This window comes from Sycon ciliatum, chromosome 4 (assembly GCF_964019385.1).
Source record: "Sycon ciliatum chromosome 4, ocSycCili1.1, whole genome shotgun sequence".
Lineage (NCBI taxonomy): Eukaryota > Metazoa > Porifera > Calcarea > Leucosolenida > Sycettidae > Sycon > Sycon ciliatum.
The window spans coordinates 9,452,999-9,518,368 of record NC_088646.1 but is presented as its reverse complement, the minus strand read 5'-3'; the positions used below and the strand labels follow the sequence as shown (position 1 = coordinate 9,518,368).

Genomic DNA, 65,370 nt, shown 5'->3' with positions numbered 1-65,370 from the left:
CGCCTTCAACCGGCTTAACCGTGAAGCCTGCCTACGGAACATCCGTCACCTCTGTCCCTCTATAGCGCCAGCTGTAATCAACACCTACCGCCAACCATCCCGCCTATTCGTTGATGGAGAGTGCTTGCTATCGTGCGAGGGTACCACTCAGGGTGACCCTCTGGCCATGCCCGTATATGCGCTTGGAGTCCTCCCCCTCATCAAGAAAGTTGCAGTGCCTGGTGCGAAACAGGGCTGGTATGCGGACGATGCTGCAGCCGGTGGCAAGCTAACGCCTGTTCGCCAATGGTGGGACAATCTCGTCAGCCAAGGTCCTGGGTATGGCTACCACTGCAATGCCCAGAAGTCACTCCTCCTGGTCAAGCCCTCCAGGTACGCAGCTGCTATCGAGATGTTCGAGGGGACCGGTGTGCAGGTCACGTGTGATGGTTGCCGCCACCTTGGTGCACCTTTGGGCACGGATGAGTTTATAGAACAATTTGTCCAGTCCAAGGTCGCCACCTGGTGTGAGGAAGTTGCGCAGCTCACGACCATCGCTGCATCGCAGCCACAGGCCGCCTACTCCGCCTTCACACAGGGCCTGCAAAACAAGTGGTCCTTCCTCTGCCGGACCTCCTCCATCCCGCCATCCTTGCTTGAACCGCTGGAACACGCAATCAGCGGTCGGCTCATCCCGGCCATCACGGGTCAGGCTCCACCTGGGACAACTGTTCGCTCCCTACTCTCTCTGCCTTGCCGGCTTGGGGGACTGGGTATGGCAGACCCTTGTTCAGTGGCTGAACAGTACACCTCATCCCGAAGGATCACGGCTAGCCTCGTGTCTCGCCTGCTGGAGCAGGAGTCGTCTCTTGGCGACTCTCTGACTCAGCTCCGGACGGTCAAGGCGACGGTTCGGGCCGAGAAGCGGAGCGCGTTCAAGTCTATGGCTGACGCTCTTCGCTCGGATCACCGGGAGCTGGCCCCTGTTCTCGACCTGGCCTCAGAAAAGGGTGCATCCAGCTGGCTGACCTGCCGCCCCCTCAGCCGCCATGGTTTCACACTCAGCAAGGGAGATTTCCGGGATGGCCTGTGCCTCCGGTACGGCTGGACACCTCCTCGGCTCCCAAGCCTCTGCGTGTGCAGTAAGCCGCTGAATGTGAGTCACGCCCTGTCGTGCCCGTTTGGTGGCTTCCCGACGCTGCGACACAACGAGGTGAGGGACATCACCGCCAGAGCTCTGAGGCAGGTCGCTCACAACGTGACAGTGGAACCCCACCTCCAGCCCGTCACCGGAGAGGCCTTCCGCCATCGCACAGCTGTCACGGAGGAGCAAGCTCGGCTGGACGTTGCGGCTAGTGGTGTGTGGGGTGGCCGATTCGAGCGCATCTTTATTGATGTACGGGTGTTCAACCCTTTTGCGTCTTCGAATCGTGCCACCTCCCTCGCTGCTAGCTACAGACGCCATGAACAGGAAAAGCGCCGGAAGTACGAGGAGCGAGTACGTGAAGTTGAGCATGCCTCCTTCGTGCCCGTTGTGCTCTCTGCCTCTGGTGGCTATGGCAAGCATGCCAATGCTCTTTTCACGCGGATCGCCTCTCTCCTGGCTGAGAAGAGTAAGGAGCCATACGGGCAGGTTATCTCCTTGCTGCGCTGCCGCCTTGGGTTTGCCCTGGTGCGTTGTGGTGCTATGTGCCTGCGTGGCTCAAGGAGCATGTTTGCTCCTGCCATGCCTGAGTCCCCTGCTGTGCTAGTGGCGGCGGAGGCACGCATCCAGTGAACCTGCACAGTGCAGTGATCCTACTGAGTGACAGACTCTGTAAATACTGTATATTATGATGATTCGTTTTTATATATGTGTTGATTCTTCACAAAATGTGTTATTTTGCCCGTACAAGAGGCTCAGTTTTCCGTGTGAAAAAAAAAAAAAAAACTCCCTAGCCTGGGTACGCGTACGTACGGGCCCGGGTACGCGTATACGCGATCTACCGGTATACTTTTTTTTTTTTATTGCACTCAGAAAAATAATAAGGCACCCATTTTGATAGTCCAGGGGCCTAGGGGATGGCCCACGCCTGGTAAAAAGAATAAACAGAAAAAGAAAAAAAAAGAAAATAATAAGGCACCCATTTTGATAATCCAGGGGATGGCCCACGCCTGGTAAAAAGAATAAAAATAGAAAAGAATCATGTCATGGATTCATGACAAGTACATGACTAGACCTCTACACTGTAGACAAAAATGTGCATGTCTGACTTTAGTTCAACAGTCCTGCAAGGAAACACGTGCCTCGGCTACCACTACAGACTAGACATAGCCCGATTTTGCTAGCAATTCTGCTGGCAAAATATCGAAGAATTTTGACGCGAGAATTTGCTGGCAAAACGAAGCAAAATATCGGTATGTTTGCTGGAAGTTGGGAGATTGCATTTCGGAGGCTCGGCCTTCGAATGTGACAGTGTGTTAGGCCCAAAATCGCTCCGTTTTCATATAATTCATAGCGCTTTAAAGACAAACACATTCAACCTCATTTCCCGCCAAAACCAACCCTTCCCAGAATCTCTTTGGCCTTTTTCTTCGCTCCGTTTTGTGAACGTTTCAATTATTTACTTCTCTCTGACATTCTTGTCACAACCATGGCCTCGTAAGCAACGCCACATGCTCATATCGGAGCAGTGTGCATGCCTTGCTGAGCGGAAACTCAGTGGCATCGGGTGGCGACCCGGATTCCGATCGTGACTCGGAGCTGGACGGAAATCCAGTTTACTGAGTTGAACGATTTGCTCAACAGGAGCTTGAACGGCCGTCGCTGAGCGGAAACTCAGCACGGTTCGATTTGACGGACGGAAATCCGTCAGTAGAATTTGCCCGATCGTCAGCTACTAAAAGCTGTATTCGATCCGCAGGCACTGGCGGCTGCCAGTAGATTATTATGTATTCCGATCACTCGGAGCTGGACGGAAATCCAGCTGCTGAGTTGGACGATGTGCTCAACAGGAGCTTGACCGGCCGTGGCTGAGCGGAAACTCAGCACGGTTCGATTTGACGGACGGAAATCTGTCAGTAGAATTAGCCGATCGTCAGCTTCTGAAGCTGTATTCGATCCGCAGGCACTGGCGGCTGCCAGTAGATTATTATGTATTCCGATCACTCGGAGCTGGACGGAAATCCAGCTGCTGAGTTGGGAACTGGAACGGCCGTGGCTGAGCGGAAACTCAGCGCGGTCCAATTTGACGGGCGGAAATCCGTCAGTAGAATATTGGATAGTGATACTGTACTAATATTCTTTATTTCCACGATGGCCATGCCTTGTATACAGAAAAGGAATTGGCCTATGAATGATTGATTCAGATCAGTCTGAAATAAAAATTAATAAATATAAATTAATTACAAAAAAAATTAAACATTTTTTATTTTATTTTAATCTACACTCAATCTCTGCGGACACTGGAACGGCATGCTGTTTCATCCTTCATATGACTGTGGACTGATATGATCATCAGCGCAGCATTGAGAAAATGAGGCCGAACCTGATACCAATGGAAAATAAAATTTCCAAAGCCTTATTATTATACTTTTAATCTACATGTCATGACATGTAGCAAGGGTCAGGGAGAAAGCCTGAACGACAGCTGCTGGAAGCTGTATTCGATCCAGAGACGCTGGCCGCGGCCAGTAGATTTAATTATGATCGTGTTCGATTGAGGCTCCTGTCATGATGCAGGATACTTATGTTGACAAAACAGTCCACGTACTTTGCCCGACCCATCCATAACCAGATAACTGCGTAAGGTGTAGCTGCTATGCAACAATAATGGCGGAGGCGCATGCGAGACTCCGCACACCGTACTACAGACACGTTACTGATGCCAAGGGCTGATGATGTGGTTGGGTGCTGTGTATGCCAATGCGTCCTTATCCAAAATGAGGCGGAACTGGTTGATAGAAGCCAAGCACAAGCTCTTGGCTAAGAGCTGCCGGAGACTGGAAATCTCAGTGGCAAAATGTTTTCCGCCAAGACCATGAAAAAGGTTAAATCAGGCAATGCCCTGGTGGATGCAGCGCACCTATTGCGAGCACAGCGTCGCCACTAATCCCGCTTTCAAACTATACGGCATTCCGCAGTCCCCTCCGTTCTGCTGTAACACCTGCCCGTTTAGCGGCCGGTCGCCCCTTTTGGCGCAGGGGCCCCTTGCCATTCGGAAGCTACCGACCGGGGCCCCATACCAGACCAATCGGTCGTGGCATATGCGCATCCCCAGTGGTCATCAGCGCAGAAGTGGAAACACTCCCTGGTGTATCGGACAGCCTGGCGAGAAGGCTCTCAGGGGCAGTCCAGCTCTGGCGCGACATACGCACCAATACCCCGCAGACTCCTTTGTCACCACGCCAAGCTGTGGAGTGCATTATTATTAGTATCGACATGTTCGCGGTGGATCGCTTATGTTATGTACAATACCCGTTCCCAGCTATTAACTGGGAAAAGAGATCTGCTGTGCCCCATGCCATGGGTACGGGTCTTACTTTATAGCCTAGGTGTGGTGAAGCTTGCTGTTGAGAGCTGCGAAGCCTCATTGGCAGGATGGTAGCATCCCGGATAGCAATTTGCCTACTTGTAGCGTTGCTTTGATTTCGGAATATCCAATTCCAGTTACACCGGGCTCTGGAGCGGCCTTGGACAAGAATATGTCTGACGCTCGAGCCTCAGGACGGCCTCCTTGCAGTGGTGGTCACACCAGTCGGCAGCACACAATGCCATGGCAGTAGTGCCAGCCCCGCCAGTTTTAATCATATCATCGGATGCATCCGACTACGGTCGGGGCGCAGTGTGCCAGAACCGGGCCACGGGAGGGCCATAGACACATCTGGACAACTTACTTCCGTATCAACTGGAAGGATCTTCAAGCTGTTTTCCTGGGCCTGCAGACGTTTGCTCTTGCCAGTCACTGATAACAGTATTGCTGGGCTAGAGATGGACAACACAACAGCAGTTGCATAATTATGTTGATCACCAAGGCGGGACATACGAGACTCATATTCTCATCAGCTATGCCAACTAGCCAAGGACATTTGGACCTGAGTCGAGCAGCGCCTGCTACACCGCAAAGCCCTCCATGTGCCGGTCGCCTGAACACTGAGGCCGGTTTTCTATCATGGAACATTGAAGAGAGCGGCGATTGGCAGCTCAATCCTATTCTACAGGGCTGGTTCAGCTGATCAGGGAGAGTGGCCATCCAATTGTCCGAGATCTGTTCGTGACGCGGCACAATTGCCAGCTGCCGGCGTACATCAGCTAGCCACGGCCAAGACCAAGTGGCAGAGTGGTCCGATGCCCTGACGGCACCGTCGGCCATGTGGCGGAACGGCTACCTGTTTCCACCATTTGTTTTGGTGGACGCGTGTCTACGCTGCATCCGAGAACATTGGATCCAGCGAGCAATTCTAGTAGCTCTAGTTTAGCTGGTACAAGGGTTCTATCCCTTCTTGCTGCAGATGTTGATCTAGTGCTCTTGGCAGCTGCCACAGCGCGACCCTATGCTCCTTGATCCATGGGAAGAATCTACATCCACTGAAGGGCCTCCGGCTAGCCATTTGGACCATCTCAGGCATACTACAGCTCAGCTGGGACTTTCAGCAGACGCCTCCACACGGAGACGCGACGGACCTACTGTCTCATACGAGTCAGCCTTCCGATTATAGAACAGCTGATTGGGTGCACGGTAGGAAGATCACATGGCTGCCTCACTAGCTAACTTCTTAGCTGATCAGGTTTCCGAAGGTAAGCAGTACCGCACTATCAACATGTGTCGGTCAGCTCTGCCGTCCCCCTTGCCTAACCCATCCGGTTTCCCCCTTAGCCAAGACTTGCATGTGTGTTGCGTCCTGCGTGGTATATATCACCAAAAGCGACCACCACAGCAATAGTGTGGTAACACATGGGACGTGAAGATGATGTAGGATAAGAGTAGTGCTCTGGCCTCTGGGTCTGAAAGCTCAACTTCGGGTGCCCCTTCTGTCCAGGAAGACTTAGTGTGTAATGCTAGTATTATGCTACTTGCGTTTGCAAAGTCAGCTCGATCATTTGAGCTGACCTCATTGGATATCAACTAAATGCAGGTGCTACTTGATGTTTCAGCTTACCTCGCCGACAAAGGCTCAGAGGTCCGGAAGTCCAAACTCATTCTTCGTTCCCAAGCTACTACTAGTACTAGGTAGTCTGGCTAGCCTACAAATGTAGTTGATTATGCTCGAGAATTTAGAGCCCGCACAGCCAAATTTCGATTGAAACCAGAGCAATCAGCATTCTACCACTGGCTTGGCAATCCCAGCTCCTCACATACCAGTGGGCTCATCCACTCTGGCACAGTGGCTGAAGGGTAGATTGTCTCTGTTTGGGAATTGATCCAGCCTTCCAGGCTCATTACACCTACTCGCGGCGCCTCAGCTGCAGCCGCTTTCCAGGCTGTCATCTGTATGTCAGATGCCTAGCTGGCAGCCAATTGGAGCCAGCCTGATACATTTGTATCCCACTATAATGGTCACAAGCTGTGCTCAATAGCTCAGCCATTCATAATCATCCTTCCATTGTCCCTACTCAGCTGCTGCCTCTCCGGACTGAGGGTGCCTATGTTTCACCTACTGATAGTGCAATCCGTGGTAGTAACCCAACTGCAGTATTAGTATTTGTGGGAATATCCGAACATTGCATTCATGTACATTGTACAATGTGTAATGTAGTCTGGATGAGTGGCACTGTCTGTGCATCACTTAGGGTGCCGTAAATTGTGTGGAGGTTTTCTCTTGTCAGGCTAGTTACCCTGAGGAGTGAGTGCTGTTGTCCATGTTTGCACTGGATGACGTTCAACGGTTGTAATGCTATAATATTGCTTTTCCAGCTCTATCACTGTGGAGAATACATGTTTGAGCAAGTATTGGGATTTGGTCTCAGCCTTGTCTTTGAAAATCACACTGTCACATTCGAAGGCCGAGCCTCCGAAATGCAATCGTAAATTCCGCTAGGACCCTAAAGGTCTGACGTGGAATTAAGGTTGCATAAGGAGGTGAGGCTGAGAATGTGACAGTGTCCCACCCTCCCAGTGCAGTGATACCCCAGAACACTGTCACAGTAATCCATTCAAGAAACGGCTCAGAAAGGCCAAAGAGATTCTGGGAAGGGTTGGTTTTGGCGGGAAATGAGGTTGAATGTGTTTGTCTTTAAAGCGCTATGAATTATATGAAAACGGAGCGATTTTGGGCCTAACACACTGTCACATTCTCAGCCTCACCTCCTTATGCAACCTTAATTCCACGTCAGACCTTTAGGGTCCTAGCGGAATTTACGATTTTACACTTATACGGTGCATGTGACTCATTTTCGTACATTTTTGCGAACACGTGACTCATTTTTTTCTCATTTTGCCAACACGTGACCCACTTTCGGTCAGTTTTCCTACACGTGACCCAAGTTTGGCCTTGTATTGGAGCAAAAAGGGAGCAAAATATCGAGTGACCTGGCAAAATGAAAGCAAAATATCGACGATGAGGAAGCAAAATTTTGCGGCAAAATATCGACATTACCCTGGCAAAATCGGGCTTTGCCTACTACAGACGCGGGGTCCCTCGTACCGGTGACACTACCGGTATACCGGTATACCATGCACGGCCGCGTGGCACGAATGTACGGCCCACCTGCACGTGGACTTTGCTAAAAGGTGATGCTTTGTGCAACTAGTAAGTGCTCTCAGTACTCCAGCAGGGCGCAATGTATGCTTCGAATGAAAGAAAGAGAGCGGGAGCTGGAGAGAAAGTGTTTTGGAGCTTCTCGATCAAGTACGAGTCGTATTCCGATCCGAAAGGTGAAGCACGTGTTCTTATTTCCTACCCGAATAGTTAGTGTGAAGAAGGCACAATGTCGTCCCCAAAGGCTGCTGTCCCTTCGGATTTATTCCCCTACATTCATCAGTTTATAGTAGAATGTGGATTGACTAAAACTGCCGCTTCTTTCAAGAAGGAAGTTCTCCGGAGCACAAGCAGCAAGGTGGTAGGTGACATATGTTTTGATTTGTTTGCTTTGTAAAATTAGCTTGTATTCCCTTACTGGCCTTAGCTACAAACCCGTGAATATATTTCGAAGGCCAGCGAGGAAGTAACTAACGCTCTCTCTTTGTTGAGAAAGCTTACATCGAGGGACAGTGTTGATGCTGTCAGTGTGCATAGTACCTGGTAGCTTCATGGCTACTGCCTAGTACTGGAAGGGGCCTCCCACAACTGCATGGTATGGTGGTACATACGTTGTGTATGTATAAATTTGCCAAACATGAGGATTTCGCTGTGTACGCCATGGCGGGGTATCAAACCATGAATTACGCACCTGTAGGACGTCCATTTCAGAGAGGTGCACATCCTCCATTCTGAATGGGATGTGCGCAGAGAACATCCGAGACGGCTTGAACGTGTCTCATGGGAACATACCACATAATGGATTTATTCCCAAGCTTCGCCAAAGGTTACATGACCACGTCTGGTAGAGGGATATGTTCGCATATACCATGTGACCAAGTGATGAAGGGTGAGCGGATGGCGTGTACATGCGGTAACGCTTCTGTCACGCTGCCTACTTCGTGAGGCATGTGCTGCATGAGCAATTCGCTGCATGAGTGGTGCTTCCAGTCCATGCAAGATGAAGGTGGCTGGGGCGGTACAACTTTTTCGGGAAAATCTTGACTGCAGTTTTGAGTTTACCGGCAAGGTAGAGATGGAATGTTCATCTCCACCTTGCCGATAAACTCAAAACTGCAGTCAAAATGTACATAATGTACCATCATCATAATGCTGTTACTGGATTCATGGGCGGGCATATAATCGTCCACTGTTGTTGAGTGATGCCTTTCTATTGTGCTCCATGAGTGTACCAGTGCATTTATCCCCACTGATTCACGAATGGTCGTTTCAATACTGGTTTCTGTCCTATCTCGGCAATTTTGCTTTTTGCTCTGGTTTGGCAGAAACTTGATGACCCTCCGACAACCCTGCTTGAAATTTACCAGCATCATCTATCCAGGTACTGTAGGCTGCTCTTATGCGAATACTTACCTTGTTTGAAAAGGCGGCGTGGAGAAATTTGGAATACTTGTATCACAATGAAATATAAACTCTACAACGTCGTTATGTTGTGTGGCAATGTCTGGATTGATTATAGTCTTCATTGCTCTTACCTTGTTTTGTTTGCCGTCCGGACTGAATAGTCAGGGGGGGGGGGGGGGGGGTAAGCAGCAGCTTTCGGCCTGTTCATCACTAATTTAGTCCAAACTCCCACACCACATGCCCTCTCCAGCCAATCTCATTCACCACACCAGCAACACGACTCGCAAGTTCTTGTAGATAGTGGCACTAATAATTCCTCCAGGCAGTTGTTTCAACTTCACAGATCTCATCAATGGAGGTAGTAAAAATGTTGAATGGCTGGAGTTACTTGTAAGTAACACTGAACAAGTTGGCCGGAGAGTGCATGTGTTAGGGACTAATTTTTTCCTAGTTGAATGCTTGAACGATTACCCATTTATGTGGAGTGAGATAAGCTGAAACGGTTTTGTCTCGAGTAAACTGGATGTTGTATCGGTATTGTGCCGATCACATGTGGCGAGTGTCTCTGTACACATTATAGTACACCTGGCTGGCTTCTTTTAGAAGTTGATGTTGATGTGAACTGCCTGTGCCACGGCTTACAGGAAGCATGTGAGAGCTATGATCAGCTTGCTGGACTTCCTGTATTGATTTTCTGTTGACCCGACTGTGGGCTTTATTTACAGAATTTATGTGCATCTGCAAGTCACTAGAGAGGTTCTACTATACGTGAAACGTAGAGAAATCACGTAGAGAGCAGGTGTCTGGGTTAGAGTCTACGGCTTCGCGTGTTTTGGCTCCAGATTTGTAAGCGTAGCTGAGGTTCTCGACGCTGTGGCACACGCAAAGAAAATGCGTACGGATCTGCTGGGTATCATTCGAGTGCAGGCAGAAAACTGCCAAATATGGACGGAGAAATTCCCAATACACATTCCACCTGACTTCTCTAGGTGAAACGTAGAGCAGAACAGGATTTCTTTACGTTACGGGAACGCGAAGAGAGTTTGCGTGATTCTTTGCGTCGCGTTCCCGAAACGTAGAGCAGATCCTCACTCCTTACATGCTGCATTATGCGCTGGTTTTATTTCACTCCTGTCTGTCTGTCGTGTGCATGTTGTATAACACAGTGCTCGGCATGGAGCAGCGGCCAGCAGCAGCTCAAAGTCAGTGAAACAGCGTGTCGCAGCCGCACTGGAGCAGGACTTGTCAAAGAGGTTAGCGCATTTTGGAGGGCACCTGAACTGTCTGTGTGTTGTCCTATTTGTGTGCTTCCCACCGCCAGTAACTGATCAAGCTTGAACTGTAAACTGTTGCGAGTTTCTGGTTGCGTTACTAGTATTCCAATGCTCTGAACATCTTGTTTGCTTCTGACAGTGCTTACAAAGGCATCACAGTAAAGGATGTGGCCAAGGGCAAAGCTCTGCCAAAGAAAGTGCAAGAGTCGTCATCTAGGTAGGGTTTAGACTGCCAGCACACATAGTGTACACGTACAGTGTGTATGTGTGCAGGGTCGTGTTGACTTTGTCAGCGTGACCATCTGTATTTCCGTGTCCTGCCTCTTTCTCTCTCTCTCTCTATCCGCCACTGTGGATACTAGATAGTCTTATAGGGAGCTCAAGGCCGGGGTTGGTTGCGCCTGTTCTTGCTTCCATTGCTGCTACATTCAGTGGAGTTTAAATTATTACAGTGCTGCTCAATGAAATCCGATCACGTGAGGCAAGTCTGCGCCCTGCACCATTTCACAACTTCACATCCCAGTGTTCGTAGGTCTAGGACTGCACACTAGTGCACAGCGCCTGGTGTGGCAGCGGCTCGCCTGATCGGATTTCATTGAGCAGCACTGTATACCGCTTGTCCCAGATGCTATCGCTGACTGCTGTCCTATACCGTGTTATCGTTGTGTATTGCGTGTTATCGTTGTGTAGCGAGAGTAGTGATGACAGTAGTGACGAATCAGAGCCACAAACCAAGAAGGCGTAAGTACTCTTGATGTTGGTGATCTTGTTATAATTGTACTTCGAATACATGCAAGTCGTAATGGCCAAGAATGCAGTTGCTGTGCAAGGCTGAGTCTCCCCGTCTGGGAACGGGACAGTGTTTGTGCCTTTGTGGCTTGCAGTTAGTGGTATTCCCACGACTGGTAAGCCACCAGGAAGCATCAGTACGATAATGGATTTTTTGAATTTTTTTCACTTGTGGTGATATCTTTCTGGGAAGGGTGCACCCAAGCCGAAGTTTTCTACTAGTTTGAAGAAAACCTGTTGTCTTTGTTTACACTCTGCAATACAATGCTTGCATTTTACTTCTAGCTACTACAGAAGTATTTGATTATGTTCTTGGGGTAGCTGCTAGCGGATGATTCTAGTGCGTGCACGCATGCACACGCGCATACACATGCACATGTACGATGTGTAAAAGAAAGAATATGTTTTGTGATCCTGCCACGTGTGTTTCATTAGCAGCACTTGCACACGTTTTAGTCATGTTCATATTCCAATGTGATCGTCTTTCTCATGTTTTTGTCAATCAGGCCTGCCAAGAAGCCGGCAGCCAATGGCAAGTCGGCAAAGAAGAAGGCACAGGAATCATCATCATCATCATCATCATCATCAAGCTCCAGGTATGTTGGGGTTGTGGACACCGGACTATCCCTTGTTTGACATGTGCCACGACTACTACTGCTAATTCGACCATGCATGTGCATTGTGCAGTCAACGAGCCATGACTCAGTCAAACTTTGACTGAATTCAATAATCGAAAATTCGAAATACCTACGAGGTAGCAGAGATTCTCAACTGTAGGCTCAAAGAACTCCGAGGCCGATGTGAGGTAGTATAACGGAATGGCAGACGCTCAAACTTTTATTTCATTTCCCGCGTCACTGAAGTGCAAATTTTGTTGAAAAGCCGGACTTTCCCTGCTTCCCACAGTGTGGGACTTTCCCTGCTTCCGGCAGTATGGGACATCACTCTCAGTGCTTGTTACCACAGCTTTTCTGAGTCTGTTCTAAAACAAATTGAATGATTTTGAGCCAGCACGCGTGAAATGGCGAAACAAGAGCAATCCCCGGTTTGGGCCTGGCATTCAGCTGGCTTTCCTGGCGTACCGTAGCAGACCGCAATGACTCTGACTGGACAGGTTTGGGCTCGCTGTCATCTCCGTTCCAAGAGCTTTCCATTGAGCCTGAGGTTGTTTTTAACTTTAAACAACCGAGCTCAGGATGGAATTGGTTGATTTCAGATTTTGAATTCGGACCGATGTACACAATGCACAAGGCCACATGGCGTTGAACCGTTCTGCAAGGTAATGAAGCCCATAATAATTATGTGGTGCTACAAGTGCATATCCATCCGGACTTTATTTGCAGTAACTGTAGTTCGATCGACTTGTGCACACGTACGCATGTACTGCTGTGGCACTAATATTGAATGGGTTATGCTGTTACTCAGAAGTTCGGTTTTTGCCAGGCATTCACATGTTCAAACTTGCATGTAGCTACAACGCTTTCACATTTTACCTGCGTGTTTTGCCACTGCTCTGGTTTTTGTGCAGTGACAGCAGTGATGAATCCGAGCCTGAGCCTGTGAAGAAAACGTAGGTGTTGAACCACTGATGCTCACAGTATTGCTAACGGCCTGTGCCAACACACACACACACACACACACACACACACACTGTTGCTTGTTAGCGCTGTGAGCTTGGTCTTAGCTTAAGAAACACACGTGGCTTCTGCAATTAAATGACCGGTTTTACTTTTGATGTACAAGCAATGGTACGCTGTGGTGTGAAGTGAGAATTGTTCAAGGAGTCGGAGGTGAGATATAGCTTTGTTCAAGCATGAAAAGAAAAAATCTGACAGGCTAGATAATCATACTTCCTCCGTTAACAAAAACTTCGTGATGGATTTTGATGGATATGAAAACGCTTAGAACAGGTCAAGAACAGTTTGTATCGACTGCAAATCACTGGACGAAGGTGATTCAGCCTATGTACAGCGTCTTTACAAGAGAAACTGTTAGCGGAATGAGCAGAGAGTTCAGTTTGCGTCGCTTTCGCTCGATTCATGTTTGACCTGCGTCGCTTTCGCTCGATTCATTTTTGACCTGCGTCGCTGTCGTCATCTGCTGCACGCGAGTTGTCATCTGCTGTACGCGAGTCGTCATCTCTCTAGACAAGAGTCGTTGTTCAGCTCCTTTCAGCCTTGCCTCAGCTTCTTTGATCACACTCCGCTGACCTTGATGTCGCCGTCGTTCAGGTAAGTTGGCTTTCAAGCTACATGATCCGCCGCGATGGCGATTACTCGTTTCCACCCGGGAGTCGTGAAAAATATTTTACGACCCCCTGGTTTCATCTTCGCTCTCCAGAACTCCGCGAAACGAGGAGTAAAGGCACAGTCAGACTGATTCCATTTTCTCTAATGGATACCACCACTGAACGGCAGCGGCTAGCAAGTCCAGTCGACTTTCTTTAGCCACGAGACTCGCATCGGACTGCAGACTTCTGAAAGAATGCATGGTCATCAGCATTCGAATCTGGACTTTGCGCAGGTTGAACAAGAACTTGAGTTCAGAATTGTTTTCATTGAGCCGTGCGATCGGAGCAGCTCCTTGTTCACTCGCTCATTGTGTGGGCTCGCTGCTCCGTTTTATCGCTCTCTATCACTCTCCAACTTACTCAGCGCTAAAGTGGTAGAGAGGCCAAGCAGCGCAATATCCCCTCGGTGAAGTGGTATTTCAGTTTCGCTCGCCATGACTGTCATCACCTATGTTTCCACAGCGCAACCATCGATTCCGCTCGGCTTGTTGTGAAAGGTCGCTTTCATTGCATTGTACCTCTGTCATGGCATGCCAGGGAAGGCCAAGAAAGTGATTGCGACTTATTTCACGGCAGTTTGTGCCCAAATCAGCCCCTCAAAATTCCATCACGAAGTTTTTGTTAACGGAGGAAGTAGTTTTATCTCTTTGGAGCAGTTTCCCCGAGAGTGGAGGAGCACACTTGAATTCATCTTGCTGTCCATATTTGAGTACATGCATCATTGATTTTCCATTGTTTAAAAATTAATGTGTCATTCTTTTCTTGCAGGCCGGTGAAAAAGCCCGCCACAGCGAGCAAAGCAGCAGCAAAGCCGAAAGCAGCAGCGAAGAAAGCACAGGAATCATCGTCATCAAGGTTGGTTGATCTACAACTATAATTAGAGAGGTTCTGATTCATGGCAAACGTAAATGCTTATGGATCAGGTGCATGTCACTCACATTTGGCAGCAGGCCTTCGGAAGACGGCCGTGTTCTGAATTGGAAGTTCCCAGTGCATACTCCATGGCATGTCTTTGTGCAGACATAGAGCAGAGTATCTTCTGTGCCATGCATGACGCGCGAGAATGCTCAAATACCCAAATATTTGCTTTGCATTCTGTAACGTAGAACAGAACCTCGTCGTTTATACCGGTGTAATTACTAGGGGTTTAGCCCGATACTAGTGCTGCAAGGAGAGTCGTGAGGGATGGGGGTACTACTCACCCTTCTTTATCTGGTTAAAGCAGTGCACTACTGAACTGCCTGGTCCAGTGCAAATGCAAGCACAGTTCCACTAGAATTAACAACTTGGCCTTTTCAGCTACAATGAACTATGTATCAACGGAGCAACCCTAGTCAAGCGATGTTCATTTTATGGAGGGCGGCTACTTCTTGTTGAGAGGGTTCCCAAGTGTTGCATTCGTGCTTTGATGCTTTCTTGATTTGCACAGTGATAGCAGCAGTAGCAGCAGCAGTGATGACTCTGAGCCCGAACCTATGCAAGTAACGTGAGTTGACCGTGTTCCTTCTGTACTCTGTTGTCACGCTGGGAATTACTACCATGCCCTGCACTGTGGCTCAGTTTACATGACATTTCGCGCAATGTTGTTGATTTGACACATTGGTAGACTGCGTGCATGCCGCTGTACAGTGCAAGTGCTGATTTCGCCTTATACAGTCTCTTTCTGTCTTTTCTCTGTTCAATGGCAAACTTTTTAATTCTCTGCTTCTCGGAGTAAGCTAGCTGTGTTGCTCATGGAATTACTAATATAAATGATGATGTATTGTTGTTGCTGCTGCTGCTGCTGCTGCTGCTGCTGCTGCTGCTGCTGCTGTTGTTGTTTCTATCGCTGTTGCTGTTGCTTTGTGCATGTGATTTACAGACCTACCAAGAAGCCTGCCAAGAAGCCTGCAACACCCGCCAAGGCTTCTGCCAAGAAAGCTGCCAAAGATTCCTCATCTAGCTCCAGGTACTTTAGCTTACTCGTACATGTATACGGTATGTGTCGATGACAAAGATCTCTCAACTTGTGTCTTTCATGTTGGACTATGTCCTTATCGTTGTTAACTATGTACATGTATATTGCCTTTGTTTTGGTAAAGCTTGTGATGATGTCTTTCACTCGTCCCTTGGTCTGTTTGTCTTCATTATTGTGATGATAGCTCTTCAGACAGCAGCAGCAGTAGCAGCAGCGATGAGTCAGAGCCTGAGCCTCCCAAGAAGAAGCCGTGAGTTAATTCTGCCTGAGAAGCATGCAATGATGAGTGATATGCTGTGTAGTCACTAGATGTTGCTAGCATCACGATCCTGCTATTTGGCCCCGTTCTCCTCTAACACAAATGCGTAACCCTCAGAGAGTGTGCCTCTCTTTTTTTTCAAAGTCCATCACAGGTGGGGCACTATTCAAGAGAGGATACTAGTTTTTCAAGGCTGGTACATTTACGTCATCCAGCATAAAAATAAAGATGGCAAAGAAGAACAGGGTCTAAAATTTGCAATAAACTTTCATGACTCAACAGAAACTGCAACAAGTACTGCGATTTTGATCCTGAATCCTCCAGTGCAAATACATGGACAAGAAAATTATTCTGTTCTGCCTTGTGGACAAGAACATTAGCAAAACAACACCAAACTTACATATGTGCTTGACTACAAGCCCAGGGAGGGCGCACTATTCAAGAGAGAGCTTTAGTTTTCCATTGGCTCACAGAGACAGTTGCACTATTCAAGATAGGGCTCTAATTGCGCCAGGATGGTGATTACGGGAGCAGCTATGTCACCTTTGTCACTTGCATGTGCTTAATATTTGGACTTTTTTCTTTGCGCCTTTTGCACACATCAGAGCCGCCGCTAAGAAAGCACCTACACCCAGCAAACCAGCAGCCAAGAAAGCTGCTTCCAGCTCCAGGTACAGCGTAATCCTGTTAATTTGAATACACGTCTGAACTGTGCGATTTGTTCAAAGTGCTTCTATGCGGGTGTGCTTATATACTTCTCCCTGTTGACCTGCCGCACCGTATGTCGTTCGCTGATAGCATACTTATTATTGAGCAGATAGAATATTACGCCAGCTCGAAATTCCTCTGTTGGAGAATATGAAAGATGAAATATTCTGTGCAAACTTAGATTTAAACTGACAGTTCATTTTCTGACTACTTTCTTCCTCTTGCCCAGTGAAAGCAGCAGCAGCAGCGAAGAGAGCAGTGACAGCAGTGATGATTCGGAACCTGCTCCCAAGAAGAAGACTGCTGCGTAAGTCATGCTCGCACTTCTGATGCCACTTTTTTTCCTTTAGAAGGAGGAGCTTCCTAATAATAATCGCAAGTTTCAGAACCTCGCATCACATCGCTGGCCTCAAGCGAAGGTCCCTGGTTTGATTCCTTGTCCCCGATTGCGTTCATCGCATATTCGAAACTGCATGTGCAACGTCCAAGGTGTACTCGTATCAAAGTTCACGTATTTCTTGAGCGAATCTCCTAATCCTTTTTCCACATTGTGTCACCGCTCTCTCCATTCAGCACAATCTGGAAACAACCGGTTTGGTGTGACCGTTGCCGTATTTGGGCTTTGAGCCTGTGACAGCAGTGTAGGCACTCCAACATGTAATACTCGTACTCTTAGCGCTGCGTTGCATAAGCTGCGATGCACGCTTTGGTACAGTTTTTACGGTGGAACGTCCTCCAAAGTCCGTCATTTTGCACCATGTTGCTGTCTCATTCTAGATAAGGTCAAGTATTTGGCATAGGCTGGCGTGCCTACATAGATGTAGCAGTGCCGGCTTGCCCGGTGCGTGCTGGCTTTCTGTAACAGCGCTTGTATATACTGTACAAGCAGAAAATTTCGTCGGTCAATAATTTCGTCCAACTCCAAAGATAGGGAGTTCGTCTGGTTGTATATTTCGTCCATGGATCATAAGAGTGTATTGAAAAGCTGAACAAACCGACATTAGTCCGTCATGTAATTTAGTCCAGAAGCTCCTTGGACAAAAAAGACGAAATTAAATTCCAGACGAATATTTCTTCTTATACAGTATATAATACTCATAAAAAGGACACACTTCAGGCTCATTACGAACATCTTGAAAGTTTTGGTTTTCACAAGTATCCTTTCTGTATTTCACCTGATGAGAAGGCTTGAAAGTATACTTGTGAAAACAAAAACTTTCAAGATGTTCGTAATGAGCCTGAAGTGTGTCCTTTTTATGAGTATTATCGCATTTTTGTCTCAGAGGAAACTGTATACAGTACTAGCAGCACCACCGGCCAGCGTTGCCTGGCCGAATGTGGCATGCGGGTGAAGCAAGTACATGAACAGCACACGTGCTCAGCACGTGGTGGTGGCCAGACCGCTGAAGTCCTGGTGAGGGAGGTTCTTCATCGTTGGAAGGAGAAGGAGGGACGTCTGTTACGCCTTCGGGAGGCTGGTCAGGGTTGTCCATCACCTGGTGGCGGATGAAGCGGCTCAAAAAATTCATAAACTTACGAACAAAAGTGCGATGCGCTCTTCACTGCAGATCAGATGCAGAGTGCAGTCAGTGCAGATCTTTTGTATCCTTTTGTTGCAGATGTTTCTATTTGCAGAGAACGGTTCACGTGGTCCGCAGCGCTTGTGCGGCTGCTAGTGCTACCTATGGCCTAGGCTAGGTGGCTACATGATTCGCACGCTTCGCGTGCTCAGTGCTTCTGCGCGCGGCTGTTACTGCTACTCGTACTGATCGTGTCTGCTACCACCTACACTGTTCGCACGCTTCGCGTGCTCAGCACGTGGTGGTGGCTACACGATTCGCACGCTTCGCGTGCTCAGTGCTTCTGTGGCTGCTTCCGCTAGCTACACGATTCGCACGCTTCGCGTGCTCAGTGCTTCTGCGGCCGCTAGCTACACTGTGCTACACTGTTCGCACGCTTCGCGTGCTCAGGGCAGCGTGACACAAAAACACACGTCACAGGTGCCTCTTCTTTATAAGGAGCGTGACACACACACACACACACACACACAGACACACGTCACAGGTGCCTCTTCTTTATAAGTAAAGATATGCGTACGATAATTGTAACTGCAGGACCAAGAAGGCTGCCACCCCAAGCAAGGCCGCAACCAAGAAGAAGGCTCAAGAATCTTCTTCCAGCTCTAGGTGAGGCTGGATGCTATGTAACTTACATGTATATGATGGTGTGCTTGGACAGGGGGCAGGTGGGAGTTGGGCTTGATTTTATTATCCTGTGCTGCACGTAATTTCTATGCTTGAGGGCGGGGGGGGGGGGGGGGGTGTTTTGTATCCGCAATGCTACCTAACAGTATGGGCAAGTATCAATAGCCAAGTATACTACAGTGATGTCTTTTTTATGGGTCAGATCAAGTGTGTAGCTCGCTGCCTTCATTACATCATAGAGCTGCATACACTGCAGAAAATCGAACATCACACTTTCCCTGTGGTTTGATACAAACTTTCATAGAGAACTGAGGAGTGAAGCTCATGCACACTAAGTTTAGAGATTGTGTCAATACTCTAACGAGTCAGTCAAAAAACGGCTGTGCAGGTACAAGTGATTGCGGGTTTTAGTGCATAGGTACGCACAGGGCATGGCGCAGGCAAGTTACGTCATGAAGGCAGCATGTCCCGCATTGACCCATATCACAGTTGCGTACTCTAGGTTATGCCACCTGCCAGTATGGCAGATGGCAGTGTGTAGAAGTCTGCATGCGGAATAATTGTCTCTTTGCATTGTGCGTTGTGTTTCGTTTATTCAGCAGTGACAGCAGCAGCAGCGATGACAGCAGTAGTGAGGAGTCGGAAGCTGAACCAGCAAAGAAGTGAGAACTGGTAGTTCTAGTTGTAGTGCACATGTAGATGTCACATCACAGTGGTCGCTAGACCACCACTCTGCCAACCGGCGCTCTGGTTGCAGTCAGGAACACTGTTTCAAAGTAGTGTGTCCTCCGCCTTGTCATGTGCCGCCATCATCATACAGGGAATGCGTGAATGGGTGTATGTATGTGAGTATGTGTATGCATACGGGAATGTGTGTGTGTATATGCATGTTCAGGGAGAATGCCCATGTACAGCAGATGCATGTACATGTATGTTGCCATAATACTTAATAGTGCAAAGTACGCTTTTGTTGTGATGATCTGAGGCAAAAATCTGCAGTAGATTGTAGGAAACATCAACTGTTCTAGTATGCAGTACAGTAGTAGCGTGGTCTCTTTCAAGCACACTTGCTCCCAGCGTGTTGAGCTAACCCTTCCGTGGCTTCATCGACCTCTTTTTTTTATTACACACTTACAATGTGCATGTGTGTTTTGTGGTGTGTGGTGCTCAGGAAAGCAGCAGCAAAGAAAACTAGTGCCAGTGCTCCCGTCACTCCTGGTAATTGATGAGCTTCTCGTGCTTCTCTAAGTCTTCTCCAGCTCTTCCCTCTCCCACTCTTCTTCGCTGTTTGGTTTCTCAATTTATTATGGCTTCATGCGGCACCTGCACAGACTATGACTATGATGTGTGTGTGTGTGGTTTTGCAATCGTGTTCTTTTGGACACCCAGACAGTGTCTGCCTCTCTCCTTTCCTCTTGTGTTGCAGTGAACAAGAAGCGGAAACATGAAGATGATGAAGGTCAGTATTGACTTGACTGAAGTGTACAAGACTACATTGTGCAGACTCTCCAGTCTCCACAGATATGTATAACCTGTCTGTAGACACCACTACAATCAGACATCACCGAACCCATGCGTCAGCGTGCATTTTGACCTGTGTAGAACGACAGCCGTTTCCTAGTCTGCTAATGTGTGTGTTGTGTCATAGCGAGGCATATTCATCAGGTTCATAATGGGTGTAAATCACGCGGGATGTGTAAACTCACTTGGTCGAGCGTAATTGGATCTTTGCGTCATAATGCCGTACACATCTGAAGGGAACCCGGGGAGTCGCGGGTACTCTCGGATCAAAAACAACGGTGCCCTGCCTCGAGACCGGCCTTGTGCTGGTGTGGAGTGTACGCATGACATTAGAAGATCCGATTACGCTCGACCAAGACCCTATGCAGAGCTGGATCAGGCGTTGCACACTCTGGGGGGGTATGTACTCTTGGTACAGTGGTCCCTCTATAATCCGGCACCATTTGTGCCACGAAAATCTGCTGGATTAACAAATCTGATTTACTGCTGCAATGTACATGAAGAGGACATTTTGGCTACTGAAAATTGTGCTGGTTTATCGAGGGTGCTGGATTATAAAGTGCCGGATTAGAGAGGGACGACTGTAGTATGTTTCTGTGTTTTTGAATGTGACTGTGTCCTTTCCTTTCAAATTTCCCACCTCCAGATGAAGCACCAGTGTCCGCTGGAAAAGCAAAGAAGTCCAAGGTAAGCGTCCTGTACCGTGTTTTCTTTATAATAAACACAGCTTCCTGTAACAGCACGCTACATACGCATAGTAAAAATAGGAGTAACTGCCAACAGTCTGCAATGAAGATACTAGTACACTCGTCCTTTTCCTATAAGAAAATTACTTACCTTTTTGCATCTTTCCCTCAAAGAGAATAAATGGGCTTGTGAAAGCACATTCTTCTCTATAAGGCATCTCCGATAAAAGCATGGCCTGGAGGGAGTTTGAAAAACAAAGAGGGTGCGTGCTTTTTACCAGTAATGCACATGGTGCACATTGATGAAGTGCTTACAAGATGTGCAGGAACTGGTCAAACGAACTTGGTGCTGTACTGTTTTTAGATCTGCGAAGCATGAAAGTGGCTTGACAGCGCCCATTTTGTCCTCAAAATATGTACGGATAACAACACAATGACATCGTGCCGTGGTTTATAGAGGTACAATGGTATCCCTGTTGGAGCCTTGACCAGGTTTAAACTTGTATCTCTTTAGGGTCTGGTGGATGTCTTAGACATATCACTGTTGTTTGGTTCAGGCTTTTATCATTGTCAGTATTGGTTCGCGTATTGCTTCTTTCAAGTGCTTGTTTTCGACTTTGGGTGTGTTCCCTGGATATCCAGTCTCCTGGCACGCCATTCCGGCGCATCATTTCAGAAGAGATTACAGTCGACTCGCGACTCCAGGACAACTCATTCGAAGCAAAGGTTAGCATTGTGTTCTGTTACTTTTGTGTGCATGTTCACCAGTCAGTATTTATATGCATGTAAAGAGAGCATGTGCAAGTCAGATTCTGGTATGATATTTGTCTGTCACCCTTGTCCTGCCATGATTGGCTACCACCTCTGTCAGAATTTCATCCTGTAGCTGGTAGTCTGTGTGACATGCCATGAGATATTGCAACACACTTACAACAGCCCCAGAACCAGGCAAATTGTGCTATGTATCGACCAGTATAGTGTGCTGCTGCCTGCGTTCCACCTGTAATCGGGCTGGTGCGTGCGTGTACCTGTGTGTATGCCTGTGTGTATGCATACATGTGTTATGTGTGTGTGCTTTACAGAAAGGATCACCGGGTGACTGGGGATCCCGTGCCAATGACTCACTGAGAGTCACAAAGGGTGAGTTTTTTTTGTTTTCTTGCCTTTCTGACCTATTGTCGGCGGAATTTGTCGCACTATACTCTGCTGTGTTCAGTATAATTATGTAGATTGGACTATCGCCCAGGCAGGCATTAAGTAATATTATTTTACTGCAATCCTTGCCTGTGTGTTGTGCCCTTAGGCAAGTCGTTCCGTCATGAGAAAACGAAGAAGAAGCGTGGAAGCTACCGTGGTGGTGCTATCGACATGGGTGTCAACTCGGTTGTGTTCGACAGTGACTGACCTCGCACTGCTGATGGTGGATAGTAAGTTGGCGACGCACGTCCCACTGTTCAACCCTATCCCCCATTCACTGCAGGCGTCGAATGCAGAGTTCTTCCCTGCATTCAGATGGTGTTACATCTCCCGTGGCGTTTTGCCCGGACAAGATCTGTCCGGTAACGAACAAGCATCAAAAGTGCCAAGCAGCTCCCTGACTTGCTTCCGAAGCCTACTAGTATCTTCCTATCCGGTCGATGTGTGCTTTCTCCGCAGGAAATTGCCTTCCTGCTGTTGGTAAAGTCCTGATGTGCTCGCTGCATGTGGGCTTTTCGTATTCTGCTCAGCATCAATAGGCAGGCACTGCCTTGCTCCACTGCTGGTGAATATTTTTTTGGATATTGTCTATATTCTGCTACCGCCAGTGCTTGAATGCTTTATTCTTGAACATGCATGTGAAAGTCTTGCACGGCAAACTCTCTCCCTCTCTGTAATTTATGTAGTACTGATCAATCGAGTGGCGCCATTATCATGGCCGTACCCTGAGCAGGACCAACTCTCGAAGGAACATGGTTGGGACTCTAAGGGGTCGTCGCAAAAGTTTTTTGTCGTCCCTGAAACGAACAACATTCGTTTGAGGGGGGAGGGGGTGCGTGCCAAAATCGCAAGTCGCCCGACACTGTACATATGTGCATGTACGCGCATGCGATTTTCGTTGTCCAGCATAGCAAGCTGCGTTCGTTTCAGAGGGAGGAGAGGGGTCCAAGTACGCAATGAATGATGTTCGTTTCAGGGACGACAAAAAAACTTTTACGATGACCCCATAATGCAGTGCTGCTCTATGAAATCCGATCAGGCGAGTCAATGCCACACCGTGTGCTGTACAGCCCTAGGTCTGCGAACACTGGGACGGCGAACTGGTGCGGGGCGCAAACTTGACTCGCGTAATCGGATTTCATTGAGCAACACTATGGAATCAGTATCACCCCAATTGGGATGTGGCCCACTATGGGCATCCTGTGCCCTGCCTGGAGCCTATGACTATTGGTGAAACTGCTATCGCAGTCAACCAAGAGTACTCTTGACATAACTGGTGAAGCCATAATATTCAACCCCCAATGCAGACCTGGTCTACACCATCACATGGAGTGCCTCGGGGAGATCCCCCGATATGGCCAACATCAAAGGCTTTGGAAAGCCAGCTAGGCTAAGCAGCACCACCACCCACGTACACACACAAACAGCATGGTTTCCCACACGCCGTGCAAAATTACTTGCACGGCAAGAAATTCAGACCTATGAATACTGGCAACATAAGCGGATGATCAACTCAATATTGAAGCCAAATAAATAAAGACCAGGCTAACAGCACGGAATTTGGACAGTATCATTCTTAGTATCATTGCATTCTTGTCTCCGAAGAAACTGTTCACGAATTGGGACATGTTTTTATAACTACTAGTATCAATTATCTCGAATCTTTCATAAGAAAAGTAATCTACCGGTACCGCTAGAAATTGGTCTTACTTCTACTAGTAGCAAGACCCATCTGTCACCGCGTACCGGTGCACGGCAGTCACGGAACGGTAGCGACTTGTGGCTTCTTGCTGGCATGTGTACCACTCACACGCTAGTACTAACTAGATGTATTTATTTAAAATGTGCGCCAAGGGCAAGAAGCCTTACTATGGTTATTGGGAGGTAAGGTGGCTAAGAGGACTAGGACTAGGAGGACTTCCGTGCCTTCCGCAGACTACCATCCTCCTGCAACATGCGTCTGGCTCTGACAATGACGAAGACTGAAACAGCGGCAAACACGAGAGGGACCAGCACGACGGCGCCAACAGTCGGCGTCAGCGGAAACTCTGACAGTCGCGTTTCAATGTCAATCTGAATGGCTTTATGCTCCTGCAGGAGGCTGAAGGTGAGGAAGACGTGCATCCACTGGTGACTATGGCCCACAATGTCAAAGTATCCTGGGAAGAAGCGTTCCGGGCACTTGCTCATGTTGCTGAGTGCCGCTAGTAGATTCCAGAAGTACTGCCAGAAGTGGTTTGTCAGACTGGTGGTGCTGAACACGTTGCTAGTGCTCAGGAACAGCCGCGCCCAGAACGGGAACATGTTGACGGTGAACGCCACCACGTAGCCCAGTGTGCGCACGATGTAGCGCATCGGCTGCCAGTGATGACGTGTCAGGCACATGACGATGAAGATGAGAAAGTGATTGGTGACCAGCAGCGGGACGAACACCCACGGCTGAAAGAGCCCGGTGTCCAAGAGCCACTCGCCGGTGGCATTGGGTTCATCCGACGGCATTATACCGCACAGATAGTAGTGAGCCAAGCCGCTGCACAAGCTGTAGAAGCCGATGGCACCGTAGTCGCAGAAGAAGCAGGTGTGCCGTGCCCGTGCTGACATGCAGTTGAAGCAATGTGCCAGGCTGCTCGTGACCAGCACCACGCCTGTGCCTAGCAACATCATGGCCAGCGGGAGATAGTGAGCAGCACCGTTGGCACTGCCAAACCCCTCTGCTCTGTTGAACAGCTTCCAGCTCTCATGAAGGAAATACAACCCTGGCAAGAGGTGGGTCCAGACATTCACGGTCTCATTGCTAAGCCAAGTTGTACAGCTACGCATTGTGTCGACATACCCGATACCTAGTGGCCGATAGCCTCTGATCAAGAAGTTCTCGTGCAGTACCTTTGCCGCATCTCGGACTTTGAGCAGCCTGGTTAGTCTGGGTGGTGGTGGTGCCATCCAGGCTTTTCAAGCGCTACGGACTACCTGTGCAAAATGAGAAACAGACACACACACACACACACACACACACACACACACACACACACACACACATGCACGCACACACACGCACGTACGCACGCACGTACAGAGTGACAAAAAGCACAAAGAGTAGGAATGAAGGACAGTAATGTAGTCAGTGGACGGTGAACAGAGGCAGGCTGTAGCATGGTGTACACTGTGCATCAGTGCAATCATGGCAACGGTCTTTTGTGGTATAAAGTGGCAGTGTACTACTGCCTATCGGGGCACATGTCAGAACGCTCCGACCTTGGAACGGTTTGTACTGCCACAATATACGTCACAGTGCTGCCTAGTAACGTATGTCAGCAGGAATGTAATGCAAACAATTAACAGCACACCCAGTTGTCTTGAGTTTGACACACATGCAAACACACCCTGTCGGTCCTGATGCGATACACAAGCATCATATAATTGATTCGTGCATAACCAGTTGTTAACCAGCATCATTGGTTCAACCTCACGCTGCGGCTAGCATAGCAGCTCTGTTCTGACTGACGAAAACCAACGAAGAAAACACCCCTCGGCACATACACTAGCACCTAGCATACCATGGTATAGAGATTAGCGCCGATTACATCATCGGTTGAGATGCTTTTGGCAAAGTTGTGGCACAATGATTCACTAGTGATTCGTATAGATATTATGCGAATGAGCTCACGGTGGTGAGTCAGCGGAACCCTTATGTGCACTATGTATACAGCGTGAGTCGCTACTCGCTAGTGCAGATCAGACTGCCGGTCGGTTACCCATTATAGCTGAATAAATAAACCGCTAGCCTCAAGTGAAGGTCCCTGGTTCGAGTCCCGGTGGTGACAGCCAATTTTTCCTTCAGTTCCCCCCCCCCCCCCTCCCCCTTCTTTAACACCGTACCCTCAACTGATGAAAATAATAATGTGTTGTATACTGTCAGTTTTTGCACGCGACCTGTACTGCTGTAGATCTACCTAGTAGGTCTACCTGGCGGTTTACTCACTCCTGTATGCAAGTGCGCGCACTACGGCTAGGATCTACACAGTACCCAGATCAACAGTACACCAGATACACTGGTACAGACTCAGTCATCTGCTCATGTCATTATTTGACAGCTTGGAAAAAAGGAAAGCCAGACTTGAAGTTGAAGTGTAAATGCAGCATACTTTTATCCAGCCGCTAGCGCACCCGATCGTCCAAGACTATTATCTATCAGGCAGAACAAGCCGTGCTAACTGCACATCCCTAGCACTGCGCGGCATAATCGTGTAGTGCCCGTCCGCGTCCAGAGGCAAGCAACCCGATCGACGGCAGCACAAATCAGGTTCCGAATTCCAGTACTTCACTATGTAGAAACGACTTCGAACAAAACATTTCCCAGCACTGAAGGGCCTGGTCCGAGTGCAGCTATCGTCCGTGCCCGATCCTTGCCTACAGCTTCACTTCAGTCCAGTTTGGTATTACAGGACAAACGATATCCACCTGGACAGGACCACATCGAGCACCACTGCCGCGCACGCACTGCGCGCGCGACCAGGTCCAGGAAAGGACGACTCAGGGCGTCCGGAGTCAAAGATGACTCTGAGATGGCTCGTGCTCACGATCTTGACTGCAACAGCTGCGGCGGGGGCAGCGGCGGCAGGAAGTGATACACAGCCAGTACCAGTGGTAGTGGGTGAACAGGCGAGCTGCTCTTCGGACAGTGATTGCCAGCTGAATGGGGTTTGCGTGAGTGGCTCTTGTAAGTGCGACCCGGGCTGGCAGGGAAAACAGTGCGGTGTGTTGAAGCTTGTCCCAATACCGGAGACGGCCTTCTTCAGGCAGCCAGGCCTATCTACATGGGGCGGTAGCGTACTTTACGAGCCCACTGATAAACTGTGGCACATGTGGCACTCGGAGATTGCGGGCAATTGCACGTTATCGCAGTGGCGCACCACCTCTCAAATACGACACGCCACTGCACCGTCCGCAGTGGGTCCGTGGACACCACACGAAGTGGTAGTCACGCCAGAGGCACACAATCCACAGGTGCTACGCTTGGCCGACGGCACGCTGCTACTGTTTGACAGCTACGGTGGCTATGATACACACTGGACACCTTGCAAGAAAGACGACAGGGATTATGTGCTTGGACCGGGAGATGTTGAACCCCCACCCTGCAATGACCCTGGCAACGGAAATCTGACCATACACGTGCTGCCGGCTGGTGCCGATCTGAGTAGTTCTACCAGTTGGCAGCGGCGCTCGGTCCCGATCAACTACCCATGCCGTAGCTGTAACCTTACTCCATCTCCAGTGCTGATCAACGGCACAGTGTACCTAATGCTACACTGCGATACCGACGACAAGCACAACACCTGTGACTTGGTCATGGTGAAAGCTACAGACCCGATCAAGGGTCCGTACGCGGCCGTGAGCAGTCGTGTCTGGAACAGCTCCGAAGCACCTGGCCACCCGGAGGATCCGGGGATGTGGGTCGACCGGCGCGGCAACTGGCACGTGCTCCTGCACAACGGACCGCACGGGCTGCATCTATGGTCCGGCGATGGCGGCATGACATTTCACACGAGCAACACCGAGCCGTTCCCATTCACAGTGAACGTGACCGTAGCAGGGTCGCAGTCGCCGGTCAAGCTGGCCCGGCGAGAGCGTCCAGTGATGGTGCTCGACGAGCACAGCTTGCCCAGCGTGCTAGTCATGTCCGCTGGCATGGATAGTCATGACAATGTGTTCACTATGACACAGATGATTGACAACAGCTAGCAAACAACATCGTAAAAGCGCGCCCCCGAACCTATTTGTACTGTCGGCGTATAAAATAAAATAAGAAACGCTGCGAAGTAATAGTGATACGTTGATAACAATAACATCCGGGACAGGTTGGCACTGGCATTTCCCTGCTCCAGACACTGTATCTCACATAGTCATGATCTTTCCACGTATTTCATGAGCCGGAAACCTACGAGTAGCAGGATCTCATTACAGGTACCGTAAAGTACCGTTGATCTGCCCCCTCTCTAATTTCCACCCTCTGTCAAATTTCTGCCTGTGAAGCGACTTCAGCGTATACATCGAAATACGGTGTTGAACCGTTGCTTGCACCGATGTACACAGTGCACACAATGCATGCCAGTACAGACATGCAAGTGGATGAAAACGTGTGCAACCCAGCACGCGAAGTCTGATCTCTTGTACAGTTGTGCAAAATGCTGCCCTTGAGAGCCTTGATCTAATTCCTGGCCTCTGTTGAAAAACCAGCTGAAGCGACACAGCAGGCGGGCGGATCAACGGTACAGTTTACGGCACATGCCTCAGTAATGGTCGACATGTTCTACATAGCGGCGGCGGCTACCGTGAATACACTGAGTCTTGGTGGCTACGGGGTGTTTCTGAATTTTGAATAAGATCAATAAAGAATCTTTACTGTGAACTGCCTACAGGAGAGTTCTCAATGAATTAATGTTCGCTAATTTCACGAGAAGAGCGTAACGTGAGTAAAGCCGAATATTATTAACCAGCACTAAAACAAACTTGTGTGTGGGGGGGGGGGGGGATATATTAGCTACTTGAAGCCGCAGCAACCATGAACATGTTCTTCTCGGAACGGTGTGTGTGTATGTGTGTGTGATCCTGTAGTGTAAGTGTTGACATTTCATCTAGTTATGTATGCATGGCCAGGACAAGTAGTGACCTCCACACCGTGACCCCTTACAGATAATAATACGTGCACATGCACGTGAAGTGCTCACACCAAGGTACACGCGTGGCTGAGGGTGCCATGCAAACCCTGTCTACATGATTGTGATCGTCCGTGTGAAGAATCTATCCTACTACTAGAGCAGTAAACGCTAAAGGGTTTAGCACTTGTATTGTATACATGTATTGCAATATCCATAATCGAGTCAATGAAATGTTTACAAAATATTTTTTTATAACATTCAGCACTATCATTACCAAGACCAAACATTACGCACTACACAACTACACAACTAGTCGCGGTGCACGGTCATGCAGCAGAAACTATGTTACTTGAGCAAGATCCTAACGAGGCAGTTCTACTACCGACGCACTAACGTAACACTTACTTTGCGATGGACTTGCACTTGACCGACTCACTCGATCGAAAATGAGTTTGCTGATTACTCCGTGAATCTTTCGACCGCTTTGAATGTCACAAAACTTGACAAAAGCAAGGCATCCAGACTACGAAACTCGTAAGTCAAGTGCTGCTGGATTGTGTCTGTGTGCACAGGACAGACTTGTTATGTCATGCATACTTTGTAAATTGTAGGCTAGCTGTACAAAGCTCCCCAACATAGACATTAGTGCAACAGCAACACGGTCGCGGTCACGCGTCACAGCGACTACTGAGTACTGTAGCTACGTACATGTACGAGTGCTGGCAACTGAAATCCGACCCACTGAGCGGTGCGCTCACATCGCAAAGACCTAACACCAGAACACGGGATGGTAAAACTACGAAACAGAGGCCGGTAGAATGTGAACCCACCGCTCAGGGGATCGGATTTCAGTTGCCAGCCCAGATCTACTCGGTCGGTCAGTATTGTTTACATGATAGTATGGTCTACAACTACGTAGATCTATGGTAGATCTACGGAGGGTCGATGCCGATGGTCGGTCGGTGCGAAGGTCCATGGATATCATGGATATGGATCAACGACGTTGGGAACTCGACTCGGGCGAGTTTTTCCTGAAAATATCACAAGCACTTTTAATTTAATACTAATAGTAATGAGTCTCGTGAAGTGGCATCGACTCATCGCCGGTCAAGCGCTCGGGTGAACAACGGGCCAACCGCCAAGGGTAATCGATGGACGGTAGTCATCACTGACTCATCATCCGGATATCCGGCTGTGCACTGCGCTATACTACGGCTAGACTGTTTTGAAGTGACTCGACTTGCCATGAGGAGTGAATAATACTCTTGCCAACGCTTATTTACATCCGGTAAGAATCAAGTATTTGGACCGCGTACCGCGTCGGAAAGCAGCAGTAATAATAAGAATAGCATCATTCACGTGCACATCATGCCATGACATGCACTACCGGTATACTATAGTGTCCTCTATACTAAGTGTGTATACAAAGAGTGAAGGGCGTTGAAAAAATTCTTCCATCAAGACTCACCAGTAGACTCATTGCAATGATTATGGTACAGTAAATCAGGGAGTAGTAAAATAACGTGCCGGTGTATTTCCGGAGTACAAGCCACACTATAAACAACAGCAGGAAAGATCGGCGCGCCAGACTTATACTACGATGGTCAAGCCGTGATAAACAGGGTAGATCTTTCTGTATTTCGTTACACAAATCTGGATGCGGCTTATAGGGGACACACACACACACCACACACACACACACACACACACACACACACACACACACACACACACACACACACGGGGAAAACCACGGTGTAGGGAAAGTTGTTGTGGGGAAAGGAAGAACCTCTCGGGGAAAAAATGGTAAGCCGTGGCCGCGGGCCTCAGGGAGTTTGTCAAGAGAAAAATCCCACGGCTATACGACGCACGTGCATAGATCTGGTCTTTGACGAGAACTCTGAACCAAAGTTGTGCGAGTGCATCGCAGCCTGCATTTTCAGACAGTGCCCACATGGCCATGCGGACAACCGTGCACGGCGAATGCAAAATATAGTACAGAATGTACTACAAAAATGCAGTACAGATATTTTTTAATTCCCACGGTCTCAAATTCATGTCCATGCCAAGGCCTAACTGACCACGGGTGTGAACGACCACACTCGGTTACCCGACGGTCTGATTGTTTACCACAACTCGATGTGACTTTGCACTTTGCGCCGACGGTAAGGAGCACGACAGGCAGCATTTGAGATCGGCTTGCCTGTTCTTTAGCTCGAGACATGTAATAAATGCAAAAAAATAGAACAATAGTACTGGTTGGTAGTGTCTTGTACACGTTTGTGTGCTTCAGTGGCGGAGGTAGAGCTGGGTGTAGTAAAACCAGACCAAAGCCCCTCCATAGCAGGGCTGTTAGCAAAGCACCGGTCATCTTGCAGCTGAATCGCCGGCCATAATCATCCCGGATCAAGTTGGTATCCTCATTTCGAAACGAGATAGCCAGCTCAGGCAGGACCCTTGCTGTGGCGGTTTGACTGCGTCCACCACCAACTGCACTGTTGTATTATGTAACAAGTATGCATGTTGAGATGCTTTGGCGAAGTTGCGGCACAGTGCACGCTAGCAATGCACTAGCGGCTCACTCTGTATACCCGTACATAGCGCCCATAAGCGGTTCAGCTGTATACTTGGCGCCCATTTGCAGTTCCCAAATTCTGCTGACTCATCATTATGACTCAGTTTCGCATAACCTCTATACGTCACCTGCAAGTCTTGGTCATTCCTGTCATCAGTCATATCTGACAACGCCAGTGGCTAGTCTTCAATACAGAGGCTAGGCAGAATGATCTTTTGTATTGTCGATCATACCGGATGGACGGCAAGCTGATTCCGGGCTTTGTTCGAACAATCTTGCTGAATGTCCAGATCATCTTCTGCGGTGATGATGCCATGCCGGATATTCCTTTTAGATCTCCGTCAAGGCACTGCCGAAAGCAGCTACCTGAGTGACTTGCCACGGTCTTCGTCACACAGTGGTTCAGAAGCTGGCATTGTGAGTAGGATGTCATTACCGCGACCATCTTATAAGCTAGTGAGCAGGTATATTGTGAGGAGCATCTTGCCATAACCAGTCTCATCATGCAGTGAACCAGGTGAGGTGACAACACTGACAACATACTGGTGATAACTGAAAGGATGCCAGTTTGACAGCCAGCAACCTGTATGATGCTATTTGTGACAATTGTCACACCATGTGTGAAGAAGAGCTTGTTGCGACCAGACAAGTGAGTGAGAATTAAAGTTGGCAAGAAAAGTGGAGGTGAAGCTCCCTTGAAATCTTTGGGACATTGGAGAAACGCTCTTGAGTGACCCCCATTCAAGGAGGAGATAAATCTATGCTGCACACTGGACTACTTGGCCGTGATTCACATGAAGTATCGTGTCCTCTCACCCGAGTACAATGTACGTCACACACTGGAGAAGACTTAATGGGAAGCATGATATTCAAAGTTTAGCGCTCAATAATCAGCGCCAACATGTTTCACTTGTGGACTGACAAGTCTGCGACAGATAAGTGAAAGTATAGTACATTCATGCCAGAAGTGCCAAGTGATATCGTTACTGTGACCCTGCGAGTGCAGTCGCTGAATCTTCACAAGACTTCTCTTACAGCAGGCATGACTAACACCCCGGACGTACCCTTGCTGTGATCTTCCTCGCTCACAGGTTCACATCGTTCACGGGCAGTGCGAGGGGGTAGCACGTGCTCAGTCGCCGGCACTGGACATGATCTGCCACTGTCGGGTGAGTAATGCTGCTACTGCATGAACACTATAGCCTGTCACGCACTGGCACTGTGGTACTAGTACTCAGGGTTGCAGATGCTCCACAGCTGCTGCCTGTGAAAACCTTGCAGACTCAGCCACAGAACCTCTAACTTACAAAGTCCAGAGCCAAAGGGTGGAATGTTTTGGTAAACACAAAGGCACCCTTTAGACAACTTACTTACAAGTACACTGATGTACATAGCCGGTATACACTATGCATGTATAGCTGTACTTCAAGTATGCACATAAATTAATGAACTCTTTAATAACGCAAGCATGAATCAACGACATGGAGAACAAATAATGTCGACAAGTAACAGGTGTTTTACGTTACGTTAAGATCATGCCGTTGAAAGCCCTATCTGAGTATGTGCATGAACGCTGGTAGCCAGGTCTACGGTACGGAGCATGTACGCCATTGCGTGCCAGGCCTGGCTAGCCTACGGTCATGTGGTTTGTGACCACCCGCCTTCACACGCACACGCACACACACACACACACACAAAGATACGAAATACACTATTAACGCAACGTCTTTTGCATAGCTTCAGGAATAATATAAAGTGTACCTGAGAGGGTTTGCAACCCCTCCCTCTAGACTAGGCTAAAACTTGAACAGTGATGGTCTGAACCAGGGGCATGATTCCATTATTATTATTATTTTGCTTGTTAAGCTGCCATAAAAAAGAAAGCTCATCTTAAGCAAGAGGGCTAGAGGAAAAGATAACGATAACGAGATACAGAATACAAAGAAATCCAATGAGTTAAACATACAGTTCAAAACAAGAAAGAAAGAAAAGAAAAACAGAGCCGAAGCTACTAATCGGAGTTACGAATGCGTTGGTACCGATTGATCCATCAATTGACAGGGACTAATCCGTTAATATTGCAAAGTAGAGACTGATTGCAGTTGCAGATCTCCAGGTCAGGGCCAGCATCAATGATTGCCGGTTCTGGATAGGTCTCTGCAGCATTTGATGTGGTAATCATCGTAATTGTTGATAAAATTGTTAGAGTATCTAGTGTAATTGTATAACTTCAGCCACTACACACAGCACACATTAGTTCCTTCCACTTTCATCCATGTGGTTATAATATGGTCGCAGGACCGAGGCCCTGCCAACTCTCTCGTTGCGTTTAGGCCACCATCCTTACAGTAGCTTCAAGAGTGTGCAACACCGCATGCACTATTGTCCCCGCTAGGGTCCAGCGGATAATGCTCGGAAAATGTTCGTATAATGCTAACCATAATGCTCCAAAAACTGCCTTATAATGCCGATTATAATGCTTCGGCAAGGGATATAATGCTCTTCGTTTGGTACAAAAATGGAAGAAAGTCTGCACATTGTCAAACTTCCAGGAAATTATACATAATTATCGTCGATCTTCATCTGAAGCTGCCACCTTATCTCTCACGAGCTCCACCACTTTTTAGCACTATAAGACATGATCGCTTCTCCATTGATTGCTCTCCATTCCAACTTTGATGCAGGGTTGTGGCAGAATAGCCGGTGTATCAAATCTTTCCCCTAATTATCCATGTAGTGAGAGATGAAACCATTATTGCAGGTAGTCATTCATTGTTGGGATGAAGTTAATCTTGGCAAATAGTATTCCTGCCTGCAGACAAGCTGTCACTGCGTCCACTATGTGAACAATGTCTTCATCTGAAACACCAGACGTGAGGCCAGCTCCTGAGATCCGACCTCAGATGGAGAGCCCTCCCATTTGCGGAAATCCTGAAAACACGTGGTCAGAAGTTATTTAGCCACTCTACATCCTTTGCTTGTGCTCTCATCTTCTCCTTGAGATGGTGTGTAGACGTATGGCTTGCCACTATACTCCTCCTTTCTGATAGCATTTGACTGTAGGCCTGGCATTACTACCGTAAACAACTAACTGTACGTGCTTCATCAGGAAAGGAAGACAGGCGCTGCTGAGCAATCGACTCGGTACTGAGTCCATGAGAAATTCTAGTTCTTTTCGAGCCTCCTGAGCTGGACTCGGCAAAGGCAGTTCTTTTGGAACGAGCTATTTCTGTTTATAGCCGCTCCTTCATCCTGGCCCAAATTTAGCAATGCATCAGTGTCTACTTCAGTATCGCTAGAGATGCTATCGCCAGAGCCTCTGGCACAACTAGAAAACTCTTCTCCGTCTGTTTGATATTCACTTCGCGTATGTCTCCTCCATAGCCCTCCATTATTCTAAATGTAAAAGAAACCTCGTAAATAATTTCTCCAGATTTGTGTCACTTGAACTGCCTCGGTTGGGCATGCTTCACAAATGGCTTGTATACATTTACCTGCCCACATCGCTACAATCATAACGTTTTATGTAGCAATAGTTATGTAGCGTTAGTGCTAAAGGTGTTACGTGTCTACACAATCACAAAGTCATGCACCTGTACAATGCATAGTGCTCAAATGCCCGGAATGGGCGGAGCGTAGTTCGCAAGAGGTACACAAAAGGAGTAAAATAGGGCTGTTTCGTTGTCACTCAGAGTTTCATGGCAAAAACCAATCATCCGACAACATCTCATGATCATGATTGTAGCCGATTGTTGCCAAAAAACCTGGGATTTCCCTATATTATCCACTATGAAACTCGTTATGCCGCTCAAACCTCACAGAATGCTCGTTTTGTTCCTTTCTAATGCTCCATAATGCTCTGATGCTCGAATAGTCGTATAACCACTCTCTTAACATTGGCCGGTGTTTCCACCGAGTCTTGAGATGTTGTAATAAATAATATATATAATAGAAAATTTGAGGCCACATGCCACGTAATGCTCTTTTCTCTCCGAAACTCAACACTTGCAAGCCAGATATGAAAGAAAGAAAAAATCATCAGTCACACCACCGGGACTCGAACCAGGGACCTTGCTATTCGCGAGCAATGCTCTAACCAACTGAGCTACAGTATGACTCTTATCCACAGTGATGGTAAATCTATCCTTCTTCGATCAATCAATATCTGGCTTGCATCATACTGGCAACCAGGGAGTAGGTATTGTACTACTCCCTGCTGGCAACTCACACCAATCAAGAGGGTCCTCGGCCATTCGCTTGATATCATGGGGAGCGCATCAAACTATGTCCACTGCGAGCAAATACAAATTGCAATTTCAAATTTGGACTTCACGGAGAATTTTCAAAGTGTTAGGAAATGTTAGGAAGTGTTAGGAAATATGATGCAAGCCAGATATTGATTGATCGAAGAAGGATAGATTTACCATCACTGTGGATAAGAGTCATACTGTAGCTCAGTTGGTTAGAGCATTGCTCGCGAATAGCAAGGTCCCTGGTTCGAGTCCCGGTGGTGTGACTGATGAATTTTTCTTTCTTTCATATCTGGCTTGCAAGTGTTGAGTTTCGGAGAGAAAAGAGCATTACGTGGCATGTGGCCTCAAATTTCCTAACACTTTGAAAATTCTCCGTGAAGTCCAAATTTGAAATTGCATATATAATGCCGATTATAATGCCGGCATTATCCGCTGGACCCTAGTCCCCGCAAAGAATTTCAAATTGACATGATTTTCATGATACAATAGTCCTTATGCACATTGTACAGATGTACGAAGTTCTGTACTATGGCCGTAGGTGTGTACATACCCGGTTGGGTGTTCATTGTGTGCTATACATGCGCGTTTGACCCATTTAGCCTCACAATTCATGGCAAACGATCACTTTTCAAGCCTTCTTCACTTTGGGATTGAACTAACGACTAGCTAGATCTCTGCCGAAAAAGATTTCGTATGAAATGCCTTCATGGCCCATTTCATAGTGGAAATAGCAGTAAACACAATAGGGTCCTGCACATTCAACACCCAACCGGGTCTACGGGATTCTACAAGATTATACGGGATTTCGTGCATCTGTACAATGTGCATAAGGCCTATTATGCCTCTTGCAGGCCTCTTGCAGGCCGGATTGACGACGTTTGTACCAGTAGTACCAGGAAGTATTGTATGACTCCCTGGTTTGTACTGGTGTCAATGCCGCAAACACCGCACATGTTTCCTTGCACTACTGAGTTTGCACAGGATCAATTGGGGATTTGTCCGCCACAGGTCAGCAGGCAGAGACCCAGGATATGTTCTGATAATAATATGACATAAATTGATAATCGAAACACGGGTATTGAGCCAATAATAAATGTAGAAAAGAAAAACGCGTTTCCATATGTCCTTTTTCTTTTCTATAAATTGATAATAGTGACATAAACTTGAAATAAGCTCTGTCACTGAGGGACAGCATTACTCATATTACTAGGCTAGAGTTGCATACTCTTGTAGGCTTGGGGATATGAACTCTTGATGGTGTCCGTCAAGGCTAACTAAGGGGCACATTCGAATTGTCCTTATCACCTTTTCGAGAAATATCTTAGACTCGAGCGATTAGTTGAAGTATCCCAATAGAACCGTTGCTGTCTCGCCATTTCCTTTGGAATTGTCATAGCAATGATATTTTCCTAGCGTGCCTCCCACGTGATGAATGGGCATCCTTTACCGTATGTGCACGTTTTGTCGTAAGTACTACGGGAAATGCATACCAACGGCAGTTTTCGCGCCCGATAAATTCTACACGGCTCTTCTAAAATAATCCACCTCTCCCATTGGTTGAGGTTGTGGAGTTTCAAGGAGTTTGGCGAGGAGACTTTCGGTTTCTGAAGAGGCCAATAAGCCACCTCTTCAGAAAAACGAAACTCCTCAAAAAGTGAAAGAGTGACAATTCGAATGCCCCCTTAGTCCTTGCAGGCGCGTAGCACCGCTGTTTGGAGGTGGTCCGGCAGGAGGGGGTCGGGTCCCCCGGGGAAATTTTGAAATTACGGTGCAAATGATCCTGCATTCTGGGCACTTTGGCATTGTGTTAAAAAGGCTGCTACGCCCCTGCCTTGATACATGTAATGATGGGGCATGTGTGCTGTCAGCCAGAGACAGTGAAAAAGGAGTTTTCCTGGCCCTCTCGGTGGCTTACTGTTGACATCAGTCCTGGTAACCGTCCAAGACTTGAAGTGCAAGCAAGGCTTACGGAGTCATTGTACGTACATGCGTACACAGTCAGTAATCATGGTATACCGGTAATGGCGATGACCAGATGACATAATTATACAATGCAGTATCTTGACTAGTTTGAATACAGTATCTCATAATTTACCGTACAGTATGTACTCTACAGCCTACAACAAAGGGAGGAAAACTCCTTTTTCACATTGCCACACATGCACAGAGGACATGTGCAAGAGTTACTCTATTATTACTCTTGTAATGGTCACACGAGCAAAAAAGGACTCCGGCCTGTGCTGTTGCGGTGCATGCAGTGTAGTCCTTGCACTCGTAGATCTACGATCGTGCATGCCATCATCAGCAGCAGACCCACGCTACCATGTACGAGTCGTACAGCGTGGGCGTAGATCTACGAAACTCAAAAATCTTGTTCAAAGCACAACTTCACAAGTCACACTTGCAGGTCACTCAAATGCTGACACATACTGTGACATAGTAGTAGGTGCGAATACTTCAACTTCAAAATGTGGCTTGCTAGAATTTAGCTCCTCGCCATCTAGTAGGGGATGAGTTGACTCCTGCTCTACATCTAGCAGTAAGCGAAGGCGCAGCCTTATCACGGTCAAGGCAGCTTTGGCTTCATGGGAGTGTCGAAATTGACACCCAACTGGTCGTCGTGGGGTCAACCCAGCACTTTTTCTTGTGAGTGGGTTTGAAGAACGAAGTCTTTATGACATCGTCTCCGGTCGTGGCCACCTCGACAGATCGCCGTGTTTGTTATGGTCGGCGACCTTCCCAGCTTCTGCTGAACGTGACTACCCAGCAGAACAACAAGATGGCTGAATCAGCGAAGTCTCAAATTCACTTCAGCGGGAATTCGTCTTGTCCGAAGTTCACTCCCAATCAATTTAAACCAAGTATATGTTCCAGCTGTTCTTCTCTGGTATCCAATCACAAGGCAGAGGCCGTTGACGACTCCGTTGTCCAGACCGCCCTGGAACACCTGGTGGACTCGGTGCCCAGTTTAGTTCTCGACCGGCTGAACGACGTAGGTCCTGTTTATCTGGGTGGGTACAAAGCAGCAGCTAACACCAAATTCCTGACTGAGGAGGCGAACATTAGCCATGTAGTGTGTACTGCTCAAGGACTGGGAGATATATTTGGACCCCGCTACATAAGGTCTATTGACGCAGCCAAAGAGAAAGGTGTGACTTTCCTGGATATGGATTGGCTTGACAGACCAGATCAGAATGTGACCATGTCAGAACTAGCCCAAGTCATCCGATTCGTGGAAAAAGGCCGCACCGAAGGCACTGGCGTTTTAATACACTGTGCGCAGGGCAAGTCCCGCTCCGGCATGGCCACCATGGCTTATGTAATGGCCAAGCTGGTGAAGAACGTAGATGATTCGCTGGCCCTGGTGCGCAGTCGTAGAACTATGGCCGAGCCGAACTTTGGCTTCATGATCGCTCTGACAGAGTTTGAGCAGTCACCAGAGCTTGCCTTGCTGCGAGAGGAGATCGGCACACAGCAACCAGCAGCTGCATCACCACCAACACCTGACAATAACTAGTTTTTGTACAAAAGAGAACAATAAGATTGGCTTTACTGCCACTAGTGAGCCCCTGATGTCATAGGACCCTTAGTCCCCCTGTTACAGAATGTTGAACTACTTTTTAATTCCTGTTTTTGTGAACACCTGCGCGCTCCCTCCAAAATGACTTCGTACGTATTTGCTTTATCTCGCTGTCAGAACTTTGTACCACTCTTTGATTCCTTTTTAAATTGAAGAAGGTGACACATTGTACAATGTACATACCCCAGCTACCTGCCTATGTATGCGTTGTTCACAGGCTCTTATGTTTTGTTATGTGGCATGTGACAAAGATGGCAATGCCGTTTTTAAAAGATTTGTGTTTTGTTTCGCCTCTTGACAGCATTTTATTTTCGCGGTGAGATGTGTAGCTCCTAGGTCTAACAGTTGTGCATCCCAACCTTACTTTACTGTTATGACATTTAGTTTCTTGAGCTGTTTCGGAATGAGTTTTACTTATGATCAATATGCTCCTCTCTCTCTGTCTCTCTCTCTCTCTCTCTCTCTCTCTCTCTCTCTCTCTCTGTGTGTGTGGGTGTGTGTCTCTCTCTCTCTCTCTCTCTCTCTCTCTCTCTCTCTCTCTCTCTCTCTCTCTCTCTCTGTCTCTCTCTCTCTCTCTTTGGTCTTTGTTTTTAAAATATTACTTGTATGAATGTGGTGCTCCGTATTGCTGTGTCCGTAGCCAATGGTAGCGGCGCAGTTGACCATTATGAACTACTGTGCACAAAGCTGCTAGTTGCTGTTGTGATGGAAGAAATGGAAGCATGTGAACCTGCCGAGTATGGCGATGCGAGCCAAGAAAGCGCATGATTGTGACCATTTTCGAAAGTGGCTGTCTTGTGCACTTTCTCAAGGAACTATGTTGCCATCTTGTTCATTTTGAAGCTTAGCCGGCTGAGACAGAATTTTGAAACCTTTCCACGTACATGTAGATGCATATACATGTACCGGTACAGGGTTCTAGCCAGGTCAAAATAATAGGGTGGGGGGGGGGCATGGGAAACAGTAACCCCGTATCCCATTTTTCCACTTTCCAATATTGTCTTGCCACGCTAAATGCAACGTATGGGGCGAACCCCCGACTTCGCCGCAGACAAATGTGCCTTAATGAACCATCTAATCGTGACTTTCGACTGCATTTTCATGAAAAACACGAAAATCGGAAAAGGAGTAGGGGGGGGGGGGGGCTGCTGCATATTACTTCAGTATAATTTTCACTCCTCCTGGGTACCCTTTTTCCAGTCACAACTTGATTTTTGCCATTGCATTTTTTGGTGCTCATCCTCCTGAAAATGAAGAAAACCAAATGCGCTAGAAGACACGAGTAACTACTGTGTAGGAAGATTACCCCCTGGAAAATACATGCACTATTCTAGTATTCTGTGCTCTGTTTTTTCCTGTCTTAGGGGGTGATTCTATGTGCAGCTCCAGCCCGGGCTGGTCAACAGGCAGGGGCGGGCCAGCTCGCCTGCTACGGGATCTCGGGGTTGTCCACAAATCCACACAAAACATGTTGTGCGTTTACATGTCAAACGGGCTGGCCCGGCGAGGCGGGCCAGAAAAAGCACATAAACAGACCAGCCCGGGCCAGAGTTGTATTATTATGGTATCGACACTGCGTTCATACTACAAAATAGGTACTTTTACCTTTTAAGGGAAGTTATAAAGAGAATTCTCGATATTGTCTTGAAAATCTATGATGCCTTTTGTACAGCAACAAGAAGGACGTGCCGTGAGCACTGTTTATTTGTCGACATGCATGATTGTATTTTACGATGGAAGGGGGACTACTTGCAAAATACTTTGATATGGACAACTAAAAATGTGAAAACAGGAAAAAGAAACGAGGTGATACAACACACCAAGCACGTGCCATAGCGCGAAAAGAAATCAGCAAAAGAATACATTGTGTGAGAAAAAAAGTTTTTAGGTTTATAACGTGAGTATGGCTTGCAGCCCGGGCGCCCGGGCGCCGGGCTGGAGCGAGCGGGCCAGCCCGCCGAGGGTGTTTACATGTGCACGGCCAGGCTGGTCGCCAGCTCGTTGTGAGTTTATATGCGCTGAACACACGCCAGCCTGTTGTGAGTGTGCAATGAACACACTACTAGTACTACTGAAGTGTGCTGCCCCAGGCTGAAACGCAGGGCTGCAAGTCATACTCATGTTATAAGGCTAAAACCAGGGAGTCATAAAATACCTGGGGTTTTTTTTTTTCGCGCTATGGCATATGATTGGTGCGTTTTATCACCTTGTTTCTTCTACCTGTTTTTCACATTTTTATTTGTCCATATCAAAGTATTTTGCAAGTAGTTCCCCTTCCTTTGTTACTACAATCATGCATGTCAACGAATAAACAGTGCTCATGGCATGTCCTTCTTGTTGCTGTACAAAAAGCATGCATTCAAAATCATTGATTTTCAAGAAAATATCGGGAATCCTCTCTAAGGGCGCGTTTGGTTGGTACGAACTAGAACAGGATTCACCAGAACAGCGCGTTTGGTTGGGACTGCACCTGTTCTGGGTCGGCCAGAACATGTTCTGCTTGCTCCGGCCTCCAGGCCGGAGCAGACCGAGCAGTTTCACTTTTTCACAGTGAAACCTGGCGGGAACATCGATTTTGGTCCCAAATGATCACGTGCATACGCTTTTTGGGTTGGACTCGTTGTACCGTACAAAGTGACCATGGTGACCCATACACATTTTGAAGAATGCACCAAGTTTGGCACATTTTTCCACAAAAATGTGCTCTGTTTCTGGAGTACCGTTTCGTTGGCATGAGGCTGCTCCATGTGCACCAGCTGTTCGATCCTGTTCTAGATCGTACCAACCAAACGCACCCTAAAACTTCCCTCAAAAGGAAAAAGTACATACTGGCAATTATTTTGTAGTATGAACGCAGTGTCGAAGCCATGATAATATAACTGTGGCCCGGGCTAGTCTGTTTTAAATATGCTTTTTCTGGCCCGCCTAGCCGGGATCCCGGGTGCCTCGGGGCGGGATCCCGCCTCGCCGGGCCAGCCCGCTTGCCATGTAAACACACAACATGTTTTGTGTGGATTTGTGTACAAGCCCGAGATCCTGTTGCAGGCGGGCTGGCCCACCTGTCACAGCCCGCCAAACAGCCCGGGCTGGAGCTGCACATATAATCACCCCCTTAGTGTCTACCTTCGCATGGTGTGAGTGCGACCTACTGCCTGGGTAGAAATTCCACGAGAATGCTGTCACAGGGCTAGCGCAGGCATACTATAAGTGTACTCGTCTCAAATATAAAGTCCCCGTCCCATTAAAGGGGAAGTTAAGGCAAAAATTAAAATTTCACCAGTTGTAGTCTTCGGGGTGCTGAGTCGAATGGTCTTGGTCCGAGAAAGCTGAGACGCTCCCTTCCTACTTGAATCCCAATCGAACTCGCGCACTTCCACCGAAACTGGGTGACTGCGCCCTACTAGATGGGGATTTGTATGCAAAATGTCACTAAAAGCGCCGTTTCGTTCTTATAAAAGCACGGATGACCGCGATTGGCCCATATGTTGTAGTCTTTTGGACGCTGAGTCGACTGGTTTTGGTCCGAAAGGGCTGCGATGCAGCGTTCCTCCTTTATTCCCAATCGAACATGGTTGAACAAGCGGTCACGTGCTCCTGGGTGCCCAAATCACCTGGTCACCACGCCAGCAGGCGACAACTTTCACACCAAGGTTCAACTCGAGTGACAGGACTGCACCCAAAAAAGGTCAAACAGGCTAGTAAGTTGTACCCTGCAGGCACGGTGACCAGCTGACTGGTGTACGCAGGAGCACGTGACCGCTTCTTCAACCATGTTCGATTGGGAATAAAGGAGGAACGCTGCATCGCAGCCCTTTCGGACCAAAACCAGTCGACTCAGCGTCCAAAAGACTACAACATATGGGCCAATCGCGGTCATCCGTGCTTTTATAAGAACGAAATGGCGCTTTTAGTGACATTTTGCATACAAATCCCCATCTAGTAGGGCGCAGTCACCCAGTTTCGGTGGAAGTGCGCGAGTTCGATTGGGATTCAAGTAGGAAGGGAGCGTCTCAGCTTTCTCGGACCAAGACCATTCGACTCATCACCCCGAAGACTACAACTGGTGAAATTTTAATTTTTGCCTTAACTTCCCCTTTAAGCACACGCTATACATGCTATCAAGAGTATATAACCCCCCAAGAGTGTGCAACTCCTGAGACCCTTTCTATGGGGTACGCCGACGGCGAAAACTCACATCACGTGGTGCAGTGTCTCAGTTGTACGTTTCCAGCCCGTTTTTAGCGAGCAGCGGAGTAATAAAAAAACCACTCTCTGACAGAAACTCACTGCGCGTATCCAAATCCCCAGCATGATCATGGCAGATATTCGGATTGCGCGCACGCTATACTTCATTTGTACGTAGTACGAGTATATCTGAGACACGCGATGTGAGTTTTCGCCGTCGGAGACCCCATATATGCAGAGTTGCACACTCTTGGGGGGGGGGGGTTATATACTCTTGATGCTATGTACTCCTGTGTGTCCTACACGCTGGCAAATAGGGTAGAAGACCCACGCTCCTTTCGACCAAGAGTTGGGTCGCTGAAAGAAGGTATATACCAGTACACAAGAGAGAGTTTGGAAGCTTTGTCACAACTCTGAGTTTCACGTATCACTACGATCATCACAAGGCTCTGCCCTACATGGGCATTGAGCACTCTTCGGACAGTGAAGCACACCACTTGACTACTATATACCAGTACATGTATCAATAAATTAGAATGTACTTGGTACACGTATGATACCTTGTAGCATTATGCACAGTTGGTGTTTTGATCTAGCACATGACGACTTAGACTAACTTAGTGTCTCTGCAGCGTTGGGACAGTTTCAGGCTTTCAGCGGCAGCAACTGAGTTATGCTCAGGAAACACACACACTTGGCCAAGAACCAGAGCACAATGCGAACCTCATGGCACGCCGTGCTGGCAAACACAATTACAATGTACTGAATTAGAGGAGTTAGTTGCAAGTCAGAGTTGAATGAAGTGGCTACCGGTATACTAGACATAACTGGATATGTGTAGACAAACACTCGTCATCAATTCTTGCTGTACAAGTAGCTATAAGCACTGCTTGACTTAAAAATAAGCACTTAAAAATGAAGTAAAAACTGGCACTGAGCACAAGGGGTAGTTTTGATTGTTTGTAAGGGTGTATAAAATCCAAAATATGTCGTGTCACTGGATGGAAATCACGGGGGGGGGGGGGGGGGGGTATTTCGATTTAGACCTCACTGGGTTGCTCATATTTAATTATAAAACTCAGCAAAAGGCGGGTAACTAGAGAGGGGAACACCTCAGTCTTAATGTCATGGGCACTAGAGAATGGATTAGTATTATATACGCACAATATGTCAGAACAGTCAGGTTCGTGAAAACTAGCGAGAGGCGAAGACAGAGAAAAGGAGGTCATGCAAAGAGATCCGGAGCCTTGAGGACCAGGAAGCTGAGGATGTCCGACAGGGACACAATGCCCACAACGTGATTATGACCATCGACAACCACCAGTCGGTGTACCTATTGAGATGATGGCACGCACACACACACACACACAGACACACACGAGAGAAAAACACAACCGGGTGGACTATGAGGTCAATGAGAGAGGGAGAGAGAGAGACCTGAGCAGTACTGTCAGTTCATAAATACTGAACTCACAAGTACAGTGCGTATCGGTTATAGTGTGGTCGTATACAAGAATATACTGCTTACAAGAATGAACACTCATTTTTTCATAATCATAACACATATTTTATGTGTATATTTATTCTTACAAGCAGTATTATCGCATAGTAGAATATATCGGCCCTAAGAATGGATTTTGTGTAGCAAAATATGCCAGATTAGTGCAAAGTGTATCGCCTGTAGTAATAACATCTGTGCTCTGTGCATACTCAATACAATAATATTCAACACAAAAGAGAGTTATGTCCAAGGGAGCATTGGAGAATCACTTTTTCTGTCCAGTCGGACTCTTTCTTCCGACTTCTCTCGTATCCGCTGCTCCGCAGTCGCCTAGCATGACCGCGAGTCTGATTGATCCGTGTGTACGTGTATCATGTGTACGTGTCCACATGCCAAACGTGCGCGCATACATGTCATGTACATGTATGATGTCACACGTGCATATGTGATTTATCGTGTGTAAGAAATATCGGCAATAAGAATCAAATGTCGTTTTTCAAACACCCACGCTATAACCGATACCTACTGTACAAAGTTGGTACAGTGAACTTTGAATTATATGTTCAAGTTACTGTCGGAATCCCACATGTTTTCTATAGCGAAACGTGGATTTCGGAGCACTATTAATTAGGCAATTAGTCACAGATTTGAAGTTTGAATCATCAGGCATTTATATGTGTGAATTGTGTTGGCCAAAATTGCACCACACAGCCATTCATATCTAACATCATCATAGAGAAGTCACACAAACTAACCTGTTTCTCCACTATCCGACGTATCACTGTAGACAGGGATTCGCTAAGCAAACACGTGTGTACTGAACGGGAATCCTGCACACCACATCCATTGAAGACAACGATTCAGAGAGCGGTAATACAGATTTAGAGAACGTATGCAGCTATTATTATGCAGCACTAGGATCCCACAGCCATGGCCAGAAAAGAAGTGCCCTATAGTGCGTTTCAAAAGTCCAGACCTCTGGTTTCAAAAAACCGTTAGGCCAGCATCTATACCACATAAAATCTGTGATCACTTTGTGCATACAATTTTCGAAATTGGGCGTCTGTTATCCAATCGCTTAGAAATTTACATGAGAAAAATTGCGTGAGCTGCCTGAGCAATATTCCGGAGAAATTTCTCAAAAATGCTCAAACCAAATTTGAATTATTTGAAAAAGTCCAGAGGTCTATACTTTTGAAACGCACTATAGTATACGTCAGTTCTGTCAAGAGTTATTTTTATAATTATCGTATCCGTCCCCGAATGGGACTCACGAGGGCAGAATTGACTGTGAGCATGTGTGTGTGAGAGTGGGAAAACGAAATGAAAAAGAAAAAAGAGAGTCTTGTAATAAAGGTCAAATTTAAGAAGAGTAGTTCTAGACTAAATGTCAAGAGTACATGAAATCAATAGTATACAGATCCTGGCTTTTCTGCATGGGTGTCGGTCATAGCGAAGATCCTGGACTACCGTAAATCCAGAAATTTTCGGTGGTGTAATATTTTCGGTATTCTCCAAAATCGGCGGTTCAGTGGAGGGAAATTTTGGGTAAACCCGTTTTCCAGGCACTTTAGTAAGTGTACTAGTACTGAAGTTTTCGGTGCGTTTTATTATCGGTAAAAATTCCGGCACCGAAGTTGCTGAAAATAAAACACCACCAACAATTTCTGCTTTTACAGTACATCATAGTTGAAGCAGATAAGCGGTGGGAAGTAGCGTTGTGAGCACAACTGAGCTGCAGTTGTGCAGCAGAAGACCTACCCCCCCCCCACCCATCACTAATAGAATGTAATCCAGGAATTCCGCCACGACAGCAGCCCATTCAGCTGCAGACTCTTGGCGTCACCGTTGGTTCTATAATCATACTTCGAAGTACTAGTAGATGCACACGCACACAGTGTGCAGATGGATATGAGAGAGAGAGACAGAAGACTTTGAGAAGTGTATCTAAAACAGATTATCATACCTCAGCCCGGTATTTCAAAGCATCCTTCACGCTGATATCCAGGTTGTTGTAGGTCTTTTCCGCAGCTAAGTTCTGCAGGAAACAACGGGCAAGAAGAGGCAAATAAATGGTCATATGCATACAGTAAAACCTGTAACTAAAGACCACCGTGACTAGCGACCAGCCTGCTACTACAGTAAAACCTGTAACTAAAGACCACCGTGACTAGCGACCAGCCTGCTACTACAGTAAAACCTGTAACTAAAGACCACCGTGACTAGCGACCAGCCTGCTACTACAGTAAAACCTGTAACTAAAGACCACCGTGACTAGCGACCAGCCTGCTACTACAGTAAAACCTGTAACTAAAGACCACCGTGACTAGCGACCAGCCTGCTACTACAGTAAAACCTGTAACTAAAGACCACCGTGACTAGCGACCAGCCTGCTACTACAGTAAAACCTGTAACTAAAGACCACCGTGACTAGCGACCAGCCTGCTACTACAGTAAAACCTGTAACTAAAGACCACCGTGACTAGCGACCAGCCTGCTACTACAGTAAAACCTGTAACTAAAGACCACCGTGACTAGCGACCAGCCTGCTACTACAGTAAAACCTGTAACTAAAGACCACCGTGACTAGCGACCAGCCTGCTACTACAGTAAAACCTGTAACTAAAGACCACCGTGACTAGCGACCAGCCTGCTACTACAGTAAAACCTGTAACTAAAGACCACCGTGACTAGCGACCAGCCTGCTACTACAGTAAAACCTGTAACTAAAGACCACCGTGACTAGCGACCAGCCTGGTACTACAGTAAAACCTGTAACTAAAGACCACTGTGACTAGCGACCAGCCTGGTACTACAGTAAAACCTGTAACTAAAGACCACTGTGACTAGCGACCAGCCTGGTACTACAGACCACCGTGACTAGCGACCAGCCTGCTACTACAGTAAAACCTGTGACTAAAGACCACCGTGACTAGCGACCAGCCTGCTACTACAGTAAAACCTGTAACTAAAGACCACCGTGACTAGCGACCAGCCTGCTACTACAGTAAAACCTGTAACTAAAGACCACCGTGACTAGCGACCAGCCTGCTACTACAGTAAAACCTGTAACTAAAGACCACCGTGACTAGCGACCAGCCTGCTACTACAGTAAAACCTGTGACTAAAGACCACCGTGACTAGCGACCAGCCTGCTACTACAGTAAAACCTGTAACTAAAGACCACCGTGACTAGCGACCAGCCTGCTACTACAGTAAAACCTGTAACTAAAGACCACCGTGACTAGCGACCAGCCTGCTACTACAGTAAAACCTGTAACTAAAGACCACCGTGACTAGCGACCAGCCTGCTACTACAGTAAAACCTGTAACTAAAGACCACTGTGACTAGCGACCAGCCTGCTACTACAGACCACTTTGCCAGGCACGGACGGTCTCACATTCATATATGGCTGTGCAGTGCAAACCTCTAACTAAGGACCACCTGCCACTAAAGACCGCTTTCTCTGGCCCCAAGGGGTGGTCGCTAGTCACAGGTTTTACTGTAGTAATGATGATGGCTGTACTCACCTGTCTACAGCATCAGGTTTGCTATACCCGAGCCCAAAAGCTACCATCATGATCTACTGTCATCGAAAGCCAGAAACAGATGTGATCCTTCTAAATGAGGACAAAAGGATACTCTCTGTCTCTGCCTCTCGAATACCAACATCCGTCACATACAGGCCACACTTGCGTAGAAAGGTACATCTTCTCATCAGAGTACAGTATCCAAAGGTAAACTGTCTCGATTACCGATTTCGAATGCCATGAAACACCGGCACATGTACGAATCTGTAGTCCAACGTGATAAGGTGTCGGTGCTAGTGTCGTGAGCAGTACTTACAATTACGTCGAACTTGGCATAGACTTCCACAACTTGACCTGCGCGTGTAATGTGTGCACACATTGAGGCACATAAGCCAGTGAATTTCTTAAATCGGACACGACAGGCATGCTAGCACGCAGTGCATAAATGCTGACACGACAGGCACAATTCGCAAACATACCCGAGTCCAACAATAGAACAGCTAAGTATCGTATTTTTTGTTTTTTTAGCCAGTGATTGGGAAGTCAACATGACATACCGTTGTGGTCGATGACAGGTACTGCTGAAATACGTCGCTCCGAGAATATGTTGAGAATGACAATGAGCGCTGTGTCCTGACTGACCTGAACGCAGTAGTAAAAGAGGAGGCATAACAAGACAAATGAAAATATAAACTATGCACTAAAAAAATAACGCTCCCCAACAATGCAATTTCTGCGCCGTGCACCAATCACGCAAGATACGGTGTGAAACGCCGCGGCTGTATGATGAATGCTATCACACAACCTCCCGAGAGCACAGATACTTGGACCCAAACATAACCACCACACCGGCCCTTCTAGTAGACTAGCGCTCAGTGCTAGTGCAACAATATTTGGTAGGTATCACAGAGGTTTTATCACAGAGGTTTTATCACAGAGGTTTTTGGGGAAAAGGTAGAACATCATGAACATGCGGCAAAGTAAAATCAAATCAAACGGACAAACAAACATCGTGCTGAAAAGCTGAGCCCGCCAGAGCCGTATGGAGAACTACACAAGTGTCTGTGGCCATGCTAGTACCGGTATAGGTAGTACATGAGAACTTGCACAAGAAATAAAGATTGGCACCTTGAGGATAGAGAAAGAGACAACTTACGGTTGCAATGTTGTTGTAGGTTCCAATGTTAAGAAAGGAGATAGACCGCGACATGAATTCTGGTTGAGGCACGTTTTCAAACTAAACAGAACAGGAAAGTCGACAAGAGTACGGCAATCGTGTCGGCAGAACGATACATGTATTTATTTATCACGCAAACAGACTGTGGCACACAGAATTGCTCACGAACAGCAATGTGCTTTTTCGTGTTTTGTTTATTCATGCACAGTGCAGTTCTATTAGAAGGATGAACAGCAAACAATATGCCAATACCAAACCTACTGGATGAGCTCACTACTGCGAAGGAAACAAGTAGGCATTCTTATTATTGGATGGACTAGGTTTGCTGTGTGTGCATGCATGCACATACATGCACATACACACACAGATCACTAAAGACACTAGCATATGGAGAGAGCGAGAGCGAGAGAGGAGAGAACAAGAAGAGTATCATACACACCTCTAAGTATATGAACTGCAGTAGACGCTTTGGTGTGAGGATATAAAGGCAATTGGCAGAGCGTGGGTCGATGACGGGAAGCCGATGAATTTTCTTCTCAACCAGCATACGTATTGCCTCATAAATACTAATAACCAGAATGGAAAGAAAAATAAAGACATAGACCATAGATACCGGAATACAACGAAGACCACAGTTGATAGATAAACCATGAAGGACTTTCAAAGTAGCATACAGCAAGCACTTCTATGCATTACGCATGTTTCTTCTGGTCTTGGACTTGGCGAGGCTTGCAAGTCATCACTATACTATATAGAGACACAGAGAGGCTCACTACAGTGCAACTGATCCAGTGTAGCACTTGTACAGAGCTGTTGGAATAGTGAATACAGTGTGGTGCGATAGTAGGTCTTACCTCTGCAGAGGATCTATGCTGACCAAGACTTCATGGCATCGTCGGATAGCCAGATCTAACAGCAAAAAATTCGGATACAATACGCTTGGATATACATGCCACTAGATGACAGCAATTTGAAAATCAATAAACTTGTAAGTATTCTACGGATGCAAGAAAGCCCGTATGACTGACTGTACTGCGAACCTGCAGGATGGCATTTTTGAACAAAGACTGTGCAACTATTACAAGCCACAAACCAGCACACATACCTCGCCAAGTCTGAATACGATGTTCCTCCAGTTCATGCATTTGTACCTGAGCAGAGCAGAATGAAAATAGATTTTCAATCTAAAACTAAGCACTCGAATCATTCCCGCAGCAGAGCGGAAAGGAAACAAGATCAAGACAACTTTGTAGAGTCTCGAAAATGATCATTGCCCCAACATGTTGAATGGTAGATTGAAAACGAAATTAAAATGAAGTTGAGTGAATTGCAGTGCAAATCGAGAGGAGGCCATTAGTCTAAGCAGGCACATGTACAAGTAGCTTATACAGAAGATACCATCAACAACAACACACCCAACACATGTCCTTCAAAGTAAAGTGCATATGCTAGTTATCCACAACAACAGTGCAACAATAACGAAGCCCCACGGTGTGGAAACCGAGAGCGATAGAAAGAGAGAGAGAGAGAGAGAGAGAGAGAGAGAGAGAGAGAGAGAGAGAGAGAGAGAGAGAGACAGAGAGAGAGAGAGAGAGGGAGAGAGAGAGAGAGACAGAGGGACAGATTGATAGAGAAATCACATGAATCTAACCAGTGGAGAGCGATAGTAGTGTCGAAGAATGTTGATGAAGTCGGTAATGGTCAGCATTCCTAAGAAGAACCCACATAAAATTTCACAAACGGACATGTAGATATTACACAACATTGAACACTACATTCAAGGTGTGGCCCCAATTGTGGCGTCAGAGGCCTGCCGGGTCCGAACTGTAACATTGGGTGTTTAGTGGCACTCCCTAAATAGTAAATACACTGCATTCTCTAGTGCCTTTTCTAGGTAACCTACCAGTCGCATGGGAACCCAGTTTCTACACCGAACACCGAATCAAAGTAACAAGTTACTGTATAAATGTATGGACACAAGCAGCGGACATAAAAGGAATGTTGTCAGTACCTGTAGGAGGTAACCATGATAGTGTAGCACAGGCAAAAGTAACGCTGGGTTCTACAAGTAGTCTTTACCAGGGAGGTGATCTACCACTACAGTAGTGATGCTAAACTGACTTACATAATGACATGGCCAGCTTTCGCTCCTAGTCATGAAACTTGAAACAATTTTTTTTGTTTGAACTTGTTAAAACAACATACCTATGAACGACTGAGAGACGCTATCCCAGACAGGTGCCGAGCGCACTCCTGTAGCCAAGCACATGATTAAATACACGCACGCACGCACAACAATACAATAAAATATATTGTTCTTGTTGTGGTGTCTCAACATGCCTGTGCCCGTGGAGCACAGCACATGCACATTTTATATTTCCACCTGAACACACATTAGAGGTACCACGCAGTTGCTTCTAGTATTGCAACTGATGCATATTAGGTAGAGCTATAAAAGCAGTTGAACTGGGATCAGTACTCCTTGTCAGTTTTGTGCCATTTGTCGCACTCGCTGACTGTATAAGATCTGGTTACGTTGGTGGACAGTTTGTCATAACTCGTAACATTTTGTCCTCCTTTTTTTGTCATATAAAAGCAGTACTTGTACTTCCACTGTACCAGTGGAGTCATCACATGTACATACCGTTCTGGACCAGGGCGTAAAAGGCTTTCTTCACCTGTACACACAACAGAGCAACACATGACATTGTCATGAAAGCGGTGCAAGAAACAACGTAAATCGCGTCCTCAACATCTGGGCGCTTATTTCACTAGCTCAATTACCCTTTTAGGGACTTCAAACATAACAGAGTACGAACACGTTTGAGAGAAAAAACTCAAATAAAAACACGTGGAGAGTAAGTGAAAAGAAGAATCATACCGCAATACAGACTGCATTTTATCAATCAACACAGTGTGAATGATACGGAATTTTTAATTTTCTTGCAAAGTAGACGGCGATGGGATACACTGTTACAAGCACAAGGCAGGCTTCACTTCCAGGTCAAAACAGATATCGTGTAGACTGCTCGTGCCAGTGGTGGCCACTAGGATAAAGCCCCGTGAATAAGTTCAGAATAACCCAGCGCCAAGCGTTAAAGGGGCACTCCGGCTTCATTTTCGACGTCGAGTTTTCGATGCCAAGACGAAGGTAGGTGAAAGAGAAGACCCCTCGAACAAGAACGAGTCTCCAGAAGCGATCGAGTCGAGCAGGAAGACGACTTTTGAATTTCGGCCGAGCGAGCGCTGATGACGTAATGAGGGATTAGCTTGCCAGTGGAAATGCATCTGCGCACATACATTTCACACACTTTTTGGCCAATTTTCAATCGAAGAAGAGGTTGTTTGCTATGTTCTCCCAAAGCCGTGAGCGATCCCGTCTTCTATACCCTTCCAGGTACCCTGAAGGTCCTCCAGAGGAGAATTTATCTCCATCGAAGCGTTGTTGATCCGCTAAATTCGTCTCGAGACATATTCACCTAGTGCAGTGCTGATAAATGTAGAATGTTGAATCTGTGATAATTGTCGACGATGGAGGGAGAGGCTGATAGCCGCTGTCGCAGGGAGAGTGAAGCTGCTGGAAGTAACAACGGGGAGCCCGTTTGTATCACCTGAACAACCAGAATTCAAAGCAGCTTGACCAAATCGGAGGGTGCCTCGTTGCTGATCGTGAATATTACACCGACATGAATTACTACAAGTATACTGGTGAGTTTTTATCTTGTTTTGTTCTTATGCTAGTACCCTGGCCTGGAGTGCTCGTTAGCAAATTCCTATTCCCTGGCGTTTTCTAAACATTCCGTGTAGGACTGAATACGTGATCAAGTATTCCGATTTGGGTAGATGTGGAATTTGGACATGTATTTTATTTAAAAAAAATTCCAAATAGACCGTTTGTAGAGAAATGGTTGCCCAAATACAACAAAATTTATTCTGCAGTTCTACAACTAACTTGTACTGAAATCCAGTCAAAGTAAAAATGATTCTTCATGACAGTTGGGGTCAATGAAATCTGATCCAGGCATAACGAATGGTGACGCCTGCCACCCCGGGAACGAATGCCCATTTGGTGGGGGATACCAAAGTACTCGAAAGTAGTGCGTGTTTCAATGTGGCATGGAAGTTTTATATGATCTCTGGTCAATGCAACATATGATAGCCATCATGAATTGCAGGCCTCGAACGCAACTCCGACCAGAATTGGCAGTTCCCTAAGTTAGATGCTTTATAATTCCATGGCCCCAGCTGTAGTTATAGAGGTTTTTTTGCACATTATTCTTATAGTCGATAGGTTTGTACTGATGGTCACTAACAACGGCAGTTCAAACTTCACTGATGTGTTCATGAGCTGAGAGATTTCTCTCCACTATTTCTGTTGTGCACACAGGTCTGTCCAATATGCATTGACCGTATTGGGTATGGTACCTGCTCTGAGAAGGGAATCGCTGGAGCCACAGTCCAACTATACAGGCTTTCAAGAAACAGAGAGGAGCCATCTTTGCAAGCTGATACCTGATGTGTACCGACAGAATTCTCACGAGATACCTTACAGACTACGCCTGGGGTATACTTCATAGTACTCCTTCGACTACTGTCCAGAATCAAGTCGACTGAAGCAAGTTCAAACAACTCTGGCTTCAAACTAGCCGTCGATTAGACAAACAAAACATTCTCTCATATACTAGAGCACTCTGACAACTCACGACCTATTCCTAACGATTGCCACCACTAATAAATATGTAGAGTACTGATTGGAATGTGCTCATAATCTCAACAATTCAGTGCTATAATTATTTGAACTATGTGTTCCTTCCATAAATGTTGTATCCACATATAATCCACAGTGCTGCAAAGTTTCAGAGTTCTCAGGGTATCAAAAAAAATATTTCAAATACAGTGAAATTGTTCGTGTACATTATAGCGTAACTTGTAGTTCCCGGGTCCTTTTCTTTGCTATAATTCTCTTCTTTGCTTTGCTCTCTAGCCGCCGGCGAGTCCAACAGCGAAATTGTTAGTTCATATTTATGTGTGTGTGTGTGTGTGGGGGGGGGGGGGGGGGGAGGGTTGAACATAATTCTATATAAGGGACCTGCAACTGTAATACCACAGTACAGTAGATAGCAAATATGTAGAAAACAGAAATGCATGTTCCCATCATTGTACATGGACGGGCGCAGCAGGCCGAAGCTATCAGCAAGAACAGGATTTACAATCGCCTAGAGATACTTGAGCTATTCCAGTATTCTCCGTGAGCTGTCCGATTCCACAATGGTTCATGCCACCATTATTTCTGGTAGTATCCATGTGCATAATTCCAAGACCATCTCGGATTCTTCAGCAATTTGTGCCACGGCAAAAGACAACGCTTGACTCGGTCACTGGGGCTGTCAAACTTCGCATCACAAATGAACTTCAATTTCTCATCTGGTTCAAGTATATGTACTGCCATGACTTGACCATGCTTCATCCACAGCTAGGTGAAGATTGTGGCGTTGAATTCCATAGCGCACCTTCTTGCCGCCATGCAGGAGAATGTTGAGAGAAGTGAACATATTTTTACTAAAAAAACAACAGACACTGAAGAGGCTAGCATTAGCAATAGCCTTGGGTGAATTTCCTGCAGGTACACGTTGTTGGTAGGTCTACTGGTCGGTCTCCATATCGTCAAGTTCAGAAATCACCTGTACTACACATCTTGTAGAAGGGATCCTGATCGAAAAAATTTCTGATCATAAAATTCACTAAACTGAGGGCGAGACAAATAGTCAGTACTCCCCGATTCCGTCTAGCTGCTTTGATCAAGTGATGCTAACAAGCTCCCCGTTGTTACTTCCAGCAGCTTCACTTTCCCTGCGACAGCGGCTATCAACCTTTCTGTCCATCGTCGACAATTATCACAGATTCAACATTTTACATTTGTCAGCACTGCACTGGGTGAATATGTCTCGAGACGAATTTAGCGGATCAACAACGCTTTGCTGGAGATAAATTCTCCTCTGGAGGACCTTCAGGGTACCTGGAAGGGTATAGAAGACGGGATCGCTCACGACGTTGAGAGAACATAGAAAACAACCTCCTCTTCGATTGAAAATTGGCCAAAAAGTATGTGAAATGTATGTGCGCAGATGCATTTCCACTGGCAAGCTAATCCCTCATTACGTCATCAGCGCTCGCTCGGCGAAATTCAAAAGTCGTCTTCCTGCTCGACTCGATCGCTTCTGGAGACTCGTTCTTGTTCGAGGGGTCTTCTCTTTCACCAACCTTCGTCTTGGCATCGAAAACTCGGCATCGAAAATGAAGCCGGAGTGCCCCTTTAACACTGCTGAAGCAAAGGCGGTGCGTTCGAATACACTACACTAGCACCTGGAGTGCAAGCTGTGCGTTGCAATGCATGCCTATAATAATGTTACTCATTATGGCATATGGCGTAGCACACTCTAGTCACTTACCAGGAGATGGGCATCGAATATGACCATTTTGCTATTGTCAGGCATCAGCACACTGCACTGACACCCCTTGGCAAACTCGGCAAACACAGACGAAGGTATGGGTGCTGTGCCTGTTCAAAGTACGCATGCGCATGCACACACACGCGCGCGCGCGCACACACACACACACACACACACACACACACACACGTATGGCCCACCACAAGGGTGATCAATGACGACATCATGAAACTCCAAACCGGCCAATACACCATACGCGCAAGCCAGTGCAAGCACACCACAATGACACACCAGGATGAAGACGAATCTGCGTGTACTTGTGCCAGAGACTAGTCAACACAGGTCGGGCAGAAGAACAGTACACAACTGTTTCAATACCGGATTACTGAGATAGGATACTAAACATGACACAGAAATCATCATCTCTTACTCCAGCAGCGCATCAAACACTGAATCAAGGACAACGCTGTACAAGTAGGTGTGTCAGATGCCAAAGCTAACCTCTTTGCATGGCGTCGATGTCAGGTGTACTGTGGCGTAGAGCAGAGCTAGCCCCGTTGGTTGGTCCAGCAGCTGCTGTTGCCGCCGCTGTCGTGCGTACAGCCGTCTCCAAAACACCAGATATTGGCACCATGACCTGCGTTGGGTAGGACGCCGACATCGATGCCGGCTGCAGTGGTGGATACACATCACCACCGCTGGGTGTAGAGCTGGAGCTTCTCTCACCTTCCCGATCCGACATACTACTACTGGGCTGCGGTAGGTGCTGGTTGCTACCGTCGCCGGCTGACAAGGCGCGCACCATGTGCTCTGGTTGTCCCGGTACCGTCTCTGCAATGGCACACACCGATTTTTATCACACATACAGTAGGTGTACAAGTCGCAAGACGAAGCATATGATTAACCCATTTAAGGCTACGGGTCACAAATCAGGCAACGATGGAAGAGCTGAATCTGTTCAGCATTTCACACTGCATGTGAGGAACACAAGCGTACACAATGGCTGCATCCTGAGGGTGAACTGGCCACAGTGTTGCTGGGCAATACGCATAGCTGCAGCTTCGTAAATATCAGTACCATAAAGTACCGCCAAAGCGCCCCCACCATCTCGTCCTTTCGTGGTCGTATTGTGGAGGTGGTGTCCTGTCTGTAGGTCATACGACACGAACCTTGTACACACATTGCACGTTGTGGAGTCAATCCGTACTCAATTTATCTTCGAGCGGACAAGAGCTCCACACAAAAATCTGCTAAGTGTGACCTTAGTATTACTAAGGTCCTCACACCGTACACACTTCGTTGCACCCTGCCATACGATTTTCAATTCCCTGTCTGTAAAATCAAGGTGGGGTGCTCTCGCGAGACGGGGCGCTCAGGCGGTACTTTACGGTACTTCAACACTATGCTTCCCATGATAACTCAATAAATGGCTCACAGTACGGAGTTGAATTATTATTTCAGCAAGCTATAAAGACTTCTTTAAATTTACTCCATTCAGTAGTAGTCCAGGAATGTGTGAGACGAACAGTTTTCTCCACGTGTGGCTATTATTAGAATGGCACAGTCTGTGCGTACTTGTTTGGTCCTCGTGGCAAACTGGTACGGTGAGCGTGATTCTGCTTCATTTGAGGAGAAATAATCGAAAAGAAGTCCCGAAAAACAAGAACGAAAGTCAACCCGCCACGGGCCATGTTTAATAACTAAGATTTACAGCCAGTTCAACTGTATTCTTACCAGAAGATAGGTTTGGTGGTGGACTGAAGGAAAGTCGCTTCGATGCTGACGAAGCCAATTCTATTGTTGGCACTGGTGTTGAGGAAGCACGCCTCCGGCCGTCGGGAACATCGGCCCCGTTCTTTGCTCGGGGCGAAGTGGCAGAAGGAGGGACTGGCTGTTCTGTTACTGGTGGTGGGGATGTTTGTGTAGCTGATGGGCGAGATGGTGCGGTGTTCCATCTCCAGAACCAGTCAGTATCCTTGTGAGCACTACTGCTAGTATTGTTACTATCACCGCTACCACTTAGATCGGCAGTGCCAGCAGCAACCACTCCTCGGTGCCGTATATGGGACACGGCACGTGGCTGCTCAGCGACTACACACGGATTCTCGCCACGTATCGCGCTCTCACCGCTGTCCACAGGTGGCCCACCACTTGGAGCGCCATGGGACTGTGGCGATGACAGCGGTGAAACTGGTGCTAAGCCGTTTTTTGGTGTTTTTGAACACGGACTGTCTAAGAGAATAGCCATGCTACCAAGATCCTGTGGCACAATACACCCACACACACACACATGCATGCACACACACACATGCATACACACACACATACACACACACTTGTACTTGTTGCTCACTGCCAAACTGGTCACGTGGGTCTCCCCGGGAGAGGGGAGAGAGACTCAAAAGGAATCTTGAAGATGACTCAATTGGCTATTGAACCGCCCAACGGCCGACACCCCCTGAAATCCCCAAAACTCTGGGTGAACTTGAAAATGATGCCACACCTCAGTAAGTGGGTGAGGACAAGGTGCAGAAAAGGGATTGCCGGCATCAGGGTATCCGTCCAGGGATCCAACTGCAGTTACCCCTGCCCCCAGTGAAGGTAATACTTGCTACTAGTGTGGGTGGCTAAATCAGAGTGGATCTGATATAAGCTTCATCAGCACCATTGATTACACAAGAGTTAATCTAGCCAGAAGCAGTCCATGGTTAACAGGCATGTATACTTCAAATAGAAAGTAGATGAACCCTGGAACCAACAAAGGTGGCAGGTACAACATTACACCTTCAAGCAGCCGGGCCCGTTGGCAACAGACCCAACACAATCAGGCATAAGTGTACCCACCAACCGAACTAGCTGGCACACACACACACACACACACACACACACATACACACACGTACAGTAGGTATCGGTTATAGCGTGGGTGTTTGAAAAACGACTTTCTATTCTTATTTCCGATATGTCTTACCCACGATAAATCTAGTGTGACGTATCATATGCATGGGCGCTTAGCCAGGAAGATCATCGCACATGCAACGCAGTGCTACTGTGTATGCGGTTGTTCATACTTCCAAAGTAGTCCATGTGGCTGAGCAACAATGATTTACATGACCACTGACAGACCACAACAGATGCACTTGCAGCAATATGATGCAATTCGAGTCGGTTCAGAACTGTACCGGGCAGATGTTATTACTACAGGCGATACACTTTGTACTAATCTGGCATGTTTTGCTACACAAAACCCATTCTTAGGACCGATATATTCTATTACACGATAACGTTGCTTGTAAGAGTAAATGAAACTCATGTTATGATTATGAAAATATGACAGTTCATTCTTGTAGGCAGTATATTCTTTTACACGACCACACTATAACCGATACGCACTGTACACAGAAACCAGTGTAAATGTCAAACTTGGCCAGTTGAAGCATATCACCGTGGCCCAGAAATATACGCAAATTCTCCATGCTTGCTACATGATCATATGAACACGCAGCCGCTTTGAAATGCAAGAGTTGAATTTCGGGAAATGGACAATTGAAATGGTACATTTTCAAATATGATGGGCAGAAGTGAAATACATGATTGTACAAGTACCTACTAAATTGAAAATCATCTAGTTCCTCATCCTCCTATATGAGATTCAACCTTACTACATGTAATGTAGATGAAGAGCAAGTCATGCATCTCCTGCACTGGTTGTAGCCTCATTCTGGCATCGCTTCAAACAGAGCGCAAGCCTTTTCTTCAAGGTATAAAGTTACACTGTTACAAATCTCTGAAAGGAGTAGGTTTCCTCGACTCTATCTCCCAACTAACACTATTTCGAGAGTGTGACAATAGTCTACCCATTTTCATCTGTGTATACTGCAGGGCTGCCGATGTTAATCGACAAATTTCCTTACGGTTTCGCTGCATTGATTCTCTCCAGGGCCTTCTCTGCTGCTCGCCATATTCGAATTTTGGCGATCCACGCCCCTATAATTCAAAAGGCGAACCTCAACTAAACGGGACTTTCGGAACAAACACCGATCCAGAAGCTCAAATACTCAGATGCATGAGTATTAGTAAGGTATGAACATCACAATCTAGTGGATAGATCTAACCGTAGCTACTCGTACCTGAAGTGAAATGCCACAACAGCCAAAGAAAATATTCGCGGTGCAGGCAGCACATTACATGCCGAACTCAAAAGCAAGTCACATCATTCATGCAGAAAGAGCGGGGTCTTCCCTTCCGCAAGTGTGTTTACTGTGCATGCATGTGTAGATCAACAGGTGTATGACTCTGAGCAGCGAAGTCGCGTGTCAAATGCTTGACATATCGGCGAGATGGAGACCATGTACCAGGCGATAGTGCTAGGCCGCCCTTCAATTCACGTACCTGCATACCGCATACCGCCGCGGTCTACGTCTACATCAATTTTACGTCTGCGTGTGTTCCTGGAGCTGAGTCTGAGACGGCATTTAAAAAAAAAAAAATCATTTTTGAATCCACCAGAGCAGTTTCCAGATTAGTCCTGCATACCGGTAGCTCTACTCTGTACTACTACAATACTGCATTCCCAAATAATTCCTGATCTTGCAGATACATAGCTCCATGAACGATGCCTTTTGGAAGTCTTATTTGAATACGTATTACATCTGTTGTTGGTTTGGCGAGGCAGAGGGTCTCAGAAGGAGCTGTGACAGCCATGGAGAGCACTGCTGACACAGCTCGCCATCTGGTATTTGTTTATGGAACACTGAAACGTGGTCAGCCGAACTATGCGAAATACACTGCAGACAGAAGCAACGGCCGAGTAGCTCAGTTTGTGTCCAGGGCAGAGACAGAGAAATGCTACCCTCTCATTGTTGCATCACGATACAACATTCCCTGTCTCTTGCCAGCTGAAAGCCAGGGAAAGGTGAGCGGTGCAATTTTGTAGTGGACCATCCTGTTGCTAGTACATTTGAGTTGCAAATAATTTCTGCATTGATCTGAGGACATGGAGGTTTGGGTCGGCGCGTGTACCATGGTGTATGGCAGAATGTGAGCTCATGCTTGGCAAATATTTATTTCCATGACCTGTAGTGTTACTATATACACATGATGATGACAATACTCTTGTCAAGGCTTTTATGCAGACCTATCATGACATGACATGCATTTGAAGTAGTCTTAAAAGTACTTCAGTCTATAACACGTACCTGTTTAGCATACAGTCAACTTCGCTAATAACGACTGCGGATATACCGACAATTCGTGAATAACGACATAATTTTCATGCCCAGAGCAAAGTCCCATCCAACTGTGACACATATAATGAGACTTCGGGTATAACAACACTTCGCGAATAACGACACTTTTCTGATGCCGCACCGAGTGTCGTTATAAGCGAAGTTGACTGTATACCTGCCCTCCATAGGGTGATTTGGCATGCGGACGAATGTAACCTAGGGTGTCATCGATTGGCGAATTTGGATTGAGTGCGAGCAGGCGGTGTAGTCCGGGCAACACTGGCCCAATCGAACAAAACAAGGGTGTAGTACGCAGAATGTACGCGTATCGTACAGAGATTCTGTGAAAGCTGTCGAAAAACACCAGAAGTCCATTTCAACTCCAGCCACTCCCGCCCGGTGTGGGGGCTTGTGTGGTCGGATTCCACTCCGAGCACACCTACTAGTACTCCGTATTCGGCCGGATTCAGCCAATCGATCACGTCCACTCGGAGCGCACTTGCTCGGGATTCGCCCAATCGATCATGCCCCTAGTCTGTCCCCACAGAATAACGCGGACAAAATCTTAAAATTATGCGGTATAATGCGGTCATTTTGCACGTGTTATCTATCCTTGGTACAACTTTCGCGTACAGTTTCATGCAAGTATACAACTTTGTCATACAAACTCATGGGTAGGTACTAGGTGCGACTTTGTAGTATGTACATTTTCAGCATCATGTACTATTTTCTTGTACATTCCCATGGATAACGCGGGTTTTCTGCAATCGCGGTATCCTGTGGGGACAGCCGGGTAAACGGATCTTGGTCCTTATTACCATTCAAGTGTTTTCTGTCATGTACTAGTATATTTTGGCGGTTCCCAGCCAGGCCATTATTTGTAGTGTTGAGACATGTAGAGTCATGTGCACGTACACAAATTACTGGGATGACAGCTGCACAATAGCTAGTGGTAGAGCACGAGCAGCACTACAGTCCATTCATAAAAAAATGGGTCCTGGCTCTGGCGAGCTCCCGTATTTGGCGATTTTTCGTGATTTCATCGTACACAGTGCAGTGCTGCGAACTTTGAAATTTGAAAAAGGGTCCAAAAAGGGTGCCTGAACTGGGGTTCGAACCGCAGAATGCACTGTTGCAGGCGGGGTCAAACGGCCTGGATTTTGATGGTTTTTCCCAATTCAGTGCTTTTGGGGCAAAACCTGGCCGAAATCCTATTCTTGCTATGGCTTGCTTTTTGGACAAAAAAACTTCAGAAACATAATTGGAAGAGGATTCCACATGGGATTGCAGAAAAAAATTCTAAAAAAACTCAACGTTTGACCCATTTATGGCCAAAAGCTAGAAGTTCATTTTTTTCTGAATGGACTGTAGCCTATAGCGAAGGTCCCTGATTGGAGTCCTGGGTGGTAAAAGTCATTTCTTACATGACACATGATTGTGCCCATGTTATGGCTTATAGGTGGCCTTCCCGCTGCAGGTGTAATCAGGCTATCATGCCCGATTAACGTCATTTGGGAAGATTTCAAATTGTCAGCCTTTGGCCTTTCCTAATATGTTGCTTCATGTTGTAAGAAATCAAATCAAGCATGCTCTGTCTGTCATGAAGGCTGAATCTTGCCCTTGCTTGCCGCCCTTGGCTTTTCCCTTTCAATCCCTTAAACTTGTGATACAGTGCTGCAAATCCGATCGCATGACTCCAGTTTTCATCCTGCACAGGTCTTACTTGGGCTTCACAGCGTCCGGCATGACATCAGGACAGGGGTGTCGGACACGCTGCGCTCATTACGGTATTGACCGTGTCGCCTTTCACCTTTGCTGCCTGTGAATCAGTATGAGTCAATAAAATGCACAGATTCAATTTTCAGCGGAGCCCCCCCCCCCCCCCTAAAGTACTTCAGATGGTTGACCGTACCACCCAAAAATAACTTCCAGCGCCCTTGGACATTGAATTGTACAATCATGTGTGATCGAATTTCTTTGACCAGCACTGTAAAAATAACGAGGTGCTAAATTTAAAGGGGAAGTATACCCTAAAATCAAATTTTCACCAGTTGTAGTCTTCGGGGTGCTGAGTCGAATGGTCTTGGTCCGAAAAAGCTGAGACGCTCCCTTCCTCCTTTATTCCCAATTGAACTCACGCACTTCCATCGAAACTAGGTGACTGCGCCCAACTATAATTATGGGGATTTGTATGCAAAAAGTCACTAAAAACGCCATTTCGTTCTTATAAAACCACGGATGCCCGCGATTGGTCCATATGTTGTAGTCTTTTGGACGGTGAGTCGACTGGTTTTGGTCCGAAGATGCTGCGATTAATCCCAATCGAACACGGGTGAGTAAGCGGTCACATGCTCATGCGTACATGTACACCAGTCACCTGGTCACCGTGCCTGCAGGCTGCAACTTTTACAGTGTTCCTGTCACTCGGGCTGAACCTTTGAACCTTTGAGTTGAACCTTGGTGTGAAAGTTGTACCCTGCAGGCACGGTGCCGGTGACCAGGTGACTGGTGTACGCATGAGCACGTGACCGCTTACTCACCCGTGTTCGTTTGGGAATAAGGGCCGAACTCTGCATCGCAGCCTTTTTAGACCAAAACCAGTCGACTCAGCGTCCTAAAGACTACAACATATGGACCAATCGCGGTCATCCGGGCTTTTATCAGAACGAAACAGCGCTTTTAGTGACCTTTTGCATACAAATCCCCATCTAGTAGGGCGCAGTCACCCAGTTTCGGTGGAAGTGCGCGAGTTCGATTGGGATTAAAGTAGGAAGGGAGCGTCTCAGCTTCCTCGGACCACGACCATTCGACTCAGCACCCCGAAGACTACAACTGGTGAAGTTTTGATTTAAGCCTTAACTTCCCCTTTAACGAGGAGGAGAAATGCCGTGCATACTTGACTATAGGCCTGTTGCCTGCAAGTAATGATTTAGGAGACTTCTGTCGTTACATTAGAAACTGGTACAGGTTGACTCCTGGTATTTCGAGCATGGTTTTAGAATTTACTGCTCGAATATCTTTCAGGACCGATTTCGGTCAATACCATTTCCCTACGACCGAAGTCTGAGCTTGAGTCCGCAAAGCGGATGTACTTCGAAGTACGCCTGTTTAGAAGTCCCACAGAATCCACTGACATGGGAAATGTATAGGTGTCCTGCTGATAATTCAAAGTTAGCAAAGCGTAATTCAAATTTCACTCACGGTACACTGTAATGGTTAGTTTGATGTGCCCAAGAAGACTCTACTGGGGGGGTTCAGAGTGTGGCACCTGTTTGCTAAAAATTCGAAATGGTGGCTAAGTTAATTTTTAACAGCATGATCGATCGGCGAAAACCCACGATTTGTTCAGCCCTAGTTCTTTGGCATCCCATTCTTTGGTGTGCATGATCACTCCACAGTGGTGAAGATCTGGGATATCATGCAGGTATAATATTGTTGTACTGTAGCAGTACACGTCTTTACTGTGTCCCATGGTGATGCACGCCGTTATGCCTTTGGACTACAGGAGAATTTTCTTCATGATACCAGTAGTGTTGGATACTGCAGGTAGATGCGCTAGTATTCTCTTTGTCGTTATGATGTGAATTTGCACAGCATGTCATTGGGGAGATGTACCGGATCAATGATGCCATGCTGCTGCACATGGATAGCTTGGAAGGATGTCCACGCTACTACGAGCGACATTCACTCTCTGTACGCCTGCTGGATGACGAAGCACCCAGCTCAGGAGCTACTGAGCATGTGAAAGGTGATCTCATCATCTGCAATGTGTATTTCTTAACTGACTTCAAACCAGAAATGCTCACAGACCGGCCACTCCTTACTGAATTCGATGGATACACCGAGCCGAAATACATCTCCAAAGCAGAGGCCAAGGGTCCAAAAGACATGGAGGCGGCAATGGCTGAGTTGAAAATTCTAACAAAACCTATGGAAGCTACAGTAGCCTTCCTCAGATCTCAATAGCTCTACTGTTGCTTTTGTTATGCGGTGTGTGGAGGAGGTACCAGGACTGTGCAACTGTATGGCTTAGTCCTATCCAAGAGTGCTGCTTCTATGCCACATGGCTCAGCTGAAGTCTGTCCAGGCGCCTTCCCCTAGGTTCTCTTGATGACTTCGCATACATGTATGCCTGCACCTGCACACATCACTCTGCTCCCAGCTTGAGCTATGACAGTACACTCACACACACCTCGTTTATCCGGGCGGTCCGGGACCGGGCACTGGCCGTAACTCCAAATCACATACCTCTTGATGAAGAAAGGCCGGAGAAATGTGGTAATAGTTCCC

At 47.1% G+C, this 65,370-nt stretch overlaps 5 protein-coding genes across 11 annotated transcripts in view; 3 read left to right on the top strand and 2 right to left on the bottom strand.

Moving 5' to 3' along the window:
- The first annotated feature begins 7,801 nt into the window (after positions 1-7,801).
- Positions 7,802-22,674, top strand: LOC135814353 (nucleolar and coiled-body phosphoprotein 1-like). 3 transcript variants are annotated; one of them, XM_065327459.1, is made up of 21 exons: positions 7,802-8,017; positions 8,982-9,037; positions 10,227-10,313; positions 10,474-10,551; positions 11,025-11,075; positions 11,630-11,719; positions 12,652-12,693; positions 14,182-14,268; positions 14,843-14,899; positions 15,275-15,361; positions 15,555-15,620; positions 16,235-16,300; positions 16,567-16,644; positions 18,452-18,523; positions 19,144-19,203; positions 19,713-19,759; positions 19,968-20,000; positions 20,709-20,749; positions 21,391-21,474; positions 21,831-21,888; positions 22,052-22,674. In XM_065327459.1, the coding sequence occupies exons 1-21, from the start codon at positions 7,886-7,888 to the stop codon at positions 22,150-22,152; spliced, it is 1,473 nt and encodes a 490-aa protein (XP_065183531.1). In that variant the 5' UTR covers positions 7,802-7,885; the 3' UTR covers positions 22,153-22,674. The 3 variants fall into 3 exon arrangements, with proteins under 3 accessions (XP_065183531.1, XP_065183530.1, XP_065183532.1); XM_065327458.1 differs by having other exon boundaries at positions 7,803-8,017; positions 19,141-19,203; XM_065327460.1 differs by lacking the exon at positions 10,474-10,551 and having other exon boundaries at positions 7,803-8,017; positions 19,141-19,203.
- Positions 22,675-23,377: 703 nt separating this feature from the next.
- Positions 23,378-29,168, bottom strand: LOC135814354 (membrane progestin receptor delta-like). Of its 5 annotated transcripts, none has more exons than XM_065327464.1 (2): positions 29,003-29,168; positions 23,378-24,908 (listed from the first exon to the last, which is right to left on the bottom strand). In XM_065327464.1, exon 2 carries the CDS (start codon positions 24,883-24,885, stop codon positions 23,854-23,856), a length of 1,032 nt encoding a protein of 343 aa, XP_065183536.1. In that variant the 5' UTR covers positions 24,886-24,908; positions 29,003-29,168; the 3' UTR covers positions 23,378-23,853. The 5 variants fall into 5 exon arrangements, with proteins under 5 accessions (XP_065183536.1, XP_065183535.1, XP_065183533.1 ...); XM_065327463.1 differs by having other exon boundaries at positions 29,007-29,168; XM_065327461.1 differs by having other exon boundaries at positions 23,378-24,912; positions 29,007-29,167.
- An 8,677-nt stretch (positions 29,169-37,845) lies between these two features.
- Positions 37,846-39,634, top strand: LOC135814351 (dual specificity phosphatase 29-like). Its single transcript, XM_065327455.1, has one exon. The coding sequence runs from the start codon at positions 38,104-38,106 to the stop codon at positions 38,944-38,946; it is 843 nt and encodes a 280-aa protein (XP_065183527.1). The 5' UTR covers positions 37,846-38,103; the 3' UTR covers positions 38,947-39,634.
- Positions 39,635-43,954: 4,320 nt separating this feature from the next.
- On the bottom strand, positions 43,955-60,020 carry LOC135814352 (5'-AMP-activated protein kinase subunit gamma-1-like). The gene is made up of 16 exons (XM_065327457.1): positions 59,767-60,020; positions 57,587-58,112; positions 56,354-56,683; positions 55,853-55,962; positions 52,048-52,081; positions 51,609-51,656; positions 51,055-51,113; positions 50,509-50,554; positions 50,258-50,312; positions 49,843-49,969; positions 49,383-49,463; positions 48,784-48,868; positions 48,543-48,580; positions 46,662-46,733; positions 45,451-45,525; positions 43,955-44,527 (listed from the first exon to the last, which is right to left on the bottom strand). Exons 1-16 carry the CDS (start codon positions 59,812-59,814, stop codon positions 44,420-44,422), a joined length of 1,842 nt encoding a protein of 613 aa, XP_065183529.1. The 5' UTR covers positions 59,815-60,020; the 3' UTR covers positions 43,955-44,419.
- Positions 60,021-60,374: 354 nt separating this feature from the next.
- The window catches only part of LOC135814350 (gamma-glutamylaminecyclotransferase-like), a 5,544-nt gene continuing 548 nt past the window's right edge, over positions 60,375-65,370 (top strand). Inside the window, exons 1-2 of the mRNA XM_065327454.1 lie at positions 60,375-60,767; positions 64,675-65,370. The exon at positions 64,675-65,370 is cut by the window's right edge and continues 548 nt beyond it. Coding sequence (XP_065183526.1) covers positions 60,555-60,767; positions 64,675-65,046 — 585 coding nt within the window. The 5' untranslated portion in view covers positions 60,375-60,554 and the 3' untranslated portion in view covers positions 65,047-65,370. The remainder of the gene's footprint in view (positions 60,768-64,674) is intronic.

What these genes read in the sequence shown, in the direction of transcription:
- LOC135814353 (XM_065327458.1), top strand. Translation starts at nt 7,886, where the DNA reads ATGTCGTCCCCAAAGGCTGCTGTCCCTTCGGATTTATTCCCCTACATT. An exon ending in CAGGAATCATCGTCATCAAG is followed by an intron (nt 14,269 to 14,842) that starts GTTGGTTGATCT and finishes TGATTTGCACAG; the next exon opens with TGATAGCAGCAGTAGCAGCA. An exon ending in GATTCCTCATCTAGCTCCAG is followed by an intron (nt 15,362 to 15,554) that starts GTACTTTAGCTT and finishes TTGTGATGATAG; the next exon opens with CTCTTCAGACAGCAGCAGCA.
- LOC135814354 (XM_065327464.1), bottom strand. Translation starts at nt 24,885, where the DNA reads ATGGCACCACCACCACCCAGACTAACCAGGCTGCTCAAAGTCCGAGAT.
- LOC135814351 (XM_065327455.1), top strand. Translation starts at nt 38,104, where the DNA reads ATGACATCGTCTCCGGTCGTGGCCACCTCGACAGATCGCCGTGTTTGT.
- LOC135814352 (XM_065327457.1), bottom strand. Translation starts at nt 59,814, where the DNA reads ATGGCGAGCAGCAGAGAAGGCCCTGGAGAGAATCAATGCAGCGAAACC. An exon ending in AGAATCAATGCAGCGAAACC is followed by an intron (nt 58,113 to 59,766) that starts GTAAGGAAATTT and finishes ATTGTGCCACAG; the next exon opens with GATCTTGGTAGCATGGCTAT. An exon ending in CTTTGAAATACCGGGCTGAG is followed by an intron (nt 45,526 to 46,661) that starts GTATGATAATCT and finishes TGTGGTGTGCAG; the next exon opens with GATTCCCGTTCAGTACACAC.